General features: G+C 34.7%; 3 protein-coding genes across 4 annotated transcripts; 1 reads left to right on the forward strand and 2 right to left on the reverse strand.

Moving 5' to 3' along the window:
• The first annotated feature begins 8570 nt into the window (after positions 1-8570).
• LOC106121262 (ATP-dependent RNA helicase DDX54) lies at positions 8571-14250 on the forward strand. The gene is made up of 12 exons (XM_013316845.1): positions 8571-8894; positions 9030-9209; positions 9478-9661; positions 9922-10268; positions 10620-10830; positions 11120-11346; positions 11836-12030; positions 12215-12328; positions 12441-12580; positions 12986-13121; positions 13519-13669; positions 14068-14250. The coding sequence occupies exons 1-12, from the start codon at positions 8694-8696 to the stop codon at positions 14244-14246; spliced, it is 2265 nt and encodes a 754-aa protein (XP_013172299.1). The 5' UTR covers positions 8571-8693; the 3' UTR covers positions 14247-14250.
• A 1425-nt stretch (positions 14251-15675) lies between these two features.
• Positions 15676-55848, reverse strand: fwd (phosphatidylinositol 4-kinase beta fwd). Of its 2 annotated transcripts, none has more exons than XM_013315997.1 (10): positions 26794-27028; positions 25811-26699; positions 22102-22302; positions 20220-20486; positions 19028-19198; positions 18431-18664; positions 17977-18155; positions 17732-17843; positions 17483-17624; positions 15676-17190 (listed from the first exon to the last, which is right to left on the reverse strand). In XM_013315997.1, the coding sequence occupies exons 1-10, from the start codon at positions 26847-26849 to the stop codon at positions 17009-17011; spliced, it is 2433 nt and encodes an 810-aa protein (XP_013171451.1). In that variant the 5' UTR covers positions 26850-27028; the 3' UTR covers positions 15676-17008. The 2 variants fall into 2 exon arrangements, with proteins under 2 accessions (XP_013171451.1, XP_013171444.1); XM_013315990.1 differs by lacking the exon at positions 26794-27028 and adding an exon at positions 55338-55848 and having other exon boundaries at positions 16383-17190.
• Positions 55849-56594: 746 nt separating this feature from the next.
• On the reverse strand, positions 56595-58214 carry DCTN6-p27 (dynactin subunit 6). The gene is made up of 4 exons (XM_013316009.1): positions 58048-58214; positions 57801-57971; positions 57526-57698; positions 56595-57130 (listed from the first exon to the last, which is right to left on the reverse strand). The coding sequence occupies exons 1-4, from the start codon at positions 58056-58058 to the stop codon at positions 56913-56915; spliced, it is 573 nt and encodes a 190-aa protein (XP_013171463.1). The 5' UTR covers positions 58059-58214; the 3' UTR covers positions 56595-56912.
• Between the last annotated feature and the right edge of the window lie 7825 nt (positions 58215-66039).

Below are 66039 nucleotides of genomic sequence, written 5' to 3' on the forward strand. Positions count from 1 at the left end.
AAATTTAACACAGATGTAAAACATAGTCTGGAAGAATACATAGGCTACTATTTTTTTAATGCCGTGTGGAAGGAGTCACAGACGACAGCTACTTAGGTCATACATATATCTTCCAGATATCGTTGGATTTTCTAATATTATATTTTAGTTAAAAATTATATAATATAATAAAAATACGTTAAAATATCACTAATCAATTTTTCTACTTAATATGTTATATCAAAATAAACGTATTAAAATTCAATAGACTTTGTAGATATTATGATAAGTAAATAGCGAGAAACTATTTAAAGATATGTGTAATTCTATATTTAGATCTACAGAACTCTAAAACCTGTCACACACGAACCTAGAAATATGCCGTGATATAATATATATTATAATAAGCTACCACATAGAGACGATGCTATAATATATTTTGCCTTTATTTCATCGATGGTCGGCCTAGCGTTTCTATATTATTGGGAAGTAAATCCGAAAATGTCCCAGAGTATTGACTCAGTACTAGCCTTACTAAAATGTCGACGTTTATGTCCCCTCACTATTCATTCTGACACTGGACTTTGTAGCGGGAGCACGTCGTTCGCGCCGGGGGATTCTATCTAATAATGTCTAAAAAGAAAAATAACCATATAAGTTGGTCATAGAAAAATATATTTTAGCTTTGAGTTAACTTGAATATTTGTATAAAAAATATCGTAATATACATTGATATATAATTTAGGCACGTGTGTAACGTGCTTAATTACAGAGTTTGTATTTTGTGTTTTTTTTTGTTTTAAATTTTAAGTATTATATTATATTGCCAAATAAATCAATAGTTCAAAAACACTGGCCGTAATTGGCGAGTGCGGAAGAAGTTTCAGTTTAATTTATTCAATGAGAAAAAAAAAACAGGAAATTAATTTATTTTTGACTCTGCATCCAACCATTAGTGTCATAAATATCTTACACGATTTTGACTTTGTAAACAGTGCTTAGCGATCTAATCAGTGATTTATTTTTATATGCACACGTGACTCCGTTCACGCGGGATTAAAAAAACTTAATTATTAACATACATGTTCTTCCAGACTATCTTCTACATAATATATTTCAGCGTGACCCATTAAGCCTTTCTGGAGATACTTTCTAACAAGCCTCCGTCTATCTGAACATTTGCATTTTTAATATTAGTAAAATCTAGCTATTGCCCGCAACTCCGTCCGCGTAGAATTGAAAGAAAACTTAATTAGTAGCCTATGTGTTCTTCCAGACTATGTTCTACACTTTACCAATTTTCAGACACATGCAGCCGTTCTAGAGATACGTACTAACAAATATCCATCCATCTAAACATTCGCATTTATAATATTCGTAACATATTTAAGATACTTTTATCACATTGATAGGAAAGCGACAGCGCCAAATTATGTCAGCGCTAGTGACATATTTTTTTTCTCAGTCTTCTCGGTCACGGGTAGCTTGATAAAACAAATGACAGTTAACATTTTAGATCTCGTAAATGGTCAATCATAAAGGATATAGAATTACTAATAAAACCATAATTAAGTTAATGCTTATGACGTAAATGTTATAACAATATAATTGCATATAATATCCCTTGAACTTATTAACAGCAATTTCTGCCACTTGTGTGTAATTATCTTACATAATGACAAAGATATCTCGCATATTGCGTTGCAATATGTATAGATACCGCATTACAGTAACAAAGTTGAGCCACGTTTATCTTACTAATATTATAAATGCGAATGTTTAGATGGATGTTTGTTTGAAGGTATCTCTGGAACGGTTAAACGGACTTTGATAAAATTTGGCACACATATAGAACATAGACTGAAAGAACACATAGGCTACTTATTAAGTTTGGTTTTTAACCCCCGCGGACGGACGGAGTCGCGGACGACAGCACGTTAATCCAATAATTACAAACGTAAAAATTCATTATTATAGAGATGGATTCATAACTCATGCTTTTGTCGTCTTAAAATTTTATCTGAATAAAGCACTAAATAGTCCAAAATCTGATGTAATTTCATTAAGTGTAGTAAACAGTAGGGTAGAAAAAATAAAACTTAGAATGGTTTATATCAACAAAACTCAGGCAGAAAATTTCTAAAAGCGTAAAACACTTTAAATTTAAATAGCATGATCGCACAGGTCCGATAAAAAACGAAACCTTAATTTATATAAGCCACGTGCGCATTAAGTTTGTTGCAAAAACGTTTTGAATAATTTCAGGGTCAAATAAAAGATTTATAGATGAGATTATACGTCTAACCTCATGCCCTAAAACATTTGATGTAACCAACATTTTCGTATTTACACAGAAATATTTTCACAAGAATCTACATATTTGAATCTGGAAGCATTTTATTTCTATTAAAATATGAATAATTTAAGTGTACGTGTTAACACACCTTATAATTTTCAATTGCAAAATCGCAACTTAAAAGCATAATAAAACATCGCATTCGATTTTTCTCTTATAAAAGAACCAAATCTAAATATTATATATTTTAAGATATTTTACCCATCACTTATAAACTTCGCTTTAAATCATTAATCAACCAGAGTTGTTCAGTCAATCACGCCACTCATAAAGAAGATGTAAGCAAAAAATAACCGCCTTTTGTTACTTTTGTTACTTAGCTAACTCTAAACATGTATGCAGGCAACAAAAACATCAGCAAAGATGTGCCAAAAAGCGTGTCTTACAACGTGACATAACGGTCTCGGTCCAAATGTAATTAAGAGGGCTATCAATGGCCGACACTAATCATATTTTAACGTGCGTGTTTTTGAATACGGATACTTTAACGAACTAACCATTTATTTTTTTGTGCCGAAAGAATTATAGAGTAAATTATAGTCATTTAAAAAGTTAGCTTCTATTAAATTGTACTTTACAATGTTATTGCAACGAATATAATAGACATAAAATTAGCAAAATCATGATGATAAATTGTATTTAAACACTTAAAGATACTTTAAACTCATACATATATGTAACTAGCTGTCGCCCGCGACTCTGTCCTCGTGGATATATAAAAATCTTAATAAAAAAAAATAACAAATAGTATCCTATGTCCGTCTCCTGGCTCTAACCTACCTCCTCACCAATTTTCAGCCATATCGGTATAGCCGTTCTTGAGTTATAAATAGTGTAACTAACACGACTTTCTTTTATATAATATCTTTTCTTTTATATATATGTCGACGAAAGAAATCACTGTATTGAAATTACAATGCCATTGCTTGATAAATTGGGGGTAAACTTTGTAGTTATGCAAGATTTTTCCCCAATGCAGACCTAAATTAACTTAGATTCAACCCTTACAGTCAGGATAAACTTAAAAAATAAACTATAAAGGAAAAAGATATTTTGTCGACTGTATAAATGTCGTTAGACATATAATTAAAATGTTAACAATCAATTTAACATGAGTTGAAATCATGGTACATAATTATTATGTAATAACCAAGGAAACTAAATAAAAGGTGTTCTGCAATAACACGTTATTTAAATAATTCGATTGCGGATTTTTTTTAATATATATTTATTGGACAAAATGTTGATTAACTGGTTATTGAATCACACTTATTTTATATAAAAAAAATATTTATTGATTGATGTTTAATGGATGTAATCTTAACTATTTATAGATTTTGTATTTATGGTTTTTATAATAAAAACACCCAGTAAAATGAAAACGAAATATAATCATCAGCGTATACATGGTATACTTCGCCAATGAGGGGCTTGAAGCCTACTCCAAGTTAGGGGTGACTAGGCCATAGTCAACCACGCTAACTGGGATTGATTGACTGCACATACATCTTTGAATTTCTTCGCAGATATGTGCAGGTTGCATTACGATGTTTTTCTTCACCGTAAGAACGGCGAATAAATGTACATATTTAAATCGAAAAACTCATTGGTACATGGCCGGATTCAACCCAGGATCTGCAGTTTACAAGTCAAGTGTTTAACCCCTCCAACATCGATATTAAATAATTTTAGTATAATTTTACAACTATTTTTTTCTTCAATACTTATATGGTTATTAGGTCTTTTTATTTAAAGGTCATCAACATATCTGCGGTTTCTGAAGTGTTGCGGTTGTCATATTTAGTTTGACTTATGCTCACCGGGTGAGACAATCTTGTCGATCAATAATAGGAATAGATTTTTTTGGATTGACAAAATGTTTTTAATATTTAAAAATCATAGAATTGTTGTTAGAATCGTTTTGTTGCAGATATTAACTCGCATACGGATGTTATTAGCGTGCGTTTCCACTGATGCGGAACGAAGACGAATTAGCCTTGAGAAAGTTTTCACAAGGCGTAAAAGAAACCGGGGCATTATAATTATATAGCTTAAGTAGAACGAGCGGGTTGATTAAGTTATACTTTAATTTTACTCCTAGTTGGTACAGATATTTATAATATACTAGCGGACCCGACAGACGTTGTCTGACAATTTGACACTGCGAAATCAAAAACTACTAATAAATTAAAAATTAATTAAAAAAACATTGTCCAGCGGACAAAATTGTGAATCTAAACCATTCCCAGATCCCCTTGAACACACACAAAAAATTTTATCAAAATCGGTCCAGTCGTTTGAGAGAAGTTCAGTGACATACACACTCACAGAAGAATTATATATATAAAGATTGGTACGTTTTTGTAGAGTCTATATTTGTAGAGTCTACCCTCTGAGCTTTGTCTGGAATGTCTGTCTGGCTCTTATATAGTTTAATATACTCGTAGACCGAATTAATTAACCGAAAGACTGAAGTATCATTCGATTCAAATTCTTTTCCAAAGACATTAGCTTAATCGGGCCTTTGATCTTTTAAAGTAACTTTAGGTTATACTGTTTGTCTTTGCCTTTTATTATTATATCTACGTCGTCAGCTTTGCCTGTTTTAAAAAATGTATACTAAATTTACAAGTATTATTACTAGAATTTATTATTAAAATACGCCTTAAAGACATTATTTTCAATCAGTTTCTTTCCTAATGAAAATTACATCGTCACGGTAAGCAATGTTTTAAAAGATTCAAACGTATTCCAGAGACTCGGGGTTTAAATGGGAATTAAATTATCCAAGGAGTGCACTCAGATCGTTACAGCGAGATCTGGAGAGCCGCTTCTAGTGCGACTCTACTGCAAAATAAATACCCTTGTATTTAATTATTCTTTCTAGTAAGAACACAGTCGTGTTCTGAACTAAAAATAATCGTGAGCAGCTGGAACATTAAATTCAAACAGGAATTAAAACGTAATTGTATTCGTTAAGCTATTTTCGTTAAAATGTCGTTTCTTTTTTATTCTATGGTTAATTTAGTTCAATAACCTCTCAATGGTTGACCTCCACAACTCTACAATCTACAAAAGCTTCCTCAAAACATAATGCGCAAATCAATTATGATTTATAACTGTGTAGAACACACAAAATAGACATCGGAAATGAAGTCTGTTTTACTGTGTCGAGAGATTTCCGAGATTTAACCGCAAACTATTTAATGAGAGGCCAAACAATGTCTTTATATATCCAGGGTACTTTTTCTGAATAATTAAAATATTTTCCTCTTGTTGTCTTTCTCACACTTATTAAAAGCATCCTTTTCATCCAAAAAAATTGCACTATATGTCATAGTACATATAAATCCAACTTCGCATAAGCAAAATCTCTTAATTAAAGTTCAATACGTAGTTAAGATGGAACGATGATCCGGGATGCGAGTAGCACAGGACCGATCATGGTGGCAGTCTTTGGGGGTGGCCTGTAACCAGTACTTGGTCGTCATATAGCTGAAAAGAATAAGAAGAAGGTAGTTACATTAACTCGTATGCTCTTATATACTGTAAAATATATAATTTATATATAATAGACGTAAATAAACTCCCTATGATACTCTAGACAAGTAAACGAATCGAATGACACTTCAATTAAAATTCCGTAAAGCCTCTTTGGCTATTGGAGGTCACAATAAAATCATTACATGTTCGCGAAAAAAAAATATTCACAGATTTGCTGTTTCTGTTGACATTACTAAATATAGAGATTTAATATCGATAATACAGCGAAGATCCAAAACTTCCATAAAATGATTACATACAATTCGCACCTACGTTGTATAAACAGCTTTAGGATACATTTAGGAGGTCATTATGTCACGCCTTTTAACCACAAAATGCGAAATGCGTCAGTAATATATTCATTGTCAATAATTTTTTACTCAGAATTAGTTGTTTATCTTCATACAACGTTTTAAAGATAATTCGGTGGGGAAAACCGTTTGCCATTAAAGCTACAGTTAGTTTGCTATAGTAACATTTATTATATCAATTTTGAGAAATAAACGTACAAAAGTAGAAAATTTTCTACTTTTGTACGTTTATTTCGCTACTTCATATAGATATACTAGCGGACCCGACAGACGTTGTGTGACAATTTGACACTGCGATGGTAGCGCCGTCTGTCGGATTCAATGTAAAACGTTCCAAAATCAACAACTAATAATAAATTAAAAATTAATTAAAAAAACATTGTCCAGCGGACAAAATTGTGAATCTAAACCATTCCCAGATCCCCTTGAACACACACAAAAAATGTCATCAAAATCGGTCCAGTCGTTTGAGAGAAGTTCAGTGAAATACACACTCACAGAAGAATTATATACATAAAGATACTACTGCATATAGATTTTCAAATAAGTTTTTTTTTTCATATTTTAAGAATTTTTTCTTCATAATTTTTAAACTAATATCTCTAAACAACTGCTTACAAACACGTGATAGTTTAATGTTTTTTAAAACATCAAAACAAAACACGGAAACGATTTGGGGAAAAAAATTACCAGAAATCTATGTCAATCTGCAAACATGTTCGATACCGATATCAAGGTAAGTTTATTCTTAATACGACACCGATTTCCGTTTTAGAATTGTCACTATGATTCATCCTTATGCTTAAATGTACGCAGTACAATTTTACACTTAATTATTTTGACCTAGGTAATGGCCACCAAATAATACCGTAAAATTCCACTGATAAAATGTTTGCATTCAAAATATATTGTTCTCTGTCTCTTTCAAGAGAATGAAAGGGACACACAATATGTTTTTTGCATGTGTCTTAGCAGTCGAAACACAGTTTGTATAATATAAGCTGTTGCTTGCGGTCGTTTAACCTTAATGGTTCGGGTAGAGCCAAAAGTAATTTCTTCTTTTGTTATAAGTATACATAAATAAAATTAGATACAAAGCCTGAGCTGTACTAAGTTAGAACGATATTGTTGACGCCAATATGTTTATTAAAATGCACCTAGAATATGTAAAACTTAAACCTTAAATTGCGTTGTTTTCGTTGTTGACGCAATAAAACTAAACTGCTAACTCGATTTTAAACTTTGTAGTTTTTACTAAAACATAAAGTTCAAAAGAGACAGAATTTAAATAAGATTAAACTTTTGAGAAAGACCAATCGTAGTAAAAATCCCGTCTTTTGCAAAGCTAAAACTATCTACTCGTTTAGTAAACTGCATTCGCATAGGAAATGTGACGAAATCTTTTTATTTTCGCTTTTTATTCCTGTATTCGCCTATAAATACACTGTAATAAAATTTATAACGCTTCCATTGCAGATTTTGTATAATATAAACATTTATATTCAATCAAAAGAGCTTAATTACAATAATAAGTTATTGTTTAAAAAAGTTCATGGCCATCCAGCTTGTGAAGATTGAAAATTAAAACATTCGAATATGTTTTAATATGAACAGAAACTCAATTCTATCGAACATAACGTGTATTGAACATAATCGTAGATGTCGTGGCCAAATATAAGAACTGGCCATTGCATAATGTGGTCGACCAGACAAAATTAATAAGGCCTTTCGCACACATAGCAACGTAAATGATGACTTAATTCAATAGTCCTGAATTTTTTCTTTGAGTTTTTGTTTTTTTTTATATTATTCGGTGGAAATACACGAGTAAGCTCCCACCCGAATACACCGAAATAGCAAAGGGACCTACTGGAATTAATGTTTAGAATTTGTAATTGGCTTTATTATAAAAAAAAGCAACTTTCAGTTTTTTTGCTGTGATGTAAGTTTGAAGTTAAAAATAAGCAGAATACAACGCATATACTTAACAATGCAACGTTGTTTCTAGATTTTATTATGTGTGCAACAAAAAAACCTGTTGGTTACCGCATTCTAATGTAATAATTTCCTATTGAACGACTTTTTATAACTGCAACATAAATATTTACACAATTACTTTTAACCTTGTGATTAAAAGCCTAGATATAGTGAATCTCTGCAATGATTTCAACTTTTAACCCATAAAGTCGGTAACCTGCGGTTCTTGCAGTTCGGATTCTATTTGCTCTAATATTCCCTAAAATCTCACGTTATTAAAATAATAATGAATGCCGTAAAAAATGGTACGGATACGTCGTACCAATGTAACATATTGAAATGAATACACTCTTTGCTTGCCTCTGCTAAAAATGTCACTGTCAATGTCAACTCCACTCCAAACATCAAACCTCAAACGTCAAGTGTGAATTTTGAAATGAAAACATGTCTTGCACGTGCAATTTAATTATTTGATTTGCTTTTATTCTTATTTATACAAGGGATTATGTATATTTTATAATTACAAAATGTTAAAACCAAAAGATTTAGATGACAATCTCCCGGGTTTTGAAGCCGTTGAGAAAAATGAAACAAGTGAGAAAGAAACGCACGAAAATAAAAAGAAAAAGAAGGGATCTGGTGGTTTTCAGTCGATGGGATTAAGTTTCCCAATTATCAAAGGAATAACCAAAAGAGGATACAAGCAACCGACGCCTATACAACGAAAGGTTAAATTAATTTTACAATATTTTAAACCTAACCTTAAATATCAATTCAATGTCTGTTGCATATCATAGTATCGCCAAGATACATGATAAAAATTGAGTGTTTTTAAATAATTTTGACTAAAAATCTGTTTGCAGACCATACCCATTGCCTTAGAAGGTAAAGATGTTGTTGCCATGGCCCGGACAGGTTCTGGAAAAACTGCCTGCTTTGTTCTACCTATTTTGGAGAAGCTGTTATCACCTACTCACAAAGCTCAGCCGGGAAAGAATCTTCGTGCCTTAATTTTATCACCAACAAGAGAATTGGCTTTACAGGTAAGACCATTTTTGCGAAGAAAAAATTTGCTTAATTTGAATTTGCTATAAGCCAACCTAGATAGATTGCATTAGATTACAAATATAGATTGACTGAAATGGAGACAGAGACAATAATTGTATATATTATACACCGAGTGTTTTATCTTATTCTATTAAGCATGCAGTAATATTGACATAAAAAAAATGAAAATTTTATATTTTTGCTTAACCTCACATGTTTCAATGTATGATTACATAACATTGATAAATTCTTAACATGTTACAGACATTAAGGTTTGTGCGAGAACTGGGTAAGTTCACTGGACTGACATCTGCAGCCATTCTTGGTGGGGAATCAATAGAGCAACAATTCAGTGTGATGTCAGGCAAAGCTCCGGACATTGTAGTGGCTACCCCGGGACGTTTCCTACATATCTGTATTGAAATGAGCCTCAAATTGGATAATATTAGTAAGTTTATTGAATATCTTAGATAAAATTAATGTTTCTTATCTGTAAGGTTTCTTAATGTACCATGTTTAATATATTTTTGGCCTATTGTAAAGTATATAAGTTACTTGTATTTGGAATTATTTAAAGAATTTAACCATCAAGTATTTTGTTAATTAATATAAAATTTACTGCGAAGAGTAACTGTTTTTGTTAAAACAAAAATGATTTATTAGTTAGCATCTTAATAAGTTTTAAAGGCAATATCTGATGTTTCACAGAGGTAATGGTATTTGACGAAGCAGACAGACTATTTGAACTCGGTTTTGGTGAACAACTCAGAGAGATAGTAGCAAGACTGCCTTCAAGTCGACAAACTCTATTATTCTCTGCAACAATGCCTAAAATGCTTGTTGAGTTTGCAAGAGCGGGACTAACAGATCCAGTGTTGATTCGTTTGGATGTGGATTGGAAGTTACCATCAACATTGTGGCTGGCTTGGATATCTGTGAGAGCGGAGTTAAAGACAGCTGCTTTGTTGATGTTATTGGATCGTGTTCTTACATCAACGTCACCACAAGCGGTTGTTTTTGCCGCTACGAAACATCATGTGGAGTATCTACATTTGGTAAGTTTAAAGAAAGTTGAAGAAAAATGGCTAATTTTCATTATTTGTGTATAGTGTAGTACAATTGCAGAATCTGTAGCAGTGCTTGCTATTTTGCAAATTCAGGTGGAATCAATCAATTTGTCATCATCTTACTCTTAGCAATATTATAAATGCGAATGTTTGGATTTGGATGGATAGATGATAGTTTGAAAGTATCCCTAAGAATGGCTCAAGAGATCTTGATAAAATTTGACACACATGTAGAACACAGTCTGGAAGAAACCATAGGCTACTTAAGTTATTAGTTATACCGCGCGGACGGAGTCGTGGGCGACAGCTAATATTCTTATAAAAAATTTGTATTTTTAGATTCTACAACAAGCTGGTATTACGTCAACGTTTGCCTACTCAGGTCTGGATCCCTCCGCACGTAAGATTGCCTTAGGCAAGTTTATAAACAAGAAGTGCTCCGTGCTTTTGGTGACTGATGTAGCAGCGAGAGGGTTGGATTTACCTGCGTTGGATACTGTGATAAACTATAACTTTCCTGCTAAACCTAAGTTATTTGTACATAGAGTTGGTAAGTTATATAGAACCTATGTACATTTTTAGTTTTATTTTTGCGTTTAAGTAAATAAAAAAATTGTTAGTCAATTTTCCTATTGTATCTTCCATTTTGGGATGATGAATTTTTTAATTCAATAATATTTCAGAAATAAATACATTGTTGTGATTATTGAACCTTTTTACATAAATCTTGATTTTTTTTAAATCGAATAATTGTACACTTACCTTATCTTTCACATGTTTTCATATGGTCAATCTATTTTACTCGTCTCAACCACTAATATACAACTTTATCATATAAGGTAGGAGTGCCCGAGCTGGTAGAGCTGGACGTGCGTTCTCGCTGATAGCGGCCGAGGACATCGCACATCTGTTAGACCTGCAACTGTTCCTGGGTGCGGAACTCCTGCCACCAGGACAAGAGTACGGGAACAACTGTCCCAGCGGAGTGTGGGGTGCCATGCCTACCACACAGCTGGAGCTGCGCCAGCAAGATGTATTGGCTTGGGAGAAGAATTACTCAGAGATTGTATGTTTATATTTAAACTTTTGTTGTTGAGATTAACAAATGTTTGATTATATCATATATTTTCTTATAGAAAATCTTACTAATATTATAAATGTGATTGTTTGGATAGACGTATGTATGGATGGATGGATGTTTGATTGAAAGTATCTCCGGAACTGCTTAATGGATCTCGATGAAATTTGGCATATTTATAGAGGATAATCTGGAAGAGCACATAGGCTACTTATTAAGTATTTTTTTAAATTCCGCGCGGACGGTGTCGCGGGCGACAACTAGTTCGTAATAAAGTGCAGGAGTTACCATTGGTGTCTGAACAAAATATCTGTATAAAACATATCGTCATCCCTGTCATTATCTTTGACCAAATAGAGATAATGATATGTTTTAAACGGAGACTTTTGGTTTCAGAAACCACGGTTAGGTATGTAGAAAACCATGTTCTCAATTTTAAAGGCAAATGATAGAATTAGAATATATTTGTGTGTACAGGAGGAAGCAGTACGAGTATGCGAGCGTGGTTGGCAGCAGTACGTGCGGTGGCGTGAGTCCGCCTCAGCGGAGGCCAACCGACGTGCTAAGTCCACGCCCGCGCCCGTCGCACCACACCCATACCTCGTTGAATGCGCATCTGGTGATGAGGCTGTCGATATGGTGGCAAAAATCAAGAATTACATGCCTAAAGGGGTAAGTTAAAAACTGTGGGGTTAGTATTTTACAGTATAAATGACAAATTTAGTAATTTACTACAAAACTTTTGCTTTTTGTCTCATTTGGTTTTCTCATATTGAAGAGAAACAGATAGAGTGACATTTAGTAATAGTTATCAATATTAAAATATCTTTTTTTAATCTTTAATTTCTTTTTTCAGACGATATTAGAACTAGGTGGTAAGAACGACTCACCGATGTTCCTAGCGATGAAGGCAAAGCGACGGGTACACGGCAAAAAAGTACAAAAAGCACGCGAAAACAAAAACAATCAGGTAAAACTTTAGCAAGCTAAATTATCACATATGACCCACAATAAATAACTTTGGGTGTCATAATATATCTGTCTACCCCCATTTTGCTGCAAGTGAAACTCTTTTATTTTAGGTTGATAATATATTAGAAGACACAACCAATGTGAAATCTGCTAAGATCTCTCAGAATCAGCCGAAGAAAAAACGAAAAGAAGTTGTTCGGGATGAAAATTACATACCGCACTTTGCTAGCGACCAACACACTGAGTCTGGGTAATTTTTACAGTCTAAAACCAACTTTTCTTTTCTCGAATATCAAACATTCATGTATCATCCAAAGTAATCGTTTCTAAACGTAATTGATTGCTAGTTTTTTTTAGGAAGGTCTTGCTTTCATTCTTATGTGAAGTATAGTCAAGAGTAACTCAACTAAAATTAGTGACCTGCGATTCAAGATTCATGTGTGAAGCAGATCAGTGAACGCTCACAGCTTAGCTCATTTTGTACATACATAGAGTTATGATTTCCGTTTCGAACTGCGAATCAGACATTGCGATAAGATGAGCTGCCGATTTAGCTACAAGTCAACGGCTCATTTTGATTTGAACGTCTAATCGAGTATATTATACCGTATTTTAAAAGTGCACTTAGTATATAACAACGTGGTATTGTATGCAGTATGGCGGTGAACTTTGCGGCGGGCGCGGACGGGGCGGAGCTGGAGCTGGGCGCGGACAGCGGCGAGGCGGTGCGCAGGCAACGTAGTCAGCTGCGCTGGGACCGCAAGCGCAAGAAGATGGTGCACGTCGACCCTGTACGTATACCTTAATGTGCACGCTGATGTTCGTAAATGTTAATTTGCACGTCGACTGTGTACGTATAATTGAGGACAGTCAGCTGCATAAATATGTGTACACAAAAATTTAGAACTTATACAAACCTTTGGTTTAAAAAAATGAATTCATGATTCTGTTCTCATCCGCCCATGAATACATGTTATTGACGGAGCTTAAGTATGTTAACAACATGCCTGTTCAAGGTTCTTATGTTTTGTAAATCTATAAATATTTTTGCAGCTGACTGTACATCGATGTAATATTTATACGTCTTTGTGTACGTTAATTTTGCGTATATAATAAAGTGTACGCTGTTGTACATGTTCAATATTGTTTCAGTTTGAGTTACTACTACTACTACTACTATGTTTGCAGGATGGTGGTCGTAAGATGATCCGTACGGAGAGCGGTGGGCGCGTGCCGGCCTCCTTCCGCAGCGGCCGCTACGACGACTGGAAGAAGAGGAACGCGCAGCACGATGATGATGATGATGACAATAGTCCGCAACAGAACAGGATGAGACCAGGTAATGTTGTTATGATCACGTATTGAGAATGTGTGATTTTAAGAACTAGCTTTTGCCTGCGACTACGTTCGCACATAATTGAAAAAAAATTTAATTAGAAGCCTGCCTTCCAGATTATGTTCTACATCTATGCCAAATTTCAGCAAGACCCGTTGAGTTCTGGGGATACTTTCAAACAAACATCCATCCATCTAAACATTCTTAGTTATAATAGTTGTGGGATAGTTAGGTTCATATTTTAATTTAAATATTACAGCAGTAATAATTTCGGTTTAAAATGTAATTTTTCAAACACTTTAGACTGGATTTGCTTTTTGATTTTATATTTATTTTGGTATTCGACTTTATCTTAAAATACAGATTTGTTTTTGTGATATTTGACGTGTTTTCTCTACCAGCATCTGAGTTCCGTCCTCACTGGGTGAAGCACAACGAGCGCGTGGCCAAGAAGAAGTCTGAGGCGTCTTCTAAGGAGTTCCGCGACAAGCAGCAGATCGTCAAGGAGCGCATGCGCAAGGAGAAGATAAAACAAAAACTTAAACACAAAATGAAGAATAAAAAGAAGAAAAGGAAATGATATAATTCAATAAATATATATATAAGTATATTCTGTTTTTTCAATAATTCTAATAACTTTTTTTTATTAATTTTGAAGTTTACGAAATTTTTTTCATAAAATTCTAAACAATGTCACCCTTCTTTCTGGTATATAGAATTTATTACTTGACTAGATGTTGCCCGTACGCGCGGAATTAAAAAAAATAGTAGCTCATGTGTTCTAGACTATGTTGTACATCTATGCCAAATTTCAGTGAGATCCTTTGAGCCGTTCTGGAGTAACCTTCTAACAGACGTACATCCAAACATTCGTATTTATAATATTAGTAAGATTCAGATTTCCCGAGGTCATATTAAATAGAAAAAGAAAAACTACAGAAAAAAATTCATGATATATGTATAATATTAAAAAAAAATTAGATAAACATTAATGTTACCTACTTACAATTATCTGTACAGAATGATAAATAACATGAATTAATTTAGATGAGAAATTACAATTTCGGGAACTTTGGATGCAAAAAACACATTCATAACCAGATTATATAAGAACAAACATATTTACAAGTTAAATTTCTTTAATCTAATTATAATATTCATCAGATTAAAATATTCAAAGGTACATTCATTATATTACACAATAATTCAATCTCACAACAATATCCAATTTTTTCAAACATATCAAAAATTTCCATTTTCATAATATACAATGCCAAAGTCAGAGTAATCGGTCACTAAAGGAACCTTTAGTGTGATAATCTACACTAAGTAACCGCTCAAGTGACTGAATGCAGCAGTTAGTCAGAGTACTTAATTAAAATAATATTCAAATCAGATTACACAGAAAATGTTTTAAAAAAATGCAATAAAATATATCAAACATGGCTTCTTACAATGAAGTTTACACAGTTTAAGGAAATGCAGAATTAAATGTTAAAATTAGTATGAATTAACTTAAAATTAGTACAAAGATTTTCACCAATAAAGCTTTTAAGAGGCACGCTCTTTTAGCAAATTAAAAACAATTATCAAAAATCAAATAAAAATTATTAGACATTTTTAAAGTAGGTTTCTAATAACTGTAATAATAAGGTTATTGGTTACTCTATAATTATGTTTATAATCTCTTGGCTAATTTGAAAAATCAACTTATGTAGCATAGAACATGCATGAAAGATTAATCATGGATTTCTGAGACCAAAATTCCCGCTTAAAACATATTATCTCTGTTCTGTCAAAGATGAAAGACAGGGATGACGACACATTTTTAACCGACTTAAAAATGGAGGTTAATTCGTCTGTATGTTTTTAATATAGAGATTTCAATGTCAGAAACCCATGGTTAGTCAAGTTGAATACATATTTCAAAATAAATATACATGAAACCTCAAAATTTAAAAAACAATAAAAAAGAAACTTTTCATAGTTACATGAAGCGATAGACATGTTATTTACTTTACATGACAATTACATAATATTAAATTTATATATAAGCAGATATAGTTATATATTTAGCTCGTCACACAAATAGATATATGGAAGTATAATAGTTTATTCAAAGTTATTAATAATAAATTTATCTACATTACCATTCATTCGTAACTTCACATGTCCAATTCTAAACATTGAAGTTTTCATTTCCGAAGTCACATCATCATCATCAGCTCACAAAACATCCCCACCGAGGGGTCACCCTTACCTTAGGGTAGGCTCCGAATTCACATATAACATTCATAATTCACATACAATTTAAAAACTATACAAAGAAATGGAGAGATTAAAAACTAAAATCATACTCACGCCTGAAACAATCAGTCTTCTCATTGCGAAAATTAGTATATTTTCATTTTTTCATATATTTATTTACATTTTTGCACACCCTTGATTTTATTATATAACCTAAAAGTTTAAGACTTTAGTACAAATGGAATTTTAAAATAAAAGAAAAGAATTATTTACATTGTTCAGTTTTCATTACAGATTTGAAATTATAGCATGGTTTAGTAACATAATGTCGTCCAATTTATGTTACAATTTCTATATAGATCTAAAAGTTCACTAAACGAGACTACAATGGACGGGACCAAATTGTATGAATGAATAATATCAAGCGAATTACACTCAAAAAACTAGTTAAAATTTAAGGCTTTACAAAATTATAATGTCCCCTTTATAAAGAGAATTTAAAGACAAAAAACAAATAGCTAACAGTATAAAAAACTATTATTATTTTGATGAAAAACTTTAGAACATGCCATACTTGAAATAACATTCTTTTTCAATCTTATTCAAATAGTATTGATATTCAGATAATTTTCTTTTATACAATACCGCAGACATTGGTCTACGAAAATGTTCCTAGACTCAACAACATGTAGTTCCACAAACTTATCTAAGCCAGAGATGGCGCTGTCATCGCGGTTAGATACACCAAAGACAAAAACATGACAAGACGTCCATTTTAATTTCACTTTTGCCCACATCGTCCGAAAGTGTGGCCGTGGGCATAGTATACTGGTGTAACTTGTATAGTGGCCATAGTATAGTGTTGTAGCTTGTTTAGTGGCAGTGGTATACTATTGCAACTTGTATAGTGGCTGCAGTATACTATTGTAACTTGTTTAGTGGGCATAGTATACTGTTGTAACTTTTATAGCAAGCATAGTATTCTGTTGTAACTTGCATGGTGGCAATAGTATACTATTGTAACTTGTTTCGTGTCCAAAGTGTTCTATTATAAGTTGTATAGCGGCCGTAGTACTGTTGTAAGTTGTGTCGCGGCTATAGTATGCCGTTGGTGTAGTACTGATAGTTGTCGTAGAGGCGTGTGGAGAGCGAGCGCAGTGCGTCGCGCACGAGGCGGTCGACGAGCGCCTGCAGCTGCGGCTCCGTGCGGCCGGGGTGGAAGCGAGCGCGGAATGACGACACCGCACTGCTGCTGCGCAGGCATGATAACTGACCACCTAAACAATATAACAATTAAAAATAAATAAATACTTTAACGAAAACTGCAGTTTTGTGAGGCACTGTGTTTTTCTAAAATTACTATGCAGAAAATGATCACAGTCGCTTGGTGCGATTTGTGATCTACCTATATTATAAAAGCAATGTTGGCTTTGAACTTAGAGAAAAACGTGGATCTAGCAGCCTTTATAAGGCAGCCTTCATCGGCTCTTGAATTAAAAATCTTTTAGAAGTTGGGTTAAATATTTAGGAACTACATGACATATAGATTAGTGTAGTATGTGTATGTACCCATGCGCATGATTTCAACGAGGTGTATGAGCTGGTCGCAATGTTTGCGCGCCGCCACCAGCCCGCGCAGCATCAGGATCTTGAAGTACGAGAACATGTCCGAGTCCTCGCCGTCCATCACTTCCACGAACTCTCGAGTCAACTGTCATACAAATATAAATTCAAAATATTATTAAATTTAAAAAAAAAATCTTTTTAAAATTACCTATTAATATATTTGGGAATGCAATAAATAAATATATTAATTACCTTAAAAGGTGAACTTTCGAATCCTAAATTCTTCGGTGAAGTGGAGAATATAAAACCAAAGTCGATATGAATAATGTGGCCTTCGCTGTCCAGTAGGATGTTACCATTGTGTCTGTGAACAAATAATTTAGTTAGTAATTGAAACTATTTGCTAAGATCCTAAAGAATAAGTATAGCAGATAACTTTTATGGTGATAATATACGGTACAAATGTAAGTGGACAGCAAATTTAATTCTTTGTCTACCTGTCTTTGAGTTGCAGGAGGTAGCTGGTAAGTGCATACGCAGCGGCGGACTCTACGAAGTTGTTCTGTGCGCGCAGGAAGCCCTCGCTATTGGGCGGGCCGTGCTCCAGCTCCAGCCATGCACGCAGCGACTTGCCCGACTGCTTCTTTATCTGGTGCAAGGACACCGTATTCAGCACCTGTCACACGAAAATAAATGATTAAAATAACAAATCATTTCGATTTTCTTAGGTCCATCCATAGATAAGTAAAAGAGAAGAACAAGAGGATTAATTTTATGACACCTAATTCAAATAATACTATTTTAGCATTTTACTTAAAAATTGTATTATACTATTTTTAATTAATTAGCAATGTTTAAATTTTATTATAGTTAACTCGATATATTAGCACTTGCGTTCTTATGTGCATATGGCTACTGTTTCAGTACATATGACGTGTCATGTGTACTGACCGGCTGTATGAGGCCGCACTCAGCATCCAGACATAGTATCTCGTAGGGGCGCAGTCTGAGCGGCACTCGCTCAGCGCGCCAGGCTGCGCTCAGCCGGCGCAGCAGCTGCGCAGCGAGCAGCTCCTGGCGCAGGTCGTCGCCCACCTTCACGATGCAGCCCAGCAGCCGCCAGCCTGATAGAGAGCCGTACGGAGATGATGACCGCATACGAGCTAGTTTGCTCTCCCATGACTCCTGGAATGATACAGATAAAATATTAGCTTATTCTTTGAACTATGTGCCGCCATTCGATTCCTTTTTCTAGAGGTCAATATTATTATCTTTTTACTATTATGAGGTGATTAGCAAGCAAGCGGTCACCTGGATTCGTCGTAATGACGAAGCGACAGCTGCCCGTGGACATCTACAATGCCAGATGCTTTATCTTTAATCGACGAAGGTGGAGACACAAAGATAATATTTCCCTTATTGTGCGCCACATCCTTCATCAAATCCACTTCCCCGTCCCATCCTTTGCTTATAATAAAAGGGTGGGAAGGGAAAGTGAACTCAAATTAGACCTTAGGAGGGTATTACGATAGACATGGTGCGTGTTACCTTGAGAGCGAGTGCTGAAGGATCTGCGGGGTCGTGTCGGAAGGCGTTGGGTGGCGGCGCGGCGGTGGCGTCGGCCAGGCGGCGGCGCACCTCGCCCGCGCCCACAGCCAGCGACTCGCGCGACCCACACGACGACGCTGACTGCAGCGACGCCGCCGACATGCACGACATCTGCACGACACATTTACACACTCATTCAATATTCGATGACTAAGAGAGGTATGAGAATGCAAAAAAGAGTGAGAGTGAGATAGTAACGGTTTCAGCTCAACCAGTTCTTGTATGACCTTGTATGGCGTCATTTTGCCCTGCTTTTAGAGGGTTGGGGTTAACGTGATTACGTAAGACTGTTTAAGTAGCAGATGTATAGCCTTTATTATCCAGTGATTAAGCTGGTCGGTCGCCCAACAGCGTCCTACCCTAACACCGACTCTGGCGTGAGACAGGGAGACACGGAGACAGTAATTGAAAATAAGTGTTGCCAGCTCTATGATTGATATTTCTAAGATAATTAATCATCATCATCAGCTCACTATACCCCACCGAGGGGCTCGGAGCCTACCCTAAGTTAAGGGTGACTAGGCCATAAGATAATTAATACTAACTATTTATTCGTTTTTTTTAATAAATATAATAGAACAATAACCAAATAACCGAAGATCGGTCCTGCTAATATAAATTGGATGCTATTTTTTTAAACTTATATTGACCTTGCTCTGTTACAATATCGTTGCCAATTCATATACATGTTATCAATCGATGAATAGTAATTCTATACAATGTTTTATGACAGTCGACGATGAAGTTCGCTCGCTGTAAAAACTATTCAAAGCGACGAGTAGTGTTTTTAAAATATGAAAGGATAACATCGTAAGAACGGACTATTTAATGTAAACATTGACTACCCAAACGATATTTCCAATATCATACATGTAAAAGGAATGTACTATGGAAGAATTTTTACTATATATTCTCATCTAAACAGGTGCAATACAAAATATGATTGTGATACTTTGATATAAATAGAGCGAAACCTGTGTGCTATTACTTTTACTTTCCACTTTTGCTTCGAACCAGATTAGTTCGTCTCACTATACTATCCTTAAACTGTTGAGTACTAACCTAACGATTGGATATGTTTTATACAGATGATTGTTATAGAAACCCACTCAAGTAATATTAAACTTAGTACCTGCGACAGTGTATCTGGTGCGGGTAATCTGGCAGTAGCGGCGTAGTGCGTCAGATCATCATCATCATGGCTCCAGCAATCACCGGCATCATCTTCAGGGGCTGTGTAGGACATTAGCGCCGGCCACTCAGGCACCAGGTTTTCCTCGCTCTTCGTGTGCCTAATTGGAGGGGAGTGAGGCGCAGGCGGCGCGGGAGGGAGCAAGCGAGACGGCAATGGTTCATGCCCTTCAGTCTCTAATACTTCCACGTACATTATGTATGGCGCCTAGAGAGGAAAGATAATGCTTAATACAGACTCTTGCTGTGATTTGTTGTCTCTGTTTTATTCGAATAAAATGTGAAGGACGACATGTGGCAATACTGATGCGAAACACACTTCACAGTACAATGGTACACATTAGAATGGGCACCGTTTCTGAGACCAAAATATCCGTTTAAAACATATTGTCACCCTTGTCATTATCATTGAAAAACACAGGGATAGCAATATGTTTTAAACGAAGATTTTGGTCTAAGAAACCCACGGTAAATAAATCTATGATAAGTAAACGTATCGTACACATTAATCTTTTTATTTCAATGTAGATCAACAAATTCGTACAATTCGAGCAATAGTAACCTTGCATTAATCCCACGCATCGATTAAGGTCACCTCCCACGTAGAACAATCATAACTCTAATTCGTACACTACGGGAACATATCATAAGCGTAAATTATAAAAACATCCTTATTGTTTTCGGCATTCATTTAATTTAAAAAATATGACTACTTTAATATTATAAATGCGTAAGTTTAGATGGATGGATGTTTGTTATGAGGTATCTCTAGAACGGCTCAACGGATCTTAATGAAATTTGGCACAAATGTAGAAGATAGTCTGGAAGAACACATAGTCTAGTTTTTTATTCTGAGCGAATGAAGTCGCGAGCAACAGCCAGTACAACATATCTTTTCTAATAGCAAATGTTTCTATTTTATAACGAGTTATCTATTTTTCGTTCATATCTTGTATCCGAACGAAGCTGAATATAGTAAGAATATATTATTTGTCTGAGACATTGTTATACAGTACACAATACAATCCAATTGTTATTTCCATTGACATTAATCTAAGAAACCTTGCCTGTGAAGCAGTTCGTAGAAAACTAGTCTTATGTAAAGTGCTTCGCGTAATTTAATTTACATTTCTCATTGTACAGTTACGAGGAAAAGAGTTGCTTAAATTTGTAACTTTTATTATATTAAAAAATATTTTTGATGGGGCATAAACGTCGACATTTTAGTTAGGAATGTGTTGCGCCAGTACACCGGCACAGTGTCGGATTTTCTTCCTAACAGTTTATATCTAGACTCTATATGCTTGTAGACAACAGTACAGCTGCGTAAACTAGTACTGTGTCGTAGTAATGTTAAACATCCGCTCCAATGTTGAACATTCACTTGTCCTCGCTTTAACTAATATGGTTTGATTTATCTGAGTTTGGACACAAAGACATATCACATCCGGTTACAATGGCTAGATTTTCTTTAAATTCGAAAATGTATTATACTATTTGAGGAGTTACGTGTTTGGAGAAGGCACTCATTATTATCCTTAGACATTGTATATAGGTCCGTGCGGAATTAAAAATAACTTGATTAGTAGCCTATGCGTTCTTCCAGACTATGTAATAAATCTATACGAAATTTCACCGAGATCACATAAGCCGTACTAGAGATACCTTCTAACAAATATTCGTCCTCCCAAACATTCGCTTTATGTTAAATCTACCAACCCGCACTAGGCCAGCGTGGTTACCTAGTCCTATGACCTAGTCATCTACAACTTAGGGTATGTTCCTAGCCCCTCAATGAGGACGTACAGTGAATATAATCGTACCTTATCTTTGCTATTAAGCACAGCAGCTGCATGCGGTGGTATCCGCAGCACATAATGCGGCCGGTGATGCAGCGGCAGCCACACGCGCGCTGGCAGATTGAGATCGAGCGAGGCCAGCTCTGCTCGTAGACGACCGTTACGACGCTCCTTGTCCGCCACGCCTGCTAGTAACCGGCCGATGTTTGTCAGCGCAGTTAAAAACTGTAAAGATTGATATAAAATATTAATCCATCTGACTCTATTATGGGTTACAATGTCAACTAAAATATATATTTTTTTAAAGACAGAAACACTCTTGGGTCCACATCGGTTTTCATCTCGCACGCTTTCACTATACCCTAATACCTATATTATGCTTAGCCGTAATTTTTTTTTATCAAATATAAAAACCTAAGATATTAAGCCGATGAAGAAAAATAAATAAATAACACATATTTTATTGGCAGTTAAGTAGGCTGTCGACGTACCGTGACCCCAATACGGAGGTTAAATTAAATAAGCCTACAGAGAATAACCCGATTAGGCGCCTACAATTTCATTAAATCACGGACATAGGATGAGGGTTAGAATGTTTTAAAAGAAAATGGGGGCATGACCTAAAATATTTTAATTCTTTATCCTTTATTATATAAAAAAATATATTTTTAATCTTACTAATATTATAAATGCGTATGTTTGGATGGATGGATGTTTGTTTGCAGATATTTCCAGAACGGCTGAACGGATTTCTATGAAATTTGGCATACATTTAGAACAGTCTGGAAGAACACATAGGCTACTAATTATGTTTTTTAATACAGCTTGGACGGAGTCGCGGGTGACAGTTAGTCTTTAGTAAAAAATCTTTTCATCTATTTTATTTAATTTTTTTTCTAATTATTTTTGTTAAAGAATAATTTGCTTTGAGTTTTAATTAGATACGATTATAAGCCATAGGAAAAACCCTAGACTTGTTTTACAATTGTACAATTTGTGTGCAAAGGCATATACAAGTATTATGTCATTTATTGTAGAGGCGTGCCCTCACGTGATAATAATGGTATCTTGTCACGTTAACACGCTACTTTCTGTTACTGTCAATTAATGTTTTACAATATATATTATTAATCTAAAATCACTTCTTTAATTTCTTCAGACAGGTACAAACATGTTGAAAAAAGTTCAATGCTTTTTTCAAATCTGTTTGCAAGACATGCATTAATAAAGAATGTGCTCGTATAATAAATAACATACTAAGAAATTAAACATTAAGAAAGTAAAAAAAAAAACTAGACAATTCTTAACAGCCCGAACCGAGGCTCCTGAGGGAGCCCTCGAGTCTTGTTACTCTTAAACGAGGTTCAGCCCGGTGAAGCTGTAAATGCCTCTTCAAGGCAAACAGTGACTCAGTTACAAAAAAAATAGACAATTCTTATCAACTAGACAATTGAACTCTTAAAAAAAGTTATTTTTATCTTAACATAATAGCTTTAATACAATATTATATCCAGAAATAGTTAAGTAATGATTCATTGTACTTAAAAACACGCAATATTTAGGGGTGTCCCATGACTCATGACAATCAATATCTATAATTGCAAAGTAACCACCGGTTGCCGGTTAGGGGTTGTTTAACGATTGCACTCCCCGATAAAGGAAAGTCCATAGTCATTACGTCACTATTCCAAATCAATACCGTTGAAAATGTTTGCTGAACTTTCATTGGGAAAACCGAGAACTAGATTTTGTTCCTTTTACAACACCAAGGGTTGTTTGATATAGATTTTGTGAGTAAATGTTGTTGGCGTTCTTCCTAATATAACAACTATTCTGATAAAATTGTTAGTTTCCTATTGTTAGGAAAATAAACCGAAAATGACCCAGTGTATTGAGTCTATTAGCCTTACTATTTATGTTATTACTTTATATTTTATTTTATTTTATTATTATTATATTTTATATTATTACTTATGTTTTAACATCGACGTTTATGTTCCGTCACTATTCATTCTGACACTGGACTTTGTAACAAAAGCACGTCATTCGCATCAAATGATTCTAACTAATAATGTCTAAAACTATATTACATTTATGATGTACCAATTTCAGAACAACATGCATTACATTAACCCTGTCCTTATAAGACATAGGGTTGGCGTTTATTTGTTCCATTTCTTTTATTTAACTTAACAACAGTTTCATAGATCATTGGTTAATACATATTACAGTGACAAAAATGTCATTATTTATATGATAGATTAACTAAAAAATAATTAGTGGCATGTCGACACAACCGAGATAAAAAGGCGACATTGTTCTTACTATGTACAAAGTACGAAACATAGAAAAGTTACGTGATTATTTCAGTTCTGTCCTATCAAGAAACAGGGAAACAATAATCTAAAACAAACAAAAAGGTCCACGAGTACGTAAAAATATTTATAATATATTAGTTCTTGAACAGCATGTTTATACGAAACTTTATCAACGCAAACGTTCAACATTATATAAAAATTATTAAAATACTTCTTTGTTAGCTTTAAAATGATTTGTTAAAATATGACCTGGAATCGAGATTCGCCAAATACTTTATACTTTTAGACATTATTAATTACAATCCTTTGGCGCGAATGGCGCGCTTACATTGCAAAATCAAGTGTCAGAATGATTAGTGAGGGGACATAGACGTCGACATTTTAGTTAGGCTAGTGTTGTGCCAGTACACCGGCACAGTGTCGGTTTTTCTTTCTAACAATACATATTTTATAATTTCTACGTAATACCATTATCTGTAAGGATTAAATTAGTCTTTATCTTTTAATATTTAATCGATACTATAGCATATTAACATCGGATATCTAATGCTGTTACTAACAACAATTTCAGCAATGAATTGCTTGACTCTATAGAAAACTTTTCACTTTCTCATCATAATTGATACAAGCTCCCTCTAGTAATAATATCAAAGTTTACAAATATCACTATGGCGTTGTGATACAACGGGCACACTATGGAAACTAGTCGACGGAAGTCCGTTCTAATCAAACACATTCACATATATTTATATGTCTATCACGCCTCCATGTCGCCAGTTATATTGGCGCCACAAGTAAATACTTAATTACCTTAAAGTGTTCTTTGAACCTTATAGCAATCAATGAGTCATTTTAACTGACTGAAATAGACTTACTTAAGCCACTTGTTGCCTCAAAATGTGTCGCAAACTTATTCTTTGGTGTTATGACACGTTAGTATTTTATTTGAAAAAAAAATAAACTTTAGTTTGCATGTAACTTACTGATTGGAATATTTTGAAATTTGTTATTGTATATTTTATATTTTCTTGTGCTATGTATAAATGGATTAAAGTTATTGAATGAGAACTTAATCAATTGAAATTGTTATAAATTAAAGTCTATAAAGACATAAAATAATAAATAAATTATTAAAAGCTTATATCATAAAACTGTTATTATCATATGATAATGTATTATACATCATTTTTATGTGACATGCACGCACAATTCGTTCATTAAACTCGATTAATTTTGCACTCATATCACATTCTTATTTACGTGTTGAACCTACATTATGTTGTGTAATTTAATCAGCTTGCTGCAAGTACGCTATTGCCCACAGCGTTAAAATGAAAGTTAAAAATAACTTTATTTATTGCCGTGCTTAAGTTGTATTTTTGTGTAAGTGCAATTTATGAAAATATAACCCTAACCTGTGTCTGCGGGGCTAATCTGGGTGCGCCACATGAGCATTGTTCTCCGCAAAGGCAGCCGTTGTCGAAGGCGCGACCGGACGCCAGGTCGCCAAGATGCCGACCTGAGGGCGTAGTGATCCTGAGCGCGGAGGCGTCCGACTGCGACCTGTGATGGCCTCGCCGCGCCGCCGGCCTTATCTCCTCCGCCAATATCGAGTCTCGCAGCTTGGCCGCCTTGGACCTCTTCGAGTCACCACCGAAGGCCGTCAGCAGCCACGCGAGCCGCAATGAGAATTCAGCGCTTTGTTTGCAGCGGTGCACGAGGTACGGCCGCAGCACGTCCGCTACATCACTCATCTCTATGTACATGGTCGCCAGCTGCGGCAGGTAAAAGTCCACGTCCTCGTAAGGGAACGAGAACAACTTGTTGGCCAGGTACGTCTGGACGCCCGATTCTTTGGAGTTGAATAAGTATGATATCGCCATGCTCATATCGAACAATTTGCTTTCAAATAGTCTGAGGAGAAATCCCTTGTTCTTAGAGGTCTCCGCCACCGATATTTCATTAGGGATCGACGGTATTGTGTCGGGAGGGTCGGGCGGCTTGTCCGTGTCCTCGGGATTGCCGGAGTCGAGGCTCTCGCGGCTGCGCGCGGCGGCGGGAGGCTGCGGCCGGTCCTCATCGGCGCCGTCGGGCGGCGTATGGATGCCGGAGTCGTCAGAGCCGGCGGGCACGCCGGGAGGAAGTGCGAGCCGCGGCGTTGCGACGTCACCGGGCAGCCGCAGCGGCGCACCTTCGGGTGACGTCGGCGTCATGTCCTCCGGTATCCTCTGCAGGACCGAGTCCAGCGATCTGTTTCTCTGGTGGCCACATCCCGCTGGTGGCCCACTCGCACCCGTCACATGTCTGCGAACAAAACACACAGACGGTTAAAACTCTCACGACTAAATTCGCTACAAAGGATACAATCACAAATCACGTTTATTTATACACAACGTACTTATAGAAAGGGTCTTCGTAATAACGTATACCGACAACGACAATTTTTCGAACCATTTGATATGTTATAAATCACGAGTTAGTCACAAACTGTTGACACGAGCACACCAAACACAATTAGCGTTTCTCACACAGCCATGTCTGCACGCATAGTGTGTACTGTGTACATGAGCGCGGGAAGTACGTACTCCAACGATCGTAGGACGGCAGCAATACGCACGACCTAGCTGCGAGCGAGCGCGCGACCGACTGCTTTGCGCAAGGAAACAGCAACACCGCCTGCATACCATTCGAATAAGGATCACCTCGATTACGTCCGCGGCCGAAACGCGACCAAACAACTGGCGAAACGCATAAACAAAACATTTAGGTTCAGATCGACGTCATTTACTTCTATGTATGTTATTGAGCAATTGTGCAAACAGACGCACGATTAAGCAAATCTACGTTATTACTTCAGAAGTCAAAATTTGTTGAGCTTATTATTGTAAAGTACAATATGAATTCTTTCTCTGCTGTTGCTGTATTATCAGACTTATCATGATTATCAAAATGAACACCTTGCTTGTATTAACTAGAAACGCTATTGTTTATGTGTACTTTACATTAAAAAAAATATATTAAATCGTGATTTTTAATTAAATTTACTAAGATCAATATTCCGATCCGTTGAATAAGCTATCACATATTTATGAATAAATCTTGATGGATCCGTGTCACGATCGTTCCTCTACACTCTTTGACTCTTAATCCTTACGCAGCTCAAATCGACTTAAGCTCTGGTTGTAAGACGTTTCAGTAAGGAATGGAATTTCATTCCTAACATCGTAAAAGGTTAACGCGGCTGCCAAATTCGTATACGCCGATTGAATTTCAAAGCAATTCCTTATTAGACATAGAACATATTAAATCAATTGCGTCGAGTAAGCGACGCAAAAACAGTTAGTTAGCAATGTAAATATGTATCTAAACATAGAGTCGGCTCGTGCAATATTTGTATGCGACGTCTGAGCGCAGCTGTGAACGGGTGAGTCCGTGACATAAGATTTACGAAAGCATAATATAAAAAGCCCGATGGAGAAAGCGGACGACGACCTCGTACAATTTGTAGCGTTCAATCAATTTAGAGAAGCGTAATACGACGGCTATTGCATTGAGATTGAGACGCAAGCGAAAAGCAGCAATAGCCAAAACAAAGTCTGTGAGATACTCTGTTTTAATCCGTGATGCGACTATACTATTCTTCCAGCAGTTTTAACAACAATAAGATTAATTTGACGACAAAAATGCATATTGATTCTCTTGAATATGTCTAGTTGTAGTCATTATAAAATAAACCAGATTTTGAAACCCAAAAGTAAAAGCACAAAAACGTTACTAAAAAGCTTAACAAAATTTCCTAACCTATTAAAAAGGGAAGCAAAGGAAACGTTTATAAAAAGAACTCTCAAATCGGAACAAGAGAGCGAGTGGGCAATGAATAGTACGTTTATATTTGGAACGTTATCGGGTCTGTGCGTGCGCAGATGTGCCGACGATGAGCTAACGACGAGGGCTACAACGCCCATTCACTTCTACTAATGACCCTAATTCAAACAAAAAGAAATACTTCGAATGTTTTAAACTTTGTTAATGTTAGTTTCTTCAGTATTGAAAAAACGCCCTTCACCCTAGGGTTGCTGTTTTATGTATCTGTTAAAAGAATTACGGGAAATAGTGTTTACATAATAATAACAGCTTTCTGTGGAATGTAATAACGTTCACAGAACGTGTATTGGAATTAAATAAAAACAATTAAATGAAAAGTGACGTCACATCTAAACAAAACACACTTTGAGTGTTAAAATGTGATTGAAAGATCAAAGCTGATTTTAAATACTAAACTCACAATGAAATCCGAAAATATTTTTTTCTATTCCGTGTTGTGATCAAGAATATAAACTGTGGTGATTTTAATGATCGATTAGTGACGATAAACTACGTAACGGCTGGAACAAAGCCAACACATTACTGCATCTCTGTTTGATGTTCTTTTATTAACGTTGTCCTAATGGATATGTATAACGACAGTAATAAAAATTAACACGACTGATAATAAAAAAACCTTAAAAACAAACTATCGATACGTCTTCAAATTTTTTAAAGAGAAATCTTTGAAAACATTTAATTAAGATGGACCAATCCAATATCTTAAATTAATTAGTTGTTTATTACATAAAAGGTTATTTCGAGAATATTCCAAATGTATATGAAAAACAATCCAACATAAAAATAAATTGATATCTCAACGGCGCCATACTGATGCCAATTGACGTTCGCTTCGTTGAACAATCATTTGACATTCAATCATCAACGACAAAAATAGACTTACAATTACGGAAAACATTGTTTTTTTTTTGTAATTTATAAAAACCTATAAACATCCGTTTCCTTAATTGACGATGATATCAAGGAAAAGTAAAACAAAAATACTGTATTTCTTAAAACCTCAAAAAGGAAAATGTACCTGAGTCAATATTTCTTCATCATCAATATATTTGTATAAAAGTATTGTATTGAATGCAAAGTGCAAACGAAAATGTCGTATGTACTTTTATTACTATGGAGCTAGCAGCTTATATATGCATAAATTCTGGACAAGAGTCCATATAAATTGAATTCCAAATCATATATAGCAACGTACAAAGTATACTGTATCATAATCTTACCTAAATTATAAATGCGACAGTTTATACCGATGATTGGATATATTTTTTTATATATCATAAGGTGGCAAACGAGCGAGCGGCCACCTGAAATCGCTGAAATAGCGAAGTGACCGTTGCCCATTGCACATACGCAATTGGATGTGCGTTGCCTGCCTTTAATCGACGGAGAGGATGCAGAGAAAGAAAATATTTTCCCTTCCCATGCATCCTCTCATCCGGAAAGTCCACTTCCACTTCCCATCCTTTCCTTATAAAAAAGGGTAGGAAGGGAAAGAAGACTAAATTAGGCCTCCGGGAAGTACACTCATCAGACGAAACGCGGAATTGCTTCCACTTGACGCCTATCTTCTGTGTGGTCGTGGTATTTCACCGGGCGAGCCGGGCCGATTCGTGCGAAGATGTTAAAGCGGGCTCTACCACCGTTATATATATTTTTTAGAAGGTATTTCCGGAACGACTCAACAGATCTTGATGAAACTTGGCACAGATGTAGATCATAGCCTGGAACATATAGGCTACTAATTAAGTTTTTTTTTTTAATTTGCGGGCGACACCTAGTTGATATTAAAATAGAAAAAGAAACGAAATATTCAACGTGAGTTTTGCGTAATACCAATGAGGACGTATAAAACTTTTCCATTCATGACATAATCATGTTAAAACATACTGTGTTAAAATTCGATCAGGTTAATGCATAGGAAATACAATTTCACATTTAGAGTAGTTTTTAAAATTTATCAAAAAACTTGCGCAATGAATCTATTAAGATAGTATGTAACATGGAATTATACTTTGATGTTCTTTAATTACTAGCTGTCGCGACTCTGTCCGCGCGGAATTAAAAAAAATACTTAATTAGCCTATATATTCTTCCAGACTATGGTTTACATCTATGCCAAATTAAATTGAGATCAGCCGTTCTGCAGATATCTTCTAACAAACATCAGCATTTATAACATTAGTAAGATGTAAGTAGAATGATTAGTGTTTAGCTTCTGTATGGATGCATTCTACTATTTTAATTTCTTTTCAATCTCGTAATCATTTATGCATTCTCTTTCACTATTGCTTTAGCAATACCACTTTTAACTAACTTATTTATTAAAACTAAACAAACAGGTTATTTATCTTTAGCCAGTACCAAGAACTCGTTCATAACAGCATAATTGGTCATATCATCGTTTAGTAATGGACACCTTCTTCGTAATACTATATCGATACTGCTTCTTCAGAATTTTAAAACTATCCATTGTATGACCTTGAATCTGAACCAAGCTATTAGAAAACTAATGACAGTATAATTTTTACGATAAGGTTACGTTTTTCTCTTACTACGAATATAAAGAGAAAGGATATGATTCAGTTTGTTTGCATTGCCCTCCAAACTACTGTACAGATTTGAAAAATTCTTTCACCTTTGGAAAACTATACTCCAGGTGACGTCACCATCATCAGCTCAATATACGTCCGCATCGAGGGGCTCGGAATCTACGCTAAGTTAGGGGTGACTAGGCCATAGTTAACCACGCTGGCAAAGTGCGGGTTGGTTGACTTCACACATATCTTTTAATTTATTCTCAGATACGTGCAAGTTGCATCACGATGTTTTCCTTCACCGTAAGAAAAGTCTACAGGTGACATAGGCTATATTTATTACTATATGTTTTTTAATTCCGCGCGGACTCAGTAACGGGCAACTGCTAATATCTAATAAAATGTGTCCTGTATTACATCATATTCATCTCAAACATTTCCTACTCAGCTGTGACACGTATATTCCATTTCGGTTGTGCAAACTTTCCGTTCAGCTACAATTGGCCAAATAATACGATCAATTTCAATAATTATTTTAAAAATAATCACAATCTTACTAATATTATAAATGCGAATGTTTGGGTGGATGGATGGATGTTTGATACATTCTGTATCTCGAGAACGGCTGTATGGATCTTGGTGAAATTTGGCATGGATGTAAAACAGTCTGGAAGAACGCAATGGCTACTAATTAAGTTTGTTTTTAATTCCGCACGGACAGAGTCGCGGGCGACAGCTAGTCTGCTATAGTCTCAATATTTTTGAATTTGAGAAATTTTAGAGGAAAATTATTTTATACAGTTCATGAATGCCGTACATCAAACTTGCTTAAAGCGTAACAAACACAGAAATTCTCAACAAAAGTGACGTCAATGACAAAACAACGTGGAATTGATTTGAGCCGGTGCTTTGCATTGTTGTGCATTTGCCGGTGAAAGCCGCGGTACTGGAATCTAAAGAAGATCAGATTGATTATCGTACTACCAATGAATTGATTGTTTTACATTGCTACTGATAAGAATTCCGATTACACATAACATAAACTAAAGGAATCAAAAAACATAACAGCTACAGCATGAAAAGGATCTTGTGTTGAGCAGCCATAATTTGCTTAATCTTCTACCCGCCCACCAGGTCAGATAACCTAATCATTGTATATTTAAAAAACAATATAAACCTCATTTATGACATATGCATTATCATAAACCGCGACGCATTTAAAATAACTATTTTGAACTAACTTTGAACGTTAGAACAGATTCATTAAAAACGGTACAACTCCTTACTTTTAAAATATTCAACTGTAAAAAACTTATACTTTAAAAACTCAACAAGACCTACATACAAGTAAATTGTACTTGATCCATAAACTTACTACTTGGGAATGCACAAAGTTCTTATAAGGAATAACTCGGTACGAGTTAACTAGTTTCTAGAGTCGATTTTGCAGAAATAAGCAAAAAAGCGAGTAAAGCGCTTTACGTGTATTAGAAGGTTCGTGCTTAGCGAATTGCGGCGAAAGTGAACGCCTCTTGCGAGCGACCTTGCCGCTTTTGGTGTCTACGACCGTACATACTTTCTTATGTGACGAATTTCGACTATCTTTATATAGTTTATAACGTGTAAATTGTACCTGTACTTTCTATTTTCTAAAATATTTTTAATGTTGGTATTACAGCAGAAAGTGAATTTTTAATATCTTGACAAAAATGTACTTGAATAATAGCAGACTCGCCTGTGTTAATTTAGAACACACGTTTCACGATTTTTAACCTTGCAATGAAATTAAAACTCAATTAACTTTTTCCACGTCGCATAGGTTAATATACTAAATTTATACAATAATTCCAATAGGAAATAACATGCATCGGATAGGACAAACATTTAATCATGTCGATAACAAGTGCACATTTAATATCACTCACTCAAGAGATAAGATTATGTTGTTAATTTGCAAATAGTTCCTTTTGCATTTACTTGTTATATAGATTATGAAATATAACAGGCCGGCTACGTTTATATAAGACGAATCGTTGTCTTTAGCGGGAATCAAAAATATTATTCGCTCGCACGGTTTTCAAAGAATCAGTTTGTCTTTCCGAACCTAGTAAGCGGCAAATAAAATCAAACAAGGTCCAAGAATGCGTTGCCAAGATCAGCAACAGATAACATTTAAAAGTAATATCTGTTTTTCAACTTTAAGTCCGATTATAAATGACGTTGTAAATTTAGTATATCTCGTATCCGCAGGTGTAGAGACAAATATGAATAAGGCCCTTCGTACACAACGATATGTAAATCTTTGAAAGTAATATTGAATCCTTGCGTTGCAAGTATTGTGTAGCACGTGTTCCTTACACGCGATGAAGATTTGTTCCAACTTGTCAAAATCGCTGCAGCTTTTCTCCTAACGATCTTGTCAAATAAGTTGCTAGCGACTGGCTTTGGCGATGACAGATGGAAATGTCGACGACACGTGCCTGTACGAACCTCTAAGACATTTTATTGCGGAAGTCGACAGTACGTAAATTAGCATCGTCTTGTGTACGGAAGGCCTAACTAATATATATTGCCGACACCTAATGATGTTATGTAAACAGACATTAATTAATTAATTGAAAGTCGTCGGCCCTCCGTGAGAACGGAGTCGAAATTAAACACGGTAGAAGTGTTACGAAAAACAACGGCCAATTAAGTAAATTAACACTCTTAAGAGGATTGCGACATAACTAACGCACTGACCAATGTATAGACATATGTTATTAAATACAAGTTATCTTCATCTATTGATTACTATAACAAAAGTTAAGCTACGTCTTGATCTTAAAAATATTTAACATTTCTATAATAATAAACTAAATTATTAAAACACTACATGACCGCTATCGTCTGCATTATGATGAAAATTAACATTGCTATCTCTTCTATGCATTTTATTTCTAACATCCGCTTCAAAATTGTTAGAGAAATATATAACATCAAAAACTAATTTCCTATGAATTTTTATTCCTATATTTTATTTAATTGTAATTATGGTACTAAACTAAAAGGTACATTACCTACTATCAGATTCTACTACATATTTTACTACATATCATGCCTCATTTACTTCATAGCCCAAATTTTTAATAACGTTACAAATTCACGGTTGCATATGTTATTTTATCAAAAAACGACGCAAAAATAATAAGTGATTTGCATACCTATCTTGGTGTAATATCTGAATCATAAAATTTTTCTTTTCTCAAAACGATTTTGTCATCTTTTCAAACAACGTTCATTGGCTAACTGGAACGCAACTGTATTCCACTATTGTACAAAATATATACAATATACATAATACATTATGTATTGTGATATTTCTGATTAGTATAAAGGAATAGTCTAAGAGCCTTTTTTTCAGAGGGGAATGCCTTATGCATACTCCGCGCCCCGGGGGGGACGCGGTAGTTATGTGGGATTCTCCTCCATAGAGGAGGCATACCCACTAAACCCCTCTGTTCCTCCAACGCATCAGGACGGGGCCACGGGCACGCTTTCGCTCTCGTCCGCGGCCCATAGTCTAAGAGCCTAGGGTGAAAGGTTTCTATAAACATGACAACTACATCAGGAGTCATAAAATGACAGTATTATCTCATTTTCTAGTTCACAAGAGTTGAGACAAATTCAACAATTTCTCGTCTTTACAACCGTGCATGAGCACGTAGTACAACCGTTGACCTCGCCAGACTTTTAATGTCACAACAATAACATGTCACATTATGTTGGGCAATACATGCGAAACATTAGCCGCATACTAATTGTAAGAAGATTGAGCAAGTGTATTCTCGAATACTTCTGGACCGTGACGTTGTGTAAGTCTGTCGAGATGTGATATGCTTTACTTTACATTCGAATCGGATATTTGCGATAGGTAACCTAATTGTAATACGTTTCGACATCAACATATCATAATATTGGTTAGTTAACTAAACTGACTAGAGCCGTGCATCGACCCGAAGTGGTGACACGCCATCTCATAGTCCAAGAATTGGAACTCCTGCAGATCCCTCTACACCTCATCCATACAGCAAATACTTGTATGTTCAGTGTAAACTAGTATACATTAATTAAAATATTCCACGAAGCACTCGATCCATAATTAATTTATACAAACATGATCCATTGAAAGAAGCGACGATACCCTGTTTGATGGCCATCGAACACTTACTAATTCATTGTGAGAATTTCTTGTTAAATTTTCATCTTCTCCATACAAAAAATTCGCAAGCTCTTCCTACATGTTTACGAAGATTATTCATAGATAAGTCAGTATGAGTAACAACGTTATCTTTATTTATACCGATTACGATAAGACAAGAGCCATTCTATTATGATACTCTGTATTTATCTTACTTCTTACTAATATTATAAATGTGAAAGTTTAAAATGGATTTTTTATAGTTATCTTCGGAACAGTTCAATGTATCTTAATGAAATTTTGCATAGATGTAGAACATAGTCTGGAAGAACATGTAATCTACCTATTACACATTTTTTTAATTTCGCGCGGATGAAGTCAAGTGTAAGCAAAATTATGTTTTCATGCATTCAGAATTATATCGATTCGAAAGTGCACAGGTAAAATATTGAAAAAAATAATTATACGGGCGATCGTTTTTAAACAAGAAAAAATATGCATACAGTTAAATGCGGGTTAGTTACATATTGATGAATACCAAAACGGTAAACTGTTACAGCAATGTGTTCAAACTGTTTTGGCAAACTGTTAAAAGTAGCTGCTTTAAGAATTGGATCATGGTTAAATTCCTTAACGCTATTAATGGCTCGTATACTCAACGTGTAGATGTAACATGTACTATGTTAAAATAATTACAACATTCTAGTAAAAGGTACATCTTTATAAATTAAAGCTTTATGTATTAAAGACAATACAAACTTCGATATCAATTAAGTTAACATTTTATAATACGTACGATATAAAATAATCTTACTAATATTATAAATACGTATGAATATATGGATGGATGGATGTCTGTTTGAAGGAATCTCCGGAACGGCTCAACTTATTTCAAAAAAAAATTGCACAGATGCAGAACATAGTCTGGCAGAACACATAGGGTAGTAAAATATACCTCTTCTATTAATTTATAACAACCAACACCACAATAAATTAAATTTTATAGATCTCTTGATTAAGAGTAATAATCGCGATGTCTTCTTGGAATCGAACTCCATCGACGAGACAGTATAGAAACATTAATAATATTAATTTAATAATATAACAAAAACATAATATTTCTTATATCAATATAAATCACAATAAAAGCTACAGCAAGAAACACGTGTTATATCTATTGCCATTCAAAACCGATTAAGTGAATAGGCAGCACGTTCAACGAAGTTATGAACAGTGACTGAAATAGAAGCAAGATAATATCGTTTTTATTTCAATTACATAAAGGTTTAAAATCGCCTGCATCATTTCGGCAATTGAATGTCCTTCGCGTGTGAAACACTGTGTCTGTCATGCGGGTACTAATCTAATAAAGTGTAAGCCAGATGTATTGTACGGCTTCTGTCAAGTTTGTCGAATTTGTACACATATTGTTTGTTGAAAACACCGGCAGATGTGTAATGCAACGTTTTCAGGTCACGTAACAAGGGCGGAGGTAATGAGTTTTTGCGTAGACATCCACAAATCTTGTTAGGTGAGGATTTCACCTTTTAAAGAACGAAGGTGTGGAATACGAATTACATGCCTTTTAGTTAAATGTAGGTATAATCATTGAAGCAAATTGAGTTTCAAAGTATTAGTTCGCACGCGAAATTTAAATTAATAAGAAGTCTATGGTATATGGTTCTTCCAGGCTATGATTAATACCAAATTTCCATGAGAACCATACAACCGTTTTGGAGATATACTATTACAGACATCAATCCAGGTAATGTTGATTTATAAATATGTCAGATGCTTCCACACCAGTATGATGCACATTAAAATATTAGAGAGTTGTTACAACAGCTAAAAGGATCCAACTGCACAAGCTAACGGCAAACAAGCTACCATATCGGTGCTGAGTGATCTCATCACGTCACAAATGTCAAAACGAGTTCCGTGAGCCGGCAACTAGCGCGGCGAGCTTGCATTCAGTGCCACAGAAGATTCTAGTACAAATGACGCGATTAAAACAAAACTTAAAACTTCAGAAACAGCTAAAAAGAGTTCATTTAAAAGTTCATTGTTTAAGACCTATACTAACTTTGGTAGCAAACTTAATCATTGAATAAGTGTTGATGTTAAATGGTCACTCATGAAAATTTTTGAGCACCTAAGCAATCAATAAATGACAAATAATATAAGTAAAGTTTTTCTCTATAAGTAGGCACTTTAATACATATTACTCGTACATCAAATCGGGTAATAACTTCGATAACCTAACATGCTGATAGTACTTTCACTGGAAGGTCAAATAGAAACGGTCAACTTCAAATTATCTAAATATCGTTCACCCACATAAGTAATTACTTAGTATATAATCCCAACTAATGTATAACTTAGATGACTTATCGCGTGGTTCGATGCACCTTTACCGTCCAATAAACTAAGTAAAACAAAATAAATTACAAATTCATATTAATAAAAGCGTTGAAGAATAAAGCAACCAAGTTGAGACACGCAAATAGCTCTTTCTTCAACAATGACAGCTTTCCTTTTATTTATTTTGTATATTAACTTGATTTATCAAACGAAAAATCTGTTACGGGTCAGTAGCTGCTAGAGTTAACGTACCGTGTAGTTAAAAGGGAATATAAAAGGTTTCACCTGAAAAAACACGCTTCCATCTAGGATGTTCTCAATTTTAAATTTTAAAATATTCATATTTATGAGCTTTTAGCTGGCTTAAAAACGTGCTCTTGTCTCGTCAAAACGTGGAATTTAAAGCTATTAAGGATATTAATTTTAGGGTTTAATTATCACTGTTAATATTATACATATAATTTATTTAAATATAAATACACATACAAGGCAGATATGTTCGTAAACCGCAATCGACTTTCAGACTTTCATTTCTCTAGGTCACTTAAAACTTTTAAGGACAAACGTATATCGAATCAAATGTGAAAGACAAAAAGTGGCTAGCAAAGTTAATACGTTCATTAAAATGTTCAAACAAACTCTTACATTTCAAAAACTAACCCAAAACTAATAGAGCGAACTCTACAATAAATGTTTCATGGTACAAAACATGTACGATATTATAATAACTTGATGTAAAACAGAAAAAAATAGTTCCATCGAGAGTTTGCTATTTTTCTACAAAGACTAAATAGTGAAGAAGAGAGACAGAACAGTACTCTTTTGAAAGTAAATGTGTGTTCAATGAATAGCAATACTGCACAGTTTGCTGCTCTACCACAGTTCTGTCCTCGTGTAAACAAAGCATCATACGGCCGAGTTGTATGCAGCTGTCGGAGTCAAGCTCCACTATTGGTCCCGGCATCTGCCGGATCGATTGCAAGCCGAGATAACGATGCAACCAGATGAACAACACATAGCAAAACTTTATACCTAAAACAGCTGCTATTTGAGCTATTTATGCCGTACTATGTTTCTGATCTGTTTCCCGTAGAAACATTATCATTTGGCACGCTCCACTCCAGTGCCGTGTTTATTGAACGCTGTTGACTGGATCAGGAGAATTGTGATGGACTGTCGCGATTGGTTTTATCGGAGTTTAAAAATATCAGTACAAACCAGCTAACCTAATCGGCCCATACTAAAATTTCTAGTGATAAATAGGCTAAGATAAGGTAAAACAATAGTGCGTATTGCATTACAAACGTAGAGCGTAACGTTGTGACGGGAACAATGCGGTTATAATACTATAATAATTGATTTATTCATTGTACGCTTTACACGTGCTAATAGAGTTAATAAAAACAAAAAGCACACGACCTTAATATACTCAAATTAACACGGAAGTTTACGTTCAATTTAATTATTATAAAATCATTCAATTACTCTCATTTCAAATAGATTTTCATCACAATGTATTCAGGAACGTCACACAATTGCCTTACATTGTACACAATAAATTAAAACTGAAAATTCTTTAGATAAAAACAGCATAGCAAAACTACATTCATAGAAAAATTAAGCCAGCTCTAATTAGTAGCGTCACAATAAAACATCACAAACCAACAAGAAATAACAGCTCCAGTAATCGCCTGTGCATTAATTTCGCAATTTATAACAAAACAATAGGTGCAGAGTTACAACATCGTATAAATGTTCATACAGATTATACATAACAAAGGCAGAGTCTGGGATCGACATTGGCTAAGGTCGAAGTCGACTTGCGCTTTACTTAATCAACCGTGACGATTAATTAATGAGGTTTCAGTGATATCACAGGACATAACGACCTTGAAAAATAAAGACTAGTTTATTGAATTTTATAGGAATACAAATCATGGGTTAAAATCAGGGGTTCCCAAACTTATTTTGTCTACTGCCCACTTTGAGAATAAATATTTTTAGCGCCCCCATATTAGAGTTTAAGCAATCTTTTAATTCATATTAGTTGATGTTCACAAGTTGTTGCTCCTGCATTCGTTGTCTAAGAGGCCTCCTAGCTAAATAAAATTACAAATCACCCCCAGGCCTCTACACAACGCCCCTATTTTCTTTCTGGGTCTCTTACCACCCCCTTTGAGACCTGCAGCGCCCACATACAAATCTGAGAAATCTTAGAAGGTATCATGTCAAATGCTATCTTCACCCAAGGCGATTTATTAACGTGCAGCAAAGCGTTCGTTTCCTCTCTTCAGTTTAATGGCCAATTAGATTACTTCCTTTGAGCACAATGTACAAAAACCCGACTGTCACGGATGGGGGAGCAATAATTATGAATGACAGGGGGTGACGTGACACGCCTCGTCAACCATGCGACCAACTTTGTTAACTAACACAATACATACTTTGAATAAATTTAAACTGAAGATAATTTTAACGGAATATATTATGTTTTAAGAATAGAATACGATCATAATAATATTACAACTCTATTTCCAATAAGTATTTTATGTTAAAATCATACTAATATTATAAATTACAATTTTTAGACGGACGGATAATGGATGGATGTTAGAAGATATCTTCAGAACTGTTGCATGGATCTGATACAGATGTAGTACATAGTCTAGAGGAACGTAGGATATTTAATAAGTTTTTTCCTTAATTCAGCGCAGTTGGAGTCGCGATCAAAATCGACTAATAAAAATAAATAATTTTCAAATACATGCGTAACGAGCCAGTTATGAGTTTTAATTAAATTAAAACCTTGGAAAGTAACACGCAACCGTCATTAATTTCAGCATCATTAAATATTTGTCATTGCTTGCGTGTAGGGCATTATTATATTAATACAATTTGTAAGTGTACTTTACAAACAAAACGCTTCTAAATCAATGTTAAAATCATCACTCACTCACTAACTCACTCACACACACACAAAAATCATACTATATTTTTAATTTATTAGTTTATTTGCTACTTACTAAAGATAGAGATCTATTTCGTACCACGGTTTACAATCGTCTTGAAGTGAATTTGTAACGTGGCATAGCAAATCCGTTGCTGTAGATAGACCGAACTGAAAAAAACTTGCTGGACCAACCCAATGGAAACAAAGGGCTGTATAGATATAAAAAAAAACTTAATATTCTAAAAGTAAAAAGCCTCGTAAAGACACTTAGCTACAGTCTATTGCTGTTTTGATACCGCATAAAACTTACTACGCAATATTATTACGCAATCCAAGGAATTGCCCTTTCCACTACGCAATAACAATAAAACTATATTGCGAATATTTCGTCTATAATGAGAGAGAACCCTACATAATAACAACACTTTTTAGTATCTCGGTTCAAACGGAATATTCTAACACAGTTAAAGAAATTAATACATACAACAATCTATCTCTATATTCTATATGTATATAAATCAATTGCTGTTCGTTAGTCTCACTAAAACTCGACAACGGCTGAACGGATTTATCTTATCTTACTCTTGGAATGTTCGTGAAGGTCTAGGGAAGGTTTAAAAGGTGCGAAAAATTCGGATAATTCTCGGGAAAACCATAAAAACAAACCTTTTCATTTTCCCAATTAAACGGCTGAATGGATCTCGCTGAAACTTTGTATAGATGTAGAACATAGTCTGGAAGAACACATAGGCTAATAATCATATTTTTTTAATTACGCGCGGACGGAGCCGCGGGCGATAGCTAGTTTTGTATAAATTTCCTTCACACATCCATACAATGAGGAAAAACTTGAACGCGTATTTCATTATAATCCAATGCCGTAGTTTAAGTTGACGACTTCCAAATATCCTTTAAATATGGCATTATCAATGTTAAGTTAATTAAATGTTAACTGATGTCATCCAATGACAAATTAATTTCACACACAGCTGTAACCCGGGGAGTAGACGTCAGTACTCTGGCAGCAAATTGCCACTTCCCTAACCCAGTTAACGACGCCTAAAACGAATATTGTCGTCGCAACTGAACACTAATGGATAAATTATCACGATGATTTAACTAACATTATTTGATTAAAAAAATTAACTTAACACTTTATTTTCCTTTATTCGGCATAATGGGTGACCTGCATTTTACCAACATGGATTACAAAAACCCTTACAATTAAAACGAATAAGGAAAAATTCAATATGTTTGTAACTTTACCTAAATTTCCTATTTATAGAATAAATCATTAGATATAAAAAATCCCACGAAAGTTATGAGATATAAGGAAATAAATCAAAAATAATATCCCGTCACACTCAACATTACAGTTAGCAAAGATTCCGAAATACACATCCTATATTCCTTTCATACGTTTCTAACAATGGTTTATCCTTATGAAAGAGCAATAAAGTAATATAATAAAACGTTATAATACTGTATTGGAATACATCTTTTCGGGGCTTCAAGATACAATAGACTTGAATCGATTCATTGCTAGCGACAGTATAACTAAATGTAAGTTAGAAAAACCAGTGAAAATGTTATCATTTGTAAATCGTAATTTTCATCAATATACTGTATTTTCAAAAGTAGACCACCCAAGCCATATACCATTGTAATAAAAACTACATATTTTTTACCATGCATCTTATCCACTGCTCCGCCGAATCAACGTGTAAACAGCAGCTGCAAAATGCATGCTTTTTTGTTATATTTCGCCGTCATCTTTAGCAGCTTGCATCTACCTGCTCGTACAAATCAGTTTCACCAGCTGCGCTAACACGTGGCTTGTAAAGGTTGTGTTTTTTTTTTTCACCACACGTCACCACGGCCCACTTTGGCACTGAACGATAAATATAATTGAGGAAGCACGTCTGTCGAGGCAGGTGTGTTTACTTTAAAAGAAATACTTTTTTTTAAAGAAATATAATTAAGTCCTGCATTTCGTATCAATGGTTTTTTTATGCCAATACTAGCTGTCGTCCGCGACTCCGCCCGCGGGGACTTAAAAACAAATAGTAGCCTATGTGTTCTTCCAGACTATGTTCTACGTCCATGTCAAATTTTAGCGAGATCAGTACAGTCGTTATGGAGTTTACCTTTAAAATAATCAAACAAACAAGATTGTAAATGATAGTTTGTTCGTTTCAATACGTAATCGCTTTGTAAAACTCATTTCCGAGAAAACATTTGATTGCATCAAAATGAGATTTCTGGTAATTTTGCTTTGCCCTCACATTTATTTTACATAATTAAATCGATAAATACAAGCAAAGGTGGGTAATAGAATGCATATTTTAATATTATCACCAGAGATTTTACATAGATCAATGATGTACCAAAATTGTATAGTATCTAATAATTAAATGATTTGAAGTTAACCAAAGACAATCAAATCAGTTTTGCCTTGCGCATTTTTTGGAAATAATACCTAAGCGATTGTTACATTATAACTTTCATTTCTTTAATATTAAGCTTTAAATTTTTTTTGAATCATAATTACCAAAGTACTAATAAACGTGGCAATACACTTAAATTCGTTAACCTTTGTTTCACGGCCGTTAACTGTTGACCTTGTATACAGCAACTGTTGCGTTCAAATCCGACGACAGCGCGAAATTAGGTTTACCATAGTTTCAAAATTCCATACAAAAAACCTAATTAATAGTATGATTGCAATAAAGTACACTAATTAATATAATGTAATGGATTTATTTTAGAGCTAAATTCTAGTCTATTTTGCAATGTCGATGTGAAGAAAAAGATGCGAAAATTATTTCCTGTACAATCCTTTAAAATACAGTAAAACAATACCTTAATAGTATATTTGCAATCAAAAAATTTTACCTAATAAAACACGGTTAGACAAATTTCCATGTCGTTTCATGTGTTCGTGACCTGGCTACACTACACGAAAGTGTTATTCAAAAAAAGAGAATTCGTTCAATGACCGAGATAATGATCCTTACAGTAGTTACTAAGATGTCTCGAAATAGACGGGGTATTATAAGTATAGTACTCCCCCGTCGTGGATGAGAACCGTTGATTGGGGACATCCGTCCATTGTGTGCTTCCTTTCATTGGAAGCGTAGCGAACTAGTGAGCCTACACAACACAATACGTATGACTTCAACTTTAGGTCAAGTATCAATGCTTTTAACGCTCTATGCTGTATTGTACAGGACTTGGCCGTTATAACAATTATTGATCCCACGCTGGTTAAGTTAAATTGCTTCTTAGTAAATAATCACTAAGATTTATTAAGAACTGTTACTCGATTGAAACGCAATGTACCCATATTGAACAGATTACATATCTTTTTTTTATATCATAAGGTGGCAAACGAGCTAGCGGCCACCTGAAATCGCTGAAATAGCGAAGTGACCGTTGCCCATAGAAATACGCAATTGCATATGCGTTGCCTACCTTTAATCGACGGAGGAGAAGATGCACAGAATGAATACATTTTCCCCTTCCATGCATCGTCTCATCCGGAAAGTCTACTTCTACTCCCCATCCTTTCCTTATGAGAAAAAGTGTGGGAAGGGAAAGAGGACTAAATTAGGCCTTCGGGACGCACACTCATCAGACGAAACGCGGAATAGCTTCCACTTCACGCCTGTCTTCTGTGTGGTCGTGGTATTTCACCGGGCGAGCCGGGCCGATTCATGCGAAGATGTTAAAGCGGGCTCTACCACTGTTAAAATATGTAAACCGTTATCACGATCAAAACAATGACGTAAGCTTTGAGAAATGTATAGTTTCTAAGAAGAAATCACCAGACTGCACTTTCTTGGCCTCAGAAGGCGTATAAACGCTTCAGAGGCGTTACGTGCAAAGATTATGCAACCTTTCTTCTAGTAACATCTGCATTATCACTACGTATACTTTGTGTAAACCATTTACATCGATCGTGTTATAATGTTATACAACAAATACGTGAAGCCTTTTACATAAAACTTCAACAAAGATAATTCACAATGATGCTATCGAACATTTTATTGTTTTTATTTACAAACTACCAGTCATGTAACCATTGTTATCTACTGAGGTAAATGCACGTTATCGTCAAGATGACTTTTATTTAAATAGGCGATCACATTCAAATAATTTATCACCGAAAAATATATTCACAAATCACATACTTTTCTATTTCAACGTTCTTTCTAATCCTATCGCACAGAAACACGCCTTGGTGCTAAAAATGTTATCTCAACTTACAATGTAGGCGACACTGTGTACATATCTCTGAGCACTTAGTACCACTTACTTCGACCCACTCTCACGTCAACTACTTACTATGGCTTGACCAGAAAAATAGAAAACCTGTCATGGCGCCAGAATCACCTTCTTTTAGTTGAAATAAGTTATTTATTTTTCCTAAATAAAGCTAAATATTTTACATTTCTGTTCACACTACACATTACAACACCAGTGAAAATAGACAGATTTGCCTCGTAACGTGTGTGACAAAAGAAATTGCGTCAGAAGCGCAGAACTTTCAATATATTCTAGATAATAAATTGCATTATATGATCTGAAATTCCATTATTAACATAATCTAAAAACAATAATTTAATATTAAAAAGTGTTTACAGATGTAAGCCAAAACATAATACAATAAATGCTAAATTTCGTCAGGATCTACCATTGAATACTGTGTACTTTTCAACTTAAAATGGATAATTGGGAACACCGAATATAATTTATAGTAAACTTTTTAAACAACAAAATCGCATATGATACACGGCAATTGATATTTAAATTAAGCTGACTTTCCCTCCCTCTCTCTTTTTATTAAAGCATCACAGATCTCTACTATAAATCAATACCAAAAATTTAAAAAGCCTTAAACCATCCTGTATAAAATAAACCAAAATTTCATACGTCGTTTTTCCGATATAAAGCACTTCGGCTAAACATTTCTTGGCATCGGAACAATGAAAATGAATCAATATATGGCCTAAATGTTGTAGTACTTACTGGTGTCATCGACATGGTTTGTTTTATATCGAGATCAGGGGAATGTGAGGGGTGAACGAAACCCATTACTGGGGTCAAACAACTTTCAAGTGTAACTAGGTCACTTATTTAATACTATCTTAAATCAAGTAAAAAAAAACGAAAGACAACCAACAATCTGAATATGTATACTTATTTCGAAGATAATATTAACTACAATTCTACATATCACGTCTTTGGAGACCGTGAGCAACTGATGACAAAATTAAATTGGTGCCAATGACTCAAAACAACGTAAGATACCAAAAATACATACATTATTAAGTCGGGCATCAAATAAAACAAAAGAATGTTGCGATGAAAAATCTCCTCGATTTAATTTAAAGGAACACTTTATTTCATTTAAACCAGGGTTTCATTGCTTCATGGTTCTATTTCAAGTCGTTATAAAATACCTAATAGAAATGTGTACGTGAATTACACAAATTAAATAATTTTCGAACTTGTTTTTGCTTAATAATCCTGCCGCTATGAAATACAATTTTAATAGTCAATCTCGATTTATTTAGACGTTATTTCCGTTTGCGTAAAATCAAAGCTAAAAACATATTTATCATTGACGTTGACATTTCACGAAGTTTCCGTTCACACGGTATTGTTGTTGTTCATTTTCCAACACAAGACAACAAAAGATAAAACAACAAACACTTAATTTCTCCGAGAAAAATATAACATTACTTTCTTTGTGAGAAAACACTAATTGTTTTAGTTGAGCTTAAGTGACGTTTCCACTAAATTCAATTTTTTTTGCGAGATGACATCGCGTAAATGACCTATCAAATATTAATTGACGCTTAGACAACGCTAAGTCCGTTTCTAATATGCTGAGTTAAAAAAAGAAAAAAAAAAGACGATCAAGGTCTTATGTGACTCACCCCCTACATTTATGTTTACGTTTTAAGAAATAGATAAAACCACTTCGTCATTGGATGATGACCGTTCTCTGAATAATGTGTTTGACGAATGTTTGTCTTCTTTTAGATCTTTAATAGCAGGATGTAGCAGTTGAGAACGCACCCGCCAACACTAGTGACAATATTAATTTTGATAAGATAAGCTACCAACAAAATGTCGTCACCAAAACATGATAGCTAATCACATTACTCAACATTATAGAAGTGATTGACCTTCGATTGATTTTGAAACGAATTATTAACGTTTCATGAGAATGAGACCAAATTAAAAAATAACCAAAATGTGTAAACAGAGAAGCACGAAAACATGTAAGTTTTTGTTCACTTATATTTTGGTGTACATACCGAAGTAGAACAACTTTGCCTATCTTATCCTTCATTTCATATTCACTTTCAGCGACCATATAATTAAAAAAATTAAAAATTATGGACAAAAATCAAAAAACTTTTTCTAAACATCCAAATTTTTCAAACTTTGCATTTTTTGCATCAAGTTTAAAACAAACCGAAAAAAGCATGACCTCATCCCAGCCATGTAGGTTGAGTTTTTAGTTTCTACTCCTCATTTTTACGGCTTCACGCGAGGAACTCGAGTGCACTTTGAGGCACTAAAAAAAACAAAAAGCCGCGCCTCAGTGACAGCCTTTATGCTGTGTTGTGGGCGAATACGCCCCAGATAGTCCGTGGGAAGCCACCGATCGTCATCCCGCATTCAGTCATAAGAGCCGTAATGTGCCTTATGACATCATTAATTTAAACCGTTGCTAGCTTAGCTTCATTATCAGACAACTTGAGACAAGTAATGATTAAACAGCAATGACTTTGAACTTTATTAACGGATTATTTTTATATGGAAACATACCTTTTTTTAAAGATAAAATTCTACAGATACGAACTTATTTCATTAATTCATCTTTACATATAGTTAATATCGCTTTAATTGAACTTAATTAGTTATGTCAGAACGAGAACAAAATATATATCAAATTTATCATAAATAAACATAACAGACATAGGGTACAACGTCCGATGTACGCTGTAATATCAACAAATGCGTCATACGAAGACGTTTTTGTGTCATTCCAATACGGTACAACTCCAACGAAAATAGTGTCATGTTCCTTTAACAATGAATCAGCATACAAGCAAAACAACTGATACGACTAATATAAAATTAGACTTTGCACCTAAAATATCATTCAACAAAAAAATAACAATATCAAATAAATAAAAACAACAATAAGATTTATACCATACCATTGTAATAACTGCTAAATAATAATGGATCTAGCAGACGGCGTCTAAAATATGGTGCTATAGGTCTTGTAGATATTAAGTGTTAATATTTTTGTTCGTTATTTCTTATTATTTTTATATTGCTTGCTTGTATACTCATAGTTGTAATTAGCTCCTAAGTTGATTGTTATGGGACTGACATGTTCAAAAGAACAAAAGTCCGTAAAAAAAAGAGAAAAAAATAATAATAATCTACATAGCATAGATAGATTGCTATCTCTTAGTTCTTCATCACAGTTCAATTAAGATGATACATTTAAACCATATTGTTGTTCTTTATTGTAAAGTACCAATAAATATTTTACGAATGTCCTAAACAAGTGAATAGGACGAACTTTAAACTATTTACTTTATATAACATTTGTAAACATCAAATGTACTGGAATTTATATACGAAAAGTACTGCTCGACATCAACTATATCCGATATCCGTAACATCCTTTGTCGTCTACTTGGAAAGTTTAACCATTGGACAGTACATTATATGTCTAGACTACCCCCGATGCTTTAGTCATTCACACTATTTCCGTTCTGCTCCGTGAGTCAAGTCAACGTGTAGCGAAAACGAAAATATGACTAGTATTTTACTGTCCACTACTTATTAATTCATGAATCTCGCAAAGGCAACAGAAACCTTTTATCCCTTTGCAATAGTTATGAGCAGTAACAAAGGTTTTGGTCACTAAGTAAGGTCACTTTATTTCTAAAAGAGAATTTTAAATTGACCTCTACAATATGGAAGCACAAACTAATCTCAATTTTTGTTATTCTTTTTTTAATTCTGCCAGCTACCTTAGCTGTTAATCTAAATTACAAATAATTTTTAGGTTATAATATTGTTTGATGCCTCAACTGAGGCTAAACGTACTTATTAGCGAAGTACAAAAATATATTTTCGTAGTAAACATGGTAGTAGAGGAGAATGATCGTGTTGACACAGAAACATCTGTCTCAGCGGGAGCACTAACCGACCACGTGACCGGCTCGGTGCGCCTGCACTCGTAGCGCAAACGCGACGGATTTATCAAGCGATACACGGAAAATGTCTAAATACACACATTGTTGTGGAGTACAAACTAATAATTATTATATCTTTATGTATTGAACAGTCTGTGGTTTGCTTGTTATGCAGTAATTTATTTTAATTACAGTATATTACGTGGCTTGAATTATTTATAGTGATTTAATAACCTAGCTTAGATTCCAAAGTAATCAACTTGTATAAAATAATGAGTTTGAGAGGGCACCTACCGATAATTTGAATTATATAAAGCAGTTTGCTTAAAAAAATCTAGTTGTTAATAAATAGATAAACTACAAACAAGACAAGAAACATAACTTGATAGTGATTGTAGGCGTTTCAACAACCTTGGCATAAAATCGACAGTACATTTAAGGTTCTCATTTATATTTTAAAACTTCCTCAGATCGATATAAATGTCAAAGAAATTATTTATGCGGACCTAAATTGAGTTATGTTATGCCAGTGAATGTATTAGAGTCAAGGCTACAGATAAAAAATTAACGTTTGATAATAATTAATCAGGAACGCGGCTCGATAACAAACAAAATATCAAATGTACCATATTCAAAGTACCTTATCTTTATGGATGCAAGGTTGTTTATCGTCCAATAGGTCTGTTAATACGACAGGAGTGATTTTAGCTTCGGCGTTGGCTGAACAACAAGCGTTAGAGGGCAACCGAGCCACGCATACCGCAGCTGATTGGCGAGGCAAAGGTTCGACGGAATCAGCCAACTAATTGTTCTCTCATTCATTCAATTGAGTAGAACGTTGTCTGGCAAGAAATATTTTGTCATTCAAACCTTGTATAAAATACATAAGCTTTTTTTTAGGATTAACATTGCATTTAGTTTAATTAAGTGTAATTTCATTTATCAAACTGAGACATTAATTTGTCATTGTATCATCAAATTGCGTGTAACATGACGTAACAGAACTGGGTAAAAACAAAAATAGCCGTATCTTAATTTAGTTAGATCGGAAAGTTCTGTATTTTTGTCATAATTGTTTAATTTGTTTACATTTTCTCGAACGCCTTGGGTAATGGACGCCCTTGTAGTTTTTTAATAATCGACTTTCGTCTTGTACTGTTTCCGAGTAAAGACATTTTGACGGCTGCTCAACATATTGGCCAATGTCATTTATACTCGTCGCTGTCAGTTTTTGTACTCTTTGACGCTTCCGTCATTTTAAAGGTCAAAGTAAGGGCGAAGAATGGCCAAAACACATCAACAATAACAATGTACATTTTTAAATATCTCAATTCATTTTCCATTTTAATTATCTGTTTTAAATCACAAAATAAAAATATTATTTAATGATCTCACGGGTAAAGTTTTATTTATTTTATAAAAACATATAAATTATTATAATAAATATTAAATATAACTGTTAATGCATTAAATTATAATATTTACTGCACACATGAGATTCTGTTTGCGTTTCCTTACAATAATGTTATGTTGTATATCACCACGTGCTTTCCTTGAATTCTTCTTAGTAACAATAAACGTAAGCAATTCTCACGTTTCGCTAACAAGGACTCGTGCAGGTGTACAAAGCATAAACAAAGTTACTAGTGCTATGACGTCATTGAGTAAACATTACCTACTTGGTAACTGCATAAAGAAAGAATTTTATAATAGCTAGAAATTAAAAATTATCCTTTTTGGGGAAAGAGTTATGTGAGATTCTTACTCACTAAAACCCCCTCGGTGGCTAACCTCAAATGTGACTGCGAGGGTCCCGGGATCTCCTAAGGAACCCACCGAAACCCTTGGCACTGGACTTCTACACGACTCCAGGAAAATACCACCTCGTGTCTTCACAAGATTCGACAACATCGGACCACGCAATGATCCTATCATACAAATAACATCAGAGTTAATTAAATTCATTTTTATGCAAATTGATGAAAATAAAAATAGTTAATATGTGAACAACTATATCCAGTTATATGATGTCAAGATGTTCGGAGCAATATTTGCGAATTATACTTTCAATGCTGTCTACAACCGTGGAGGTCAAACAATGTAAATTTTAAAACAAGCCTTACTACCTGTACTTATAGCCTATTTTCATTATTTCTCATGACTGTAATAATAGACTAAGTCTCAAGATGGTTCTTTTTTCATGCACTGCATGTCGTCATAAATGTTTTTGTTTGAATTGTTTGTAGAGGTTTTTTCATGACTATTTCTAGTTTTATTTACTAAAAAAAATATATGTAGTATATATTAAAATTCTATTAGCGTATTGCTTGTAAAATATATGCCTGTTTTGCGAAGTTCTACTCTTATGACTTTACTTCTCTTTTTGTATCATAAAAATATTATACTTGAACTTGCAACAATTTTTGCACATTATTGCTTAAAAGTTGAGAGCTAAGATCTATTCATGTTAGTAACTCAATATCTAGCCTCAAGTATTTATTTGTGAATCAGATAATTCTTTAGTAACGAACACCGCCTTAATCACATTACAGTAATGTAGACCAAACGCCTAAACACACAATTCACTTCCTTACCCGTCAATCACCAAACTTTAAGCTATAGTAGTATAGTAGCGTTCAAACTTTACGGCTGTTCGTAACGTTATAGGAACCGCTACATAAAACACAAGGGTATCGGCGAGACTTACAGTGATAGGAGTTTGAGCAAACAGTCCTCTACCTAGAGAGCGCCTTGCACACGCTTGCTAGATTACGAGCTTCCATAAAGTTTGAATTTTGTAATGCGTTACGTTAGTCAGCTGATTAACGGAAGAGCAATCGCCTTGGCAGCACTGCGTAACATACCAATAGAAGGTCGTATATAATCTATTAAAATCAATTGTTTCAGATCCAATCGATTGCAAATCACAGTCTCTCAATTACGCGCTTACGTTACGTAAAACTACAATAAGGAATGTAACCTTCGTATTCGTTTTATCAACATGATTGTAAACAATCAGATGTCCTGAGTAGTAACAATAAAATGTGGTCAATATGACCATACAATTGAAAACATTAACTGTCAGCCACTCGAAGTTTAATTTCTAAATAGATATTTTTAGTACCAATAACAAATCAGCCAACGCCTAGCGATAGACAACTTCTAGACCATTTTATATCTCTTAGGAACGTTAAAAGGCTATAACCATAAAAGTGATACACTTCTTGAAAGGGTGTGGTTTACAGAACAATTTAGAGTATGAAATTCAAAGAAATAATATGTTTGTTTTATTTAACAGTATACATATTTAGGTCAATAGCTTAAATAGTAATGGCTTATATAAACTAGGTACGATTCATAAAATATTATAGTCTTGCTATTTTGACAATACAAAACTAGTCCTTCAAACGTATACCTTAACAACGGCCCTTTAATGTGTCCAAAAACCTGAATTATTTGTAAAAAAGGAAATTTCCTTGTGACATTTAGTGCCTGTTTTCTCCCTCTATCTGCACGATGCTGCCTGCATAGTGGAAGCAAAATACACGACTCCGTACTATCAGCATTTGAATGCAGCAAGTTACACTGGCCGAAAATGAAACTCAGATCAAAGAATAAATAAACATTATATCAAAAAAAGAAAAAAATACTCTTTTAAGGTCGTCGGTCGCTCAATGATAATGCAAACGTTGAAACAAAACATCGGAGCTGACAAAACCGGTTATCCTAATTACGAAGAGCGCAGATTATAAATTAAAGCCGTCGACAAGTAATTAAAATGAATAAAAGCGACTACTAAGGAAACCATTAGTTATGGTGGCTAGCTTCTATGACAAAGGCCAAAGTTTTTGTTCAACCAGACACTAATGAAATAGCCGTAGTAATGTAAAATACTGCGCAGTAAGCCATAGTCTGGAAATTGCGTTAAACACAATATGTGGGAAACCCCGCAAATGTTATATACTACAAGTTATTAGAGTACGTTTTTATATGAATTCAACAATAATATTTTAAATTACGTTTACTTTTGACTTTAAAATCTTGTTTGGATACGTATTTAAAAACAAAATAAGATTTTGCGACTATTAAATATCGACTTGAGATCAATACTTCGGGTACGTAAACTTTCTGAAAATAGAATATCAGCCTACGTTACTTTACGTACGGTTCAAGTGATCAGAAACTTACTCTTAAGACAGCCGAAAACTGCTAGAGTGCGAGTAAATATTGATTTGGTAATGCCACCATAAGTGAGTCAGACGTGAGGGCTGCAGCTGGCTACACAGCTTCCTGTATATGAATGTTAACTTGATTAAGCAATTAGACTGACCATAAGGAAGCATTAAAATACCAATAGTATGACGAATCTTGGTTCGGATATAAGCTAGCCTACGCGCTTATGTTTGCTCGACTGGTAAAAGAGTAGCTACTCTAATTCCAGACGTGCCAAATATCATGTATACTACGGGTAGTTTATTATGCGAAGTTTTATTTTCCTGTATTTATAAATAGGGGCAAAGAAAAAGCTACAACTTAAACTTGATATTAAGTATATAAGGAAAATCGAAAAATGTCGTTTATAAAACCACTTATGTTATGTTTTATTTAACGTAAGATCTTATACGTACTTGAATTATTAAAAACCTTATTCTATCTGTTTTGAGTAATTTATTGAAGAACAACATTCGAAATTACATTTAACATAAGAAGAAATCAGAAAAAGCTAATTAAATATTATTTATATTGAGGAAAGTAGTTAATTACTTTTTAATGTCACATTGTAAACAAACATTATTTACAATTTAAAATAGTAATTGCAGAGTGATTTAGTGTCATTGCAAAGAAAATATTTTAAAACACATTAGCCGTCCGGCCGACGCATCCGTTAATTAGGATAATTAGCTTGCCTAGTTTCCATCTGCAGTGTGAAAGTGCCGCAATAAAGAAACTAAGTAGAGAATAACACAATAAAGAAACTCTTGTAGTACTACTAGTATGGTCAGGAAAAACATTCGCTATACACAACGAAAGCGACTAATATTTATATACGCGTTCAAAGTAAAAACATGTCCTAAAACAAACGCTTCGAATTTCCTGAAGTGTCTGCATTTGGTTGAAAAATCAAAGGCGCAAATGATTACAAAATCTCTCCAGTCTATACAGCTAGCAAAAAAATCTACACACAGTCTACTCACAACCTTCCTATCTTAAGGACGACAAAATCTTTGTTTACACAGTTGGTATGTTTAGAAAAAACATTTTCGCATCAGAAGACAGGGTCCCAAGTCTTTCCGGCGTACACTTTTACTTTCGCCAGCGTCCATTCACCTGAGCGGCCGAGGAGTGTCCCAGATACGAACAGCTCGTATTTACTTGAACCTTCGACATGCCGTCATGGCCCAGATTGTACGGAATGCGATGCGAATTAACACGACGTTACGACTACGTCTTTGATCAAATTGAATACTTCGGTTATTAAGTTAAAACATATAATTATTGAAGGCTGTAAAACAATTGTTTATTACTTTACCTTACTTAAATAAGCCTACAGATTTTTAAATAAAGCATTAAGTAACAATTCTTACAAAAAGTACTCAATCAACATAGTTCCTTTTAAAAGTATAGCTATTTCTAGTATTTTATGAAATGTTAATCATTCTGTATTGAAGATAGCACAAATTTTGTGTAATATATAATTCAAAGTTTAAATGAAATAATCACCCAGCTCAAATATGCAGCTAAAATGATAAGGATATTTAATAAAATATCCATATTTGTAAATAAAATAGTTGTTAATTATGAAATTAACCAACAATAATTATCGTAACAAAATTAACTGACTACTGTGTAACAAATAAAACCATTAGCTTTGTAAACAGTCCCTTTTCATGAAATTATAAAATATATGGTATAAAAGCGCGTTGTATGATTAAGGGCCCAAGCAAACTACTTTGTTGATGGTTTTTTTTCGAAGATAAAGTGGAAAAATGCAGCAGGAAAACTTAGTAATCATAAACATCTCTAGATATTTTTAACACAAGAGGAACTAGAAATGCATTATGAACCTTTTTGAAATACTCCTCTTGAAACAACCTAAGTCGTACCACTTTGAAAACACCGTTGTGGTCTTGACTTTGTCAACTTTGAAACATATTTATAACTATTCAATAGTTTTCTAAACACTCAACATTATAATTAAATTAAATGAACAATATGAAATTGATTTTAATGATAGAAAAACAGGTTGGGGAATGCTACAATAAACCATATAACCAACCAATAAGCCATAAAAAAATTACATTGAATACCGCAAGACCATTGATTAAAGTTAGCAATAAAAATTCCTTGGCTTTTAACTAATTATGATGATTGACAAACAGTGGCAATGGAAGCAATTATTATGAACTTTGAGCTCATAAAATATGTTTTAATTGAAATGTTTTGATCTCAAGAGTGAGTCTCAGAATAAATAGAAAGTTGAATTGCTATTTGAAACAAATACACGAATTATTCTCCTTAAATTTTTCATAGAATGATTACAAAAATCTTATTAATAAACTATGCAAATAGTAAAAGAAGTCTTATACTCGCGTTAATGCAAGTCTAGATCTGTTATTTAGTGTTTATGTATGATTTTCAAGGTTGTTTACGTGTAAATTTTGTGTAGCAAATAGACACGTGAATATCTTTTTATCTTCTCCTAAGTTTATCTAGTAACAAATTACAAGTTGGACGTCGTATTAGGAGTGAAAAAAAACAATTATTTACATACAAACATTATAGTAAGTAGCATACCTGAAATCCAGGCTGAGGTTCCGTTGATGCGTCGCGATCTTGGGACTCCTAAGATCGCTCCGGCTCCCGTGGACAGGAACATCTTCCAACATGCTCACGCACTAATTAAACACCACAAAAGTACACCCATAACAGGATTCGTGTTGAATCAACTAAATGACAACATGGCGCCGATACGGTGCATCAAGATACATTATCCTAGTTTTACCAAATCGTAATAATAAACCACGGATACTAATTTGTTTTGTTTTGATATACGCTAACGATCTGTATATTCACAGCCCTTAAAGACTTAAACTTGAACAAATTAATTTTTAACAAATTTACTAAGTTCTACTTTACAGAATTTAGTGAAATTAATATTAAATTGAAACAAAAACTGTACATTAGTATGCAATGAAACTTTTCAAATATAGGATTACTGAACGCGAAGTAAAAATAATTAAAATCCAAATTAAAGAAATCGATGAATGTCTGTCCGAGACGACATCGTATATTTTTTATTTTGTTGTCTGTCAGTAAGCCTGAAGTCACGCACAGCCACAGCGCAGCGATATTTCTACTAAGAACACAGAGTACTTAATATTTCGTCCAACTTTAGTACAAAATTATTCCTACTTTGGTAGAAATATGAAACAGTATTGCAAAGTGTTAAAACGTATGTAACAAAACAAATAAAGAAATCAAAAAACTACAAGGAGTAAAAAGAATAATTTTTAAGGAACGAATCTCAAGAAAACGTGTTGCCAGTTTTCGTTCTTCATTATTTTATAAATTTTCCTTGATTGTCATTATGCAGCAAAACACTGATAACATATTCAAAGCACGAAATCTAAACATATCTTAAGCGATAACTAAACTGCTAAACCTCAATAAATAATTGGATTGAGGAATTCCTCTCTAAAAGGGTATTAACAGACGTCCTGCGACACAAAGGTCTAAGAGGCAGTCAGTTTCACTATTATTTCACATTTTAGTAAGATATTCATCAAATCAGTTGACGAAAAGTGATTTTTTTTAAATAGTAGATTTTTGTGTAAATTTACTAATATTTCTTTAACCAGTCCAAATAAGCTCTATGCTTGTGCTAGGATATGGTTTACGACAATAGTCGAATGGCGGGATTCGAACCGCCGGCCTCGTGATCGGAAATCCGTACCCTTAACCATTAGGCTATTGACGCTTATATAAATATAAAGTTTGATCATTTCAGGATCATTCAGGGCGTTAGACTGCTGTCATTAAAATATTGCCATGTAAAAGTTTAAAGTTTTTACTGTTGTCTAATAATCTATTGAAGATATCGTGGTTACAGTTGTACATTATATTATAATAACACATTATTAGGGAGTTTTAGAACAAAACGTCTAATTTGTATAATTTTAAAATTGAGACATCTGGTTAGACGCCACTTTGCTAACCTCAACAATAAGTTTTTAATTTAAATGAAAAGTTTTTTAGGGTCTTTATTGAATACAATTATTATGGAATAAAAAAATAAAGACATGTTGTAACTAAACAAGAAATAAATAAAAAATCTCAAATACAACTTCACATTTTTGAAATAACATCACATTATGATTTAGCGGGTTCTTGGGACTGCCTTGACATCTGCCTTTTATGTACATTGGATTTCCGAAGTCTATGATAGTTTGGCATCACTTTGCCTAGAAAGTCAAGTTGGAGTAGTTGAGATGGTTGTTTCTCTAATGCTTCCCTGTTATTGTGCTCCGAACCCCAGATAACTGTATTATCTGGTAGAGTTTGTGGTGTGGTTAAGCTACAAGCTGCACCTATAAATATAGAAGCATTATTAATGATCAATGAAAGAAAAAAATGCATTATTTAATTTATTTCATGAATATTTCTAAAATAAAACAATTAATGTTTAAATACTATTCAAACATTTTCACAGCTCTGCCCATCGGATGAAAAGTTTTGCGGCTTTGTATCTGGCAAGAGATTCAACTGCGCATGACAGTTGTGTATAGAGGAAATGGTGTTACTCTTGATACGGATGACTAGACAGTAAGACGGATGTATGTAAAATAAAGGATGTTAACATATGTCTTTAAGGTTGTAACTCTTATGAGATCTCTTGAAATGTATCTCTTTTCACCAGATTGGTAGAAATCCCCCAGTAAATAGTTTCATTTTAGTTATTTCATGTACAAATTACTTAAAATACCTATAACACATCCACTGCCAATTTTAACATCAGTACCAACAAATGACTTGCATTCAAAAACATTGCTCTCTCCAATGTGACCACATAAGGACTCAAGTCTGCATCCCACTTCGAAAACATTATGTGCACCTATGAAAAGAGGCTTTGGAGGATTTTCTGGTTGCTCATTTTTCCTGGAATTCAAATGTTATTTTCAAATTCAAGTAAGTTGAAATGAGTTTACATTTAATTTAAAAATTGGAAGATATTATATAAAGCTTTTGAAAATATATTACTTGTGAATAATCGTAGAATACTCTTCAATTATACAATACTCAGCTATTATTATAGGTCCACCTTCAGCAATAATGGTCACCCTGGGGTGAATTACAGTTCCTCCGCCTATGGTTATGTCTCCTTCTAATGTACAGTCCTCGCAAACAGTAGCACCAGGCAAAATTTTAATACTGTAACGATAATGAGTCATATCAAATCTGTTATTGTTTATAGAAAGCGAGTTTTGAGTTTTATTAAAATACATACTTATGTGACATTTCAGTATTAGATGTAAAGACGCAGTGTGAAAAATTTATTTAAATATTAATGGAATGTTTTATTAATAATTACAGAACTGACATATACATTTGAATATTAAAATTAATTTGTAACTTTTACAGAAATGGAAACTGACAATAGATTGACATTGACACTGACATGGCAAACGCAGTTGATGTGTCAAAAAAGTCACTTTCCGAAAATATAAACGAAATGGTTAAAAGGTAGGTATGAAAGAGTTAAATTATTATGGAAAAAGTCTTTCTTCATAACATTTTGGCTTTGTCTTTTTATAACTTACTTTTTAAAATATATCCCAAATTAAAAATAAAAATCAATTTTTTTTAAAAGTCCTTGAAAAGCTAACTTCAGTATTTTACATTAAAAACAAAGAGTATATAAAATAAGAGACGGGACTCTAGACTAATTAGATACACAAACGGAGAATAAAAATTGTCATTTTCAATGCTAGCAATATTATGAACAAATCTACGTTGCTACCAACCAAAAAAAATCAATGTGTCAGTTTCCTTTTTGACGTATGGGTTTTCTTAGGTTTAAGATATACCCATGAACGTAAATATCAATGACGTAGAGCAACAATAATAAAACGCATATGTTACTACGCACGAAATATATTAAATTAAAGGGGCACGGTATTACAATTAATTCACTCTCAGTATTTTTGTATGCGACGTATCGTGTACGCGCCCTGTCTATCTGGCGAGAAAACGTGGGAGCCAATCTCAGTTCGAGATTTAGCTCCCAGGCTTTTGCGCCACACCACCCCCCCACGGAGAAGGTAAACCCCTTAATAGGGAGTTTTAGGTCGATAAAATGCTGTAAACAGGCACCCACATGGGTTGACGAAGCATCCGTAAACAGACCGAGTTTTGCGTTGGGTACAGGATGAGCTAGAGTCGTTGCTTCAGCCAGATGATCCTTACATCGCTGAAATGCAAGTTCGCGTTCTGGCGTCCAAGGTACCGGTTTAGGTCCTTTCAGTTGCGATGTAGCGAGGACATCGTGCAAAGGAGCCTGCAGTTCTGCTGCGTTTGGGAGAAAACGACGATAAAAATTTACCATGCCCAAAAATCTGCGTAGACCTTCAATAGTTTTGGGCAAAGGGAACTCTCGCAGTGCTGATAATCTCTCCGGAGGTGGCCGAGTACCATCTTTGGTAATCTGATATCCTAAGAAGGTAACCTCTTCGGCGCCAAATGTGCATTTAGTTAAATTGATAACTACACCATACTTAAATAACCGCTGAAAAAGCATACGCAGGTGGTCGGCGTGCTCGTCGGCAGAGTGAGAAAATATCAAAATGTCGTCGACATAAGGATAACAAATCCAGGCCTGTGACCACCTCGGCTATAAACCGCTGGAACGTTTGTCCTGCATTTCGTAGGCCGAACGTCATGTAAGGAAATTCGTAGAGACCAAAAGGTGTAGTTATAGCTGTTTTGCAGATGTCTGCTTCGTGTACAGGAATTTGTTGATAGGCCTTCACTAAGTCGACTACGCTAAATATTGTGCACACGGCAAGATTGTAAGTGCAATCTGCGATGTGGCGCACCGGATAGCAGACAGGGATTGTCCTGGCATTAAGCGCACGATAATCGCCACAAGGACGCCAGCCATTTTCACCCTTACGAGCCATGTGCAGAGGCGAAAACCAAGAACTACTCGATTGCCGAGCAGAGCCGCATTTGACCATGTCCTCGAACTCTTTCTTTGCCGCAGACAATTTCTGAGGGGCTAAACGGCGAGGACGACATGAAACAGGTGAGCCATCGGTCGTGGAAATGAAATGTTTGGTCTCATGTTTAATAGTTCTGTTAATTCCTGGTGGCTTTGTTATATCGACGAATTCGTTGAGAATTTTGTCCTATTGTGAATCGCCAGCCAAAATGGTTTTGACGCTGAGTTGGTTCACCTGAGCTGCCGTAGCCGTTGCAAGTAGTTTTGTGGTGCCGTCAATCAAACACAAGTTGCGGCAGTCGGGTAACAAGTGGTAATGCGCCAAGAAATCAGAACCAATTATTGCTGTTCCGACATCTGCTATGATAAAATTCCATCTAAAATCACGGCGCAAGCCTAGGCTAAGTGTTAGGGTAATGTGGCCGTACGTTTTAATAGTGCTTCCATTCGCAGCTCGAAGTTCAAAATTAGAATGGCTATATTTGCCCTTAAGAAAACTACGTGGGAAATAACAGAGATCGGGACCAGTGTCGATCAAAAACCTATGGCCTGTTCCAGTTTTGTTATAGTCAGTAGTCGCCTCTACTGACTGCTTCTGAAGTTTTCCTTGTTATCAGATGACCAGGAACATGGGCTAACGCATTTTCTAGCCTTACCAGCAAACTTTTTGTGATACCAGCACAAACGCGTGCCAGAACGAGATGATGACATTGACCTTGACTTCGAGCACGAGGCAGAACGAGTTATTCGTGTGTTGTTTCTACTGAGTGCATCAACCTTCCTACTTAACTCATCGATGCGGTGCATAAGCGTTTCCAAATTTTGTGGAGATAATGTTCTCGTTTCATTGATTGCGGCTGGAGTGTGAGGTAATGTGTCCATGATATTGTCGGCAATTTCGGCTAATTTCTCTAAAGGTAAGTCTTCTTGTGCTATTAAAATTCTTTGAATCTCACCTGGCAGGTGGCGGATCCATAGCTCGCGTATTATGTCCTCATCGCCCTTGGGACCAGCCAAGTTTCGCAGGTGGCGAAGGAAAGCAGTCGGCTTTCGATCTCCTCGCTGTTCTTCGCTCAACAATTGTCGAGTACGCTGCTTTTTCGACGTGGAAAAACGCTTAATGAGTTCTGCTTTTAAATGCTGATATTTATCCTTGGTTGGATTGGATAAAATGTCCTCCACCTCGTCAGCAAGATGAGCATCAAATTTTGAAAGTACATGCCCATATAGAAGACTTATATCGTACATGGAGAAACACAACTTCCTAGCAAATAATCAATTTGGGTTTAGGACAAGTCGATCAACGAATGATGCTGTACTCCAAATTACTCGGAAAATTACAGACCATTTAGAAAATGGAGAAAAATGTATAGGTGTCTTTCTTGACCTACAGAAAGCTTTTGACACTGTTTCTGTGAAGGTCCTCCTAACAAAGTTAGAAAACTATGGAATAAGAGGAACAGTCTTGTCATGGTTCAGTGACTATCTGACAAACAGAAAACAGAAAGTAAGAGTTGGATCTGTGACCAGTGACTTCGCTAGTGCTTCTTATGGTATCCCGTAAGGCAGTACGCTTGGGCCTACTCTGTTCCTAATTTATATAAATGATTTATGTAAAATGAGCCTTCAAAAAGCAGACTTACTAATGTTTGCAGATGACACCGTCATTCTGTTCCACGAAAATTCATGGGAAACACTAAAGGATACTGCAGAAAAGGGCCTGGCTACTGTTACAAGGTGGCTAGAAAATAACTTACTCACTCTCAACATCACCAAAACTAAATACGTCTCGTTTTATAAAACATCGCGATCTAAACCGCCAAATAATTTTTCTATAACAATACACGAAGCCCCTTGTAACAGGCAGCCATCACATAGGCAGAATTGTATATGCTCAATAATTGAACGCACGAATACATTCAAGTATCTTGGTGTCACGCTTGATGAAAATCTCAACTGGAAACACCATGTAAATACAGTGGCTAAGCGGATCAGAAAACTTATTTTCATATTTAGAAAACTACGAGCGGTTGCTGATTATGTCCTACTAACTAAAACATACAAAGCTCTCTGTGAGTGTTTAATTAACTACTGCATATGTTCTTGGGGTGGAGCTTCCAAAACTTGTATCTTAGAAGCAGAACGTGCCCAACGTGCTCTTTTAAAAGTGATGTTTAGGTTGTCTTTCAAACATCCCACCGACGAACTTTATAACAAACATAATATTTTGAGTATTCGTAAAACTTTCATATTTGAATGCGTCAAGGCCCTTCATAAAAATAAAGATAGTAATACAACTACAAATAGTAAGAGAATTCATAGATTTAATTTACCTACTGTTAAAAGTACATTTGCCACAAAACATTTTAAATTCCTTGCACCCTACTTATATAATATTTTAGATAAAAAGTCCAATATAAAAAACCTGAAAGCGTATAATTTAAGAAAAATTACAAAGGAATGGCTGATGGAGTTAGATTATAACACATGTGAAAATTTATTTCAACGTAATAACTAAGTCATCACATCCATATGCACTTATAATTATACACACACACACACACACACACACACAAACAAACACACACACACACACACACACACACACAAACAAACGCACACACACCTACACACACACACACCTACACACACACACACTATAATTATTAATTCATAAATTAGTTGTTTTTTTCCACAAACAATTATTAAATTTATATATATGGGAAGTCCTTTTCTCCTTAAGTACAGGTCTTCCTAGTTAAGGAGTCAAGGCAACATTGAATTTGAATTTCTTGTGTATAACAATAAAGATTTTTTCATTTTTTCATTTTTTTCATATTTAGTTGAATCTTGTGTAATACCCGCTATTTCGAATTGTGCCTCCGCTTGTGTGAACCATATTCTTGGGTTGTCACGCGAAAATTCGGATAATTTAACTGACACTCCCATAACCTGCGCGTCTGGATTCGTTAATTTAGCTATTTGTTTGTTTGTTGTGAACAAAATAAATTATTATTCAATTAAATCAAAACAATAAAGTGAAAATTTAAATTTGTAAAATTAAACTGAAATACAATTCAATTAAAATTAAATCAATGAAAAGAAAATTTAAATTAATAGCACAAAAAAATAGTCACAATTAGAACTTATAGTAACATACATATAACACACGTGAATTACAAGTGAGAACACATAGGTACTCTTTTTAAATAAACACAAATGTTTTATACATAACATAAAAACTATTAAAATATTTACACTATATTGAATATACTAATGATAAACTTTGTTCTTAAATTTTTATATTACACATTACTATGATAAGTGTGATACGTTTACGTTATACGTTTATTTGTTTCTGTAAACAACACAACACACACATTGTTTTGTAAGAATGGAAAGTTTGCGAAGGAAAGTATTTTTGGGCTTAGCTGTAGGAACCGGCGGCGCAGGCGATGATGCAATTGCAGGGCACCCGTGACGCCACGGGCAGGCTGTTGGCGGGAAACAGACGGGCAGCAGGCAGGAGGCACGGAGCTCGCTGGTCACCAGCAGAAACGGTCAAAGGTGCTTCTAGCAGGCCTCGACCACCAGTGGGGTGACATACATTCAGCCGACGAATCGTCACAGTAAAATTTTCACGCACTCGTAAAGTTTCTCGGGGTCACCGATATGGGTTTTCTTAGTTAGGTTTAAGATGAACGTAAATGTCAATGACGTAAAGCAACAATAATAAAACGCATATTTTACTACGCACGAAATATATTAAATTAAAGGGGCACGGTATTACAATTAATTCACTCTCAGTATTTTTGTATGCGACGTATCGTGTTCGCGCCCTGTCTATCTGGCGAGAAAACGCGGGAGCCAATCTCAGTTCGAGATTTAGCTCCCAAGCTTTTGCGCCACAGACGTTTGTAAGTATTATTCGAGGGAAAACAATTTAGGAACGATAAAACCATTTCGTTAATTGCAACTTTAATTTAATCTTCTGACTAAAGCGAACGTATTTTAAGAACGCAACATAATGCTCACTGCTTTCGTAATAATACCATTATGGTTTAGCTCACCAACAAAATACCCCAACTTTGATAAATGCTTAGTTGTTCCAGTTTGTTTATTTGATCGGTCATATTTTCTGATAGAACTGGAGTAGTAGTGTCACTCTCGTCGGGAGAAATAGAATAACACTGGAAAGAGATTAGCTCCTATCTGTTGGTAAAATATTTAGAAAATTGCTAACAAGACAATATGCATTGAAGCAAAACAAATCGTCATCATCAAGCTCACTATACATACGGACACACTATACTCCACTGAGGAGCTCGGAGCCTACCCTCAGGAATGCGACTAGGTCTTATTCAACAACGCAGAGCCAGTGAGGGTTGGTTGGCTTCACACATATCTTTGAATGTCTATGCAGTTGTATGCAATTACAGTAAGAATGTCGGATGGATGTTATGAAGAAATTCGAAGAACGCATTATTATATAGCGGAGATCGTACCTGGATATGTAAAATATGATCCGGTCAAGCGCCAACTGCACTGCCGACGCTCCAAATAGTCCCCTAATCCAAACTTTTCCTGTCAAAACATTGCAAATGTACAAGTCATGTTAAATATTATATAATGTAAAAATAGAATACAATATTTAAGTGTTACTTCTCAAATAAATTCATAAAATTGTCATGAACCTAAAGATTCCGCATATTAACTCTTGTTATTACTATTCTCCATAGATGTTTAACCTATAGATTCCTTAACGAGGAAAATAATGAGCTTAGGAGGCATCATTTTGGGGTAAGGTACCTGTGTTGAAATTAAAATTACTTGTAAGAAAATTGTATACAATCTCTGTTTATTTTTTATTACTTAGTTCAAAAAAAGTTTAAGATATATTATAAGTTGTGATATTTGTAAAATCCAAATTTAATAAATTAATTTTGTTTCATATTTTTCACTAAATGGTATTTTTTTTATCTTTTGTACTTGATACTTAATTCCCTATGTTTTAGTATATTTTTATTTTCTATACACTGCATTTCCCAATTTTGAGAAAATCTTATTATGCTAGTGTATATTTTATATTAAAGTCTAATACATATTTCTAAAAATTGTCGTATTTTTAACATCAAACTAATATAAAAAACTAAATCAATAGCAAACTGATAAATAAACACGGCTAAACACTCACGTATATACGCCTGGTGGCGGCACCGACTAGTTTCGAGCCCATCGGGGCTCTTCATCAGGATGAGTGGTACTGGTATTATTTCGCAGACGCGGCCCGTCGCTCACTGCGCGCCTGCGCTCTTAGGGCGCCTCTTGAGGGGGCGGGGGGCGCGGGTTGCGCCGGCGTCGTCGACGATGTTGATACCAAAGCGTCGGTGGTGTTGTTGTTGAATTTTCCGGGGGCACAAAACGTACTGACTATGTCCACGATATCGTCGTCAGCACTGCCGATGTATCGCGCCGCGTTCATGAAGACGGGTTCCCATGTAGTAGTAGAAGAGTCCACCCCTTGTCTCTGTTGGAATTAGTATATTATTACTCCATAAAAACAAAATTTAGTTTAGAATTACAATATTTCAAACAATCAAACTTTGTAGCACAGATGTTGCAGCGACATGCAGTCAGTAATTCTGAGTAATTCCTTCATTTAATAATTCTGTAGACCTTGAAGAGGTGCATTTATTCATCTGCAACAGAATGAAATTGTAATTAATTGATTCAAGTGTACAACATAATCAATTTAATTATTGCTTTTCACCTAATTACATACCTTATTAAAAAAAAACTGGTTTTCTTTGATTATATGGATCTCTCCCCATTTACTTACAAAACTTCTTTGCAATTCTCTACAATGATGGAATTCACAAACCATGTAAAAAATTATGATTAGTTTTTACAGGTACAAATAGGAACTTTTATTGCCTGCCCATTTTTGTGAAATGTTTATGATAGAATCATGAATCAAATTAGTTTGAAAAACTTGTCATATTTACAGGTTGATCTACAATATTTGAAACAATAATAGAGATTCGACACACAACCTATCAAGCCAATTTAAGCGGTTAAAATTGTTCAAGTAATTGCTGGAAATGTGTGCTTACTTACTTAACATTTAGTTCTTTTAAATATGAATAGAATGAAAAATCTTCTTCTTCTTCTTCTTCTTCTTCTTCTTCTTCTTCTTCTTCTTCTTCTTCTTCTTCTTCTTCTTCTTCTTCTTCTTCTTCTTCTTCTTCTTCTTCTTCTTCTTCTTCTTCTTCTTCTTCT

Source organism: Papilio xuthus, unplaced genomic scaffold, assembly GCF_000836235.2.
Source record: "Papilio xuthus unplaced genomic scaffold, Pxut_1.1 DF829129.1, whole genome shotgun sequence".
In the NCBI taxonomy this organism is placed as follows: domain Eukaryota; kingdom Metazoa; phylum Arthropoda; class Insecta; order Lepidoptera; family Papilionidae; genus Papilio; species Papilio xuthus.

What these genes read in the sequence shown, in the direction of transcription:
- fwd (XM_013315990.1), bottom strand. Translation starts at nt 55,429, where the DNA reads ATGTTGGAAGATGTTCCTGTCCACGGGAGCCGGAGCGATCTTAGGAGT. An exon ending in GATTAGCCCCGCAGACACAG is followed by an intron (nt 22,303 to 25,810) that starts GTTAGGGTTATA and finishes CAATCTTTACAG; the next exon opens with TTTTTAACTGCGCTGACAAA. An exon ending in CACCAGATACACTGTCGCAG is followed by an intron (nt 19,199 to 20,219) that starts GTACTAAGTTTA and finishes TGTGTCGTGCAG; the next exon opens with ATGTCGTGCATGTCGGCGGC.
- LOC106121262 (XM_013316845.1), top strand. Translation starts at nt 8,694, where the DNA reads ATGTTAAAACCAAAAGATTTAGATGACAATCTCCCGGGTTTTGAAGCC. An exon ending in ATGTGGAGTATCTACATTTG is followed by an intron (nt 10,269 to 10,619) that starts GTAAGTTTAAAG and finishes TTGTATTTTTAG; the next exon opens with ATTCTACAACAAGCTGGTAT. An exon ending in AGAAGAATTACTCAGAGATT is followed by an intron (nt 11,347 to 11,835) that starts GTATGTTTATAT and finishes TTGTGTGTACAG; the next exon opens with GAGGAAGCAGTACGAGTATG.
- DCTN6-p27 (XM_013316009.1), bottom strand. An exon ending in TATTCTACGATTATTCACAA is followed by an intron (nt 57,699 to 57,800) that starts GTAATATATTTT and finishes TTTGAATTCCAG; the next exon opens with GAAAAATGAGCAACCAGAAA. An exon ending in TGGCAGTGGATGTGTTATAG is followed by an intron (nt 57,131 to 57,525) that starts GTATTTTAAGTA and finishes CTATATTTATAG; the next exon opens with GTGCAGCTTGTAGCTTAACC.